This window comes from Magnolia sinica, chromosome 1 (assembly GCF_029962835.1).
Source record: "Magnolia sinica isolate HGM2019 chromosome 1, MsV1, whole genome shotgun sequence".
Classification (NCBI taxonomy): Eukaryota; Viridiplantae; Streptophyta; class Magnoliopsida; order Magnoliales; family Magnoliaceae; genus Magnolia; species Magnolia sinica.
In genome coordinates this window covers 28,205,834-28,277,922 of record NC_080573.1, presented here as the reverse complement: position 1 = coordinate 28,277,922, position 72,089 = coordinate 28,205,834, and the positions used below count along the sequence as shown (strand labels likewise).

The 72,089-nt window shown below is 40.8% G+C and overlaps 1 protein-coding gene across 1 annotated transcript; it reads right to left on the bottom strand.

Moving 5' to 3' along the window:
- Positions 1 to 21,150: 21,150 nt before the first annotated feature.
- LOC131243613 (protein kinase PINOID) lies at positions 21,151 to 25,483 on the bottom strand. Its single transcript, XM_058243098.1, has 2 exons — positions 24,156 to 25,483; positions 21,151 to 22,269 (listed from the first exon to the last, which is right to left on the bottom strand). The coding sequence occupies exons 1-2, from the start codon at positions 24,755 to 24,757 to the stop codon at positions 21,540 to 21,542; spliced, it is 1,332 nt and encodes a 443-aa protein (XP_058099081.1). The 5' UTR covers positions 24,758 to 25,483; the 3' UTR covers positions 21,151 to 21,539.
- Between the last annotated feature and the right edge of the window lie 46,606 nt (positions 25,484 to 72,089).

Here is a 72,089-nt window from a genome sequence, read left to right as displayed (position 1 = left end):
GGTCTGATGATGTTGATTCCCTATTGGGCGAACGACCATGGCCCACTCATGGGGGTCATCTCTTCTACAGGTTGCCTCGGCACGGCCGCATATCGCTGACATTTATCACACCTCTAGACAGAGTTTTTTAAGTCCTCCCTAATGGTCAACCAAAAATATCCTTGACAGAGTATTTTCAAAGCCAGGGCCCGACCATCGGAGTGATTTTCATAGATGGCTTCATGAATCTCCTGAATCACATAATCTGCATCATTGAGTCGGAGACACCTGAGGTAAGGCTACAAATACCGCTTCTTATACAAGATCCCATCCAAGACTATATACCGTACAGCTCTAACCCTTAGACGTTTTGCCTCCAACCTATTCGAGGGGACCTCACCAGATGTGAGGTATTTGTAAATCGGGTCCATCCAGCTTAGTGTGACTTCTATCGAGTTGACCGTTTCCTAATCCATTCAGTCAATGCTTGGATGCTCTATGAACTCCACAGGGATGACCCAAGGAATCTTTCCTTCTGTAGTCAAAGCTAGCCTTGCGAGGGCATTAGCCTAGCAATTCTTTGCCCTTAGAATTTGATTGATAGTGCAGCTCCAGAATCTTTCTATCAACTTCCTGGCCTAGGCTTGGTAAGCCACCATCCTGGTCTCCTTGGCCTCATATTCGGTGGAGATGTGATTCACCACTAGTTGGGAGTCACATCGTACCTTGAGGGACTGGACCCCCAGACTAGCCGCCAGCTTGAGTCCAGCCAGTAGGGCTTCATACTCTGCTTCATTGTTAGAGGCTTTGAAACCGAGCCTAATTGCATACTGGATAGGTGTAGAGTCAGGTGCGACTAAGACAATCCCTGCCCCGACACGTTTGGCGTTTGATGACCCATCTACGAAGAAGATTCATCTCGGTTCTGACACTGTATCCTGATTAATTGAGGGAGCATGCGAAGGATCTAACTCTACATCGATGTTGATCCCCTCTTCGCTCAGAGTAGTGAACTCTGTAATGAAGTCGGCCACAGCTTGGCCCTTAATCGCAGTCCTCGGCCGGAACTGGATATCGAACTCCCCGAGTTCGATCGCCCACTTAGTTAGCCGACAAGACACCTTGGGTCTCTAGAGGACTTGCCTGAGGGGAGAGTCGGTCAAGACAATGATAGAATGGGCCTAGAAGTACGGGCGCAACCTCCGAGCTGAGACAATCAGGTAGAGTGCCAACTTCTTCAAATCCGGGTACCTCGTCTCAGCAGGCACCATTGCTTTACTCACATAGTACATGGGGTGCTGTTTGCCCCCCACTTCCCTGATTAACGCGGAGCTGACAGCTGAGGCTGAGACTGCCAGATATAGGAATAAGGACTCTCCTTCTTCAGGCTTGGACAGTAGGGGCAGTGAGCCCAGATACTGCTTCAATTGATGGAAGGCTTGTTCACATTCTGACATCCACTCGGCCTTGTTATGACCCTTCAATTGCTGAAAGAAGGGGAGGCATTTATCAGTGGCCCTGGATATGAACCGTCCGACCGTTGCTGCTTGTCCGATGAGACATTGTATCTCTTTTGTCATCCAAGGCGAGCTCATTTCGAGGAGTGCCTTGATCTTGTCGGGGTTTGCTTCGATACCCTGTTGACTGACCTGAAATCTAGGGAATTTTCCAAAGCCAACTCCAAAGGCACACTTCGTGGGATTCAGTTTCATGCGGTACTCCTGGAGGATGGAAAAGGTCTCTCCAAGATCCGCTAGGTGATCGGACGCCCTGATACTCTTAACGAGCATGTCATCCACATAAACCTCCATGGTGTGTCCTATCTGCTTGGAGAACATCTGGTTCACCAATCTCTGATACGTAGCCCCCGCATTTTTCAGGCTGAACGGCATGACCCGATAACAGTAGAGTCCCTTGTCAGTGACGAAGGTAGTCTTCTGCTTGTCTGGGGGGTGCATTGTGATCTGGTTATACCCGAAATAAGAATTCAGGAAGGAAAGCAGTTGATGCCCAGCTGTACTGTCTATTAGTTGGTCGATCCGAGGCAAGGGGAAACTATCCTTGGGACAGGCCTTATTCAGGTCCGAGTAGTCCACACAGACCCACCACTTCCCATTCTGAAAAGGCCTAACTATATGTCCTAGAGGGGTGGGTGAATAGGAATATGCCAAATTAAAACTTTAACAGCGAAAGTTAAATGAATAAAGGAAATATAGTACTTTAAACAAATCACAATATGGAAATGTAAAGCAACCTCAAATACTAGAATAGAGAGGATGATACTAATGTTGTTCTAAGGACAACCTTGCACCATAAAAACCAAGGGTTTATAGTAGGACAACCTTACTAGAACAATTTGAATATCAAAAATTCAAGCTAAAAGGAAATAAAGGAAATAGCAAGAAATAAATTCTAAACTATTACAACATTCCCCACAATGCTTGAAATGTAAGTATTACAACATTTACATCCACACATACATCTCATAAACTTGAATGATAAAAGATATAAAAATTAAACAAACATTTAAACCACAAGACACAGAATTATAGTGGTTCACCTGTGTGTACACCAACTGTTAAACAACAGCCACAGAGCTTGCTACTCCACTCCTAATATCCTTACACAGGGGATATTAGCGTTCACTATGAAATAGGTTTCTCAAGTTCACTTAAAACCCTCACAATTGTGTCTTTCAAATGGGCTTACACAATCCAAAAACCCCACACTTTGAGTTTTCTAGCTCTCCTCAGATAACCAACACAATGAGATTTTTCTAGCTCAATCTCAAAAGAAACTAAAAATAAAAGATTTACACAAATGTAAAATACCTAGATTTCTCCTTCTGTAGCAGCCCGAAAGAACCAAATTGGAGTAGAAGTTTGAATATAGAAGTTCAATGTCCAATACTCACTTAAGAAATGGTTCTAAGTTCTAATTGATTTTAAATTAAATCAAGTTAGGGCTAGCTCTATTTGATTTTGATTCCAAGAAGTGGAATATCCCAATTCCTCTTTCAAATTAGAATGGAATCCAGAAACAAAATCAAATGAGAAAAGCTAACAAAAGAGAATATTAAATATGCACAATGTAGCTTAAAAAGTACACAAACTTATCTCTCAGAGTGATGCCTTGATTTTACATTCATTGGATATAAAACTCTAAAATTCGTGCTCTATTTATAGTTGCAAAAATCACATCTTCGACTGGTCCTGTGGACACTATGACTGGTCATAGGACGAACAACATTTTAAAATTTTGAGCGCAATTAGATAAAACCGTTCTACGACTAGTTGTACGCCTTGCATGACTGGTCGTGAACCCTCCATGACTGGTCGTGCACTGCCCACGACTAGTCGTGCGGAGCCTGATTTAGTCGCTGGAGTTTGAGTCGTAGCTGTAGGACTGGTTGTGAACGAGTCGAGCACTGTTCACACGACCGGTCGAGCAGACTCTAGGACTGGTCATAGCTCAACCAAAAAATTCTGAAAAATTTCAACAAACTTAGGACTGATCTTGAAATTTCTTGGACTGGTCGAGTCAATTCTAGGACTAGCCGAACAGACCAAACACTTATAAAATGATTCAATTTGAATTATGTATACAAAATGACCTACCCTAAGGTCAATCTAAGGTCATTCATACCTTAAATGTGAAGTATGGACATTGAGTCTTCATTTCTTCAGATGATGGTTAACCTTTGAAGCTTATGAAGCTTGAGATCTTCAAAATCTTGGATTTTTCGTTCTCGAGTTGTACTTCATCTTAGGTTGAACATTATCTTGAGTCTTAAACAAGCACTCGTCTTTTCGATGTAGCTTTAAAAACTCTGAACATTGAAGCTTACAGAAGTGGACAAAGTACTTGACCTTGCATTTCTTGAAGTAGATCACCGTTCTTAACGTGAAGCATTTTGATATAGTGTCTTGAACATATATTTTAATGCAGTGTCTTGAACATATAAATCAACATGCTACACAAGACACAGATTGTGTTTTTGGTACCACAAAATTTAACAACCAAAGGAGCAATCAACCATAGCACTTACAATCTCCTCCTTTATCAAATTTGTGACAAAACACACTCAATAATATAACCAGTATACACATAAAGAATCAACATCAATTATAAAAAGAAACTAGTTTTAGCCTGGTTAAAGAATCATGCATCAGTTATCATCAACTAGCACATAGCAACATGAACCAGTTACAATGCCTCCTTACTCCCCCTGAGTAACACACATATATCAACAAAAAAAATGCTACTATTATCCACAATCCATCCATATCCATTTCACCATAAGCAAACATAATAAAATTCTCCCCCTTTTTTGTCACAATATGACAAAGGAAGCAAATAAGAAATGGAAGATGAGAACGAACAAGAGAGTGATAAAGGAGAAGACTAGTCAAGAAATGAAAGAAAGATAAGCAAATTCTGAGTTCACACATCAATAACCAGCATAAACAAAAGTCAGTCTTACAAACCAAAGTACACACCAATAAAAACAAAATAGTATTAGGGTTAATACATACCAAAGGATAAAACATTTAATCGGATCCTAAAGAAGGAACATGTATGGTAGGATCCATTTGATGAAGGCCCTTGTTTAAGCGCCTAAGATACTTACGCATATATTTAAATTGTAAATCATGGGCAACATTCATGTTCTCAACCTTCTCCTCAAGTGCATGAAGACGAGTATCAAAATCAGATGGCTCATAGTCAAGATAATTTGTAAAGTCTGATTCAATTTCATCAAAAATGTCATCCATATTTATATCATTAGGAGGAAGATCACCAGCCTCATCTACATTCCCTGCTTCAGCTCCACCACCACCAACATGCACTTGGCCAGGAGCCAATTCCAATTTCATCTTGTTTATATTAGAGTTGTTAAAAATAAGATGATGAATAGGGACCTCTCCAATAGGCACAACAACTTGCATGTAAGTAGCTAACACAATCATAAGATAGGCAAATGGAATATCACTGTCCTGGATGGAGACGAAACTGAATGATGGTGAGATATTAAAGAAGGAAGACAAACTTTCGTACCAGAGATGATTGAATTCAAAACCCGAACCATAAAGGAAATCAGTTCTGTTTTGTTACCAGAACGCGGATACAGATTTGAAATAAAGATTTTGTGTAGAACCATGTATCTAACTGTAAGACCCGTATCCTAATCCATACTGTTCCGTCAACTCTCGCGATCCTTCCTGTCGAATTCTGGCAACCTACGACCTATGATCGACGTTTGTGCATGACCCTAAGTCATATCTTATAGATTTGAGTCGGCTTAATCTGAGACTTGTATTATTGCGACTGCACCGTCACCGCGATTCTAACTCCTCATCTTGCATACCGATCCGATACCCTGGCAGGGAGATGTGGGTCGGCGTTTATTTCAAAGAAAACGTCGCGTGTTTGAAATCCCAAGAGAATCTCTTCAACATGTCCCATCAATCAATCAATCACTCAAATCAATCAATCAATCAATGCTTTCTTTCTCCTCAAATCAAGCAACCCCAAAGTCAACTCTTTCTCACCCTCTCTCTTACACACCCATGCTAGTCAAGTACACAATCACCTCACATCATCAACCATCACTTCTCTTACAACAACCCTCTCTCTCTCATTTCTCCAACACATTTCCCAAGCAAGAGAAGAGGCTCATGTCCAAGCTCTTCTATGAGAGAAAAATACATGTGTGTGGCCCACTCCCACCCCAAAATCCTTCACTTAGCCATTCAACTCTCATCACCTTCCATCAAAGTAAAGCACAAGGAGACCGGCATTCCATCGGACCGAGAAGATCGAATGGTGGGTGCTTCTATAGGCTAGTTTTCTTGTTTTTATGATGGGCCAAGTGAGGCCTACCGATCGATGGTATGGATCTCACTTTGGACCCTAAGATATGGCCGATGGCCCACCTTGATTATCAATATCCTTCCATGATTGGGCCATTCTCCATGGACCCCATCATAATGTTTACTTTCTAGCTTGAAAATGGGTCATTTAGACCTTTCATTTCGGTGGAGAAAAGATCTCCACCGTTGATTTTGATCGGTGGGCCTATATGGAATGGGACCCACTCGATGTATGTTGTAAATCATGCAAGGGAGGGCCCATAGTGGCGGGGTCCCTCCATCACTCGATCTCTTTCTTTTTCTATCTCTCTCTCCCTCTCTTTTTTGTGATAGATGGCTGTGTGGCCCACTCGGATGGATCTTACCTTGATGTGTGTATTATCCACACCATCCAACCATTGGTGGCCTACCTTAATAGCATGTCTATGGGTGGGGCCCACCTTAAATATGTGTGACCCAACCGTCCAGTGTCCATGGATGCTGGACGTTGCCAGAAAGTGAAGAGTGAACTGACAGTGTTGTGTACTAACAAGCACACAAAAGTGTGAGTTTGATTTTTTGTAAACTTTGTATGGACCACTCCTACAGGCCTCACCTTGATGTATCAATCCAATCCATGTCGTCCATTCTATTTTCCATGTCATTTTAGGCGTTGATCCGAAAAATGAAGTCAATCCGACTATCTGGCGGGCCATAGCTTAGAAAATAGTGGTTTTCACCGTTAAATATGCACTTTGATCTTTATACACCTCCAAAACATATTGAATATTGGGCTTGTTTGGTCTGTCTTGAGACATGGAATGCAATGGATGGGTTAGATTCACCTGATGTGGGCCCCACATACAAAAAACCCTAAAATTTTCATTTTTCAAAGAAAAGACAAAAAATATATATTGGGCAACGCCTGCTGCTGCTCCAGCAAGATGCTGCTGCGTCTGGCGGGAGGGCAGGGACCCACGGTCCCAGTAGTGGGCCCCACCATGATGTATCTTTCTCATCCACACCGCTCATTCGGTGGGCCCTTTCCTGAAGTGGGCCCCCTCCAAAAATCAACCCGATCTGGGACTCAGATGGCCCACATCATAGGAAACAATGGTGATTGAACAACTGCCATTGAACCCTTTTTGGGTGCTACCGAAGTTTTGAATTAATATGAAATTTATTTTTCCTATTCATCAGGGTCCGTTCGACCTTATCAACAGATTGGATGGAAAATAAACGCTATGATGGCCCCACGTGGGACCCAAAATGATGTATGTATTTTATTTGCACCGTCCACAGCAGTGGACGATGGACACTACATGTATGTGTTTTATCAATGTCGTCCAGGCAGTCGTTAGACGGCCAGTAGGCCCCACCATGTCTGTGTTATATCCAACCGTCCTTCTATCTGGTGGGCCACACATGTGGACCCTACCATGAGGTATGTGACCCACCATGATGTATGTGTTGCATCCAAGCCGTCCAACCATTTGAAGGATCATTTTAAAGCTTCAATTTAAAAATGAGACTGACCCTGTATCAAGTGGACCACACGGCAAAAGTAGTGGGGATTGAGTTCCTGCCATTGCACTTCTTTTGTTGTCACAAAAGTTTGGATCATTAGGAAATTTATTTCCTCTTAATCCAGGTCTATGTGACCTTATGACCAGATTGGGTAGAAAATAAATGTTATGGTGGGCCTTGGGAATTTTAATGGTGGAAAATCACTACCTCCACTTATCTTTACGTATGACCTACTTTGATATATGTGAGGCCCATGTTACAAGGCCCATTGTGATGTATTCAAAGGCCCATGGGATGTAGCCCATTGCAATGTACATAAGGCCCATTGATGCGGCCCACTTGATTTATATAAAGCCCATATGAGGCGGCCCATTTGACGTATTAGGGCCCATGGGTTAAGGCCCATTGTGAGGTATTAGGGCCCATGCGTTGAGGCCCATTGTGATATATTTGGGGCCCGTGGGTGTGGTCCATTTGATATACATAAGGCCCATATAATTAGGCCCATCTTGATGTAGTTACGGCCTATCCATTGAGGCCGATCTTGGTATATATATAAGGCCCAAGTGATTAGGCCCATATTGACGTATTTGTGGCCCGTTGTTGAGGCCCACTTTGGTATATATTTATGAGGCCCATCTTGATATAGTATGGCCCATCTGCTGACGCCCACCTTAATATATATGAGACCCATGTTATGAGGCCCATTTGATGTATTGGAGGCTCATGGGTTGCACCGTGGTTTATGTGTTGACCTTTATGGCAGGCCATGCCTTAGGAGCAATGTTAGTTTGATGTCCACATTGTAAGAATAATGTTGGTTAAATGTCCGCATTATAACTCTCCCTAAGGCCCATCTATAAGTCCATACTTGTTGTGTGTAGGCTATCAAGGTCTATCTTCGTTGTGAGGATAGTTCATCACCATATAAAATGCTTAGTATAACTCCATGATTCATGCCCATACGCTTCATATGTATCCCTGATATGAGGAATGTTTGATCATAGCATACACCATTAGGCAGACTATTTACGGGACTCCTTATGAGACGGAGTGCCCACATTATCGCGTCATACGCGCAGGATTGCTGCATGACTGGATAGTGTGACTCATACATCTCACATATATGTGACTTGATCATTGTATGCCCTAGCGATATCAGGGTCGTGGCCTCCATAAACACATCGTGGATGGCCAGATAGGATACTAAAAATATTTGGTTCTAGCACTATAGGCACTTAGGATGTCCTTAGGTGAAAATCCCAGAACCTCCGAGGCCAGGAGTAGCCTCAACGTCTAGACCGAGTGGAACATGAGCGCCCTAGTGCCGAATACTAGTAGGCCGCGTCTCCCACTATGCTGTGGTCGGTTGGGAGGGGGTGTGGCCTTATCCGCCCGAGTGAGGGGGCTATAAGATAGGCTGAGTATGACCAGCTCGTAAATGGGTCCGCTATCGACGAGCCGGGTAGGTATTGGCAGACTACTGGTCAGGCGGATAGTGAGGCCTATTTCGCTCTCTGGGCTGTGCAGCTAGGGAGGAGGCAGTCGGTGTCGAGTGTAATAGACCCCGGTGATTTTCTCAGAGAGCAACCCTACTGATATGTGGACTTATTAAGCAGGAATTGCATATCCATTCATTCATTCATTCACCATCCACTCGGGCTAGTGGTGCGTAGTTATTTATTATGTGTACCTTCTCATGGCCAGGATTTCGGTTGGGCGCGCGACTAACCTGAGATCAGGAGTTTACCACATTGAGTCAGACTATCCAAATTTAGGTATGGGACTGGTTTGAATAGAAGTCTCCTGTGGTGGACCCCGTAGCCTGCGATACTACGTACTATCATCCCGACTCCACATTCCATCATAGTCATTTCATTCGCACCGCATATTACATTACATCTGCAATACTTAGCATTTTGGGTTACTATGTTTTTGCACTTATATGGCTTAGATGAGGTTGATGGTATTCGTGGCTCGTCAGGATTTGCATATTGCATTGCATCCTCCGCATCTGTTATTATCTTATTATGTTTTGCATCGCTTAGCCTTGGTACAGCTGATAGCACTCATGGACTTACCAGTATATTCCGCTTACTCTGATATCGTATGATTCATGATCTTGTCAGTATTTTCGCTTATTCCAATGATGTATGATTTATGAACTTTATGGTATACTTGGCACTTATCTTGTGCACACACTTTCACCACCCTCTAAGGTTTTTATAAGCTTATGCACGATAGATGCGTGCAGGTGATGTTAGGTTGCAGCAGCGTGGAGCTTGGAGCATGTAGCTGACTTCTAGAGCTTGGATTTGTCATATGTATTTCCCTTTCAGCATTGTATCCAAATATTTATATTAGTGGATATGTGATGATGATGTTGCCTTTGTGATTTGGGTAAACTTATGGTTATGCTTCTTACAAAAAAAAGTACATTGGAAAATCCTCCTTGAAAGATCCCAAGATCTGAATCTGGCTTATGAGTGCTGGAATCCGAGAAAGGGGCACTACGAGGGCTGTCGGCGCCGGATTCAGCGATCGGAAATTTTGTGAGCCCGGTTTCTGAGTTTGGGGCGTGACATGGGTAACAAGTACTTTGAGGGGAGCGCATTTCCTTTATAAGTCCATTGCACATCCATATTTCATAATGCTCTAGTGAGCATGCGTTTTTTTTATTCTGAGGGTTTCCTAAGTAGAGTATAATAGGAATACCTTCGTCATTGACAGGTAAATCCTTAAGGCCAGAAATTAGGTGACGATCAACTGGAAATACCCCTTTTTTAATAGCAATTGAAAATTGAAAAAGTTAAATTCTCAAAAGAAAAATCAGAAATACACGCACACATAGCCTGCACAATAGACTGGTATGCAAGCCCACCCCAATGTAAGATGTTAGCCCATCCTACAGCTTGGAGAAGTGGAAGGATACCAAAAAGAGTAATGTGGTTAAGATCAACAGGTCGTTCAATAATAATATTGCGCATTCGCAAATCCCGCACATATGAGGGATCATCTTCGGGTGACCGAATATGGCGCCGAGTGATAGGAGTTAATCTAGAAGATGATGGACCACAGGAAGTTTTCTTTTTCCCTTTAGCGTCTATTTGCAATAGGAGAATCAAAGAAATAAGGAGTTTCAAAATATGTGGAGTGCGGTTTTGCTAGATCAGATTTTTCAAAAGAAAACCCCAAAATCGCAATGAATCACAAAATAAATTACTCCAATAGTGAAAATGAAGTAATATTGACTAGAATTTACAAGAAAAAAAAATGAGGCACTAACCTTGAAGATCTAGGAAGGTGGGTACGACCAGTCGGATGTCAGCTCGTTGGAGAGAAAAGTTGAAATGAAGGAGTTTTTCCCAAATTTTAAAAGGTCCAGCGCACTACACGACTGGTCGTGGGATGTCCTCGACCGGTCATGCCACGACTGGTCGTGTACGTCCTCGACTGGTCGTGTACCGACTAAAATATGCATTTTTCATAAAAATTTAAAATTTAAACAAATAAATTATCAAATATATATACACTATGATACAAATATGTATGAATAATCAATTTAGAATGCACATACCAAGATCAAATTTCAATTTATTAAACCTGCTTTTATCGAGCGGTTTAGTGAAAATGTCAGCAAGTTGAGTCTCGGTCGGAATGTAATCCAAAGAGATAGTCTTTTCTTCCACTAATTCACAAATGTAATGATATCTAATGTCAATGTGTTTGGTTCGTGAATGTTGGATTAGATTTTTAGATATATTTATCGCATTGGAATTATCATAATATAAAACCATTGAATCCTGTGCAATTCCGTAATCGTTTAACATTCTATTCATCCATACAAGCTGAGTACATGCATTTCCAGTTGCGATATATTCAACCTCAACAGTTGAGAGCGATACAGAGCTCTACTTCTTGCTAAATCAAGAAACTAAACAATTTCCAATATAGAAACAACCACCACTGTTGATTTTCTATCATCAATATTACTAGCCCAATCAGCATCAGTGTACCCTGCCAACTGAACATTAGTATCATATAGATACCAGAGACCCAAATTAGCTGAACTTGCGTCATATCGCATAATCCGCTTAGCAACAGTTAGATGGGACTCTTTAGGGTCAGATTGATGGCTAGTGCAAATACCAACACTGAAAGCAATATCAAGTCTACTTACAATTAAATAAAGTAAACTGCCAATCATACTACGATATAATTTAGGATCCACATTTTTACCTGTAGAGTCTTTTGAGAGTCTTAATGTTGTACTCATAGGAGTATCGAAATTTTTTCCATTCTCAAATTCAAACTTTTTAATTAAGTTCAAAGCATATTTAGTTTAAGAAATAAATATACCATCAGGTTGTTGTTTTACTTGTAACCCTAGGAAATAATTCAATTCCCCAACCATGCTCATTTCGAACTTTGATTTCATTGAATCTGCAAACTTAACAGTCATGTTAGTACAGGTAGATCCATAAATAATATCTTCAACATAGATCTGCATTATTAAGATATGATTGTTATGTTTCTTAACAAATAAAGTTTTATCAACACTTTCCATTTGAAAATTATGACTTAGTAAAAACGTAGTCAATTTTTCATACCATGCCCTGGGAGCTTGTTTTAAACCGTAGAGGGCCTTTTTAAGGCGATAAACATGATTAGTGTTATTAGGGTCTTCAAAACCAGTTATTGTTCAACATAAACTTCTTCATGCAGATCGTCATTTAGGAATGCACTCTTTACATTCATTTGATAAATTTTAAATTTTCTAAAGCAAGCAATGGATATGAATAGTCTGATTTATTCAAGACGAGCTACTGGGGCAAAGATTTCATCCTAATCAATTCCTTCAATTTGAGTATACCCTTGTACAACCAGTCTAGACTTGTTTCGAATTATATCGGCGTTTGCCCGCGATCCTGAGTCGTGTCCATATATCAGAGGCTGCTCGACTTGTAACTTGTATCCTTGCGACCGCGCCATCGCTGCAATTTCGATGCCACGTATTACGCGCCGAGGCGATACCCAGGCCAGGATATGTGGGCCTGCATTCAGTTCGAGAAAAACGCCGCACTTTGCAAAACCAAAGAGAACATCACATCAATCTCATTAATCACATCAATTAAATACACATCACTCTCATCACTCACACCCATCCTCATGTACAACCACCCTCCCCAAAGTTAACTCTCTCTCTTACAACCGAGTACATCCATCCATCACTCACCATCCCTCTCACCCATCACTTCTCTCCCATCCTCTCTCTCTCTCATTCTCTCTCTCTATTTTCAAGCAACCCCATGAGAGGTGGACGTCCAAGCTTCCATGAGAGAAGCTAGGTGTGGCCCACTCCCTACCACCCAATCCCACCCTCCAAGTTCATCTCAACCGTTAAAATGCATTCTTTAGAGCTATAGAACCCGTTAGTGGAAGAAGGAAGAATAGATCTTGAGGTGGGTGATTTTATTATTTAATTTTGTGATTTGAGGGCCGACATGGTGGGACCCATTTTGATGTATGATTGTATCAAGAGGGACCCATAGTGGCGGGGTCCCTCCGCTACTCCGATCTCTCTCTCTCTCTCTCTCTCTCTCTCTCTCTCTCTCTCTCTCTCTCTCCCTTTTTAATATGTGGCCCACCATGATCTTATCCACACTGTCCCATTTGTGGAGCCCACCTTGCTGACGTCTAGCGGCATGCCACCTGCCTGTCTGCTTAGACAGACCTGGACAAAAGAGAAAATACAAATGTCAGCTTGATCCAAAAGGTGGCGGGCCACCATGTGGACCCACCATGATAGATGTGTTTTATCCAAGGGTCATCCAGTCCCTGGACGTGGACTAGACCCCACATGAAATATATATGTTTTACATCCACACTGTCCAGTGGTATGGACGGTGGGGACCACCACCATGATTTATGTGTTTTATGTCCAGGCCGTCCACCTGTTTTGCCAGCATGGGACCACCTTGATGTATTTACTGTATATATATCTGGTGGGCCCCACGTGGGACCCACCTTGAAGTAGATTGGCTGGTGCGTCTCACACTAGCCATATATCTGGTGGAATGACGTCAACAAGATTTGTGGTCCCCATGAGGTATGTATCATACCGCACCGTCCAACCATCTAACGGTGGGCCCTCCCACGATGTATAGATTAGATCCAAACTATCCATCCATATACACGGATGTGGGGCCCACCTTGATAGATGCCTTGCATCCACACGTGTGGGGCCCCACCTTGATTTATGTGTTCAGTCATCCATCTGGACGATTCATGTGGTGGACCCACCTTTGATGTGTTTTTTATCCAAGCCATCCACCTGTTTTGCCAGCATGGGACTACCATAATGTATTTATTTCATCCACACTATCCAAATTGTGCTGGACGGTGCTGGACAATGTTGGATGGTGCTGAACTATGTTTGGACAGTGCTGATTTACATGGACACTGTTTGGACAGTGTTGTCCAATGTCTGGACAGTGCTGATTTACAAAGACAATGTTTGGGCGGTGCTGATTTACATAGACAATGTTTAGGCGGTGCTGATCATCATTAGTGGGCCATGTGCCTAATGGAATGATTGTGTACAGTGATACACATGTTGCACCTGCAACTATCGAAATGATTTTAAATGTAATCCAATCCCCCACTTGAGGTCCACTTTGACGTACTTGTGGCCCATTTGTGAGGCCCACCTTGATGTATTTTGTGGCCCATCCGTCAGGCCCACTTTGATGTATTTGTGGCCCATTCGAGAGGCCCACTTTGATATACTTGTGGCCCATTTGTGAGGCCCGCCTTAATATATTTGTAGCCCATTTATGAGGCCCATTAGTGCGACCCATTGATGCAGCCCACTTGATGTGTATAAGGCCCATGTGTAGGGCCCACCTATTGTGCATTTGAAGCTCATGGATTGTGGTCCATTATGATGTATTCGAGGCCCATGGATAAGGCCTGATGTGATGAATTTCTGGCCCATATGATGAGGCCCAATGTGATATATATGCGGCCCATGAGCGAGGTCCGATGTGATGTATTTCTAGCCCATATGATGAGGCTCAATGTGATGTATATGTAGCCCATGAGCGAGGCCCGATGTGATGTATTTATGGCCCTTGTGCAGAGGCCCATTGTGATGTATATGCGGCCCATGAGTGAGGCCCATAGTGATGTGTATTAGGCCTTTGTGTGAGGCCGTGGGCCCACAATACGTTTGGTTCTATGTGGGCCACTCCTTGGGATCAGTGATGGTTAAAGATCCACATTGATGGGCGATGATAGTTAAATGTCCACATTGTGACCTTCCCTTAGGTCCTTTGTTAAGCTAATTACCGATTCCGATTATCGAGGCCGATTCCGATTGTCGAGGCCGATTATCGAGGCTAATTCTGATTGTCGAGGCCGATTCTGATTGTTAAAGCCGATTATTGAGGCCGATGTCGATTGTCGAGGCCGATTATTAAGGTCGATTCCGATTGTCAAGGCCGATTCCAATTGTCGAGGCCGATTCCGATTGTCAAGGCTGATTCCAATTATCGAGGCCGATTCCGATTGTCCAGGCCGATTGTATAAGCCGATTATCGGTGCCGATTGTCAATACCGATTATGAGTATGTGACAGCATAGCATCATGATACATGCTCATAGGCATCATCTGCATGTTTGTTATTAGATGTGGATGACATTGCATGTGCCATAGGGCAGGTTGTTTATGAGACTCTCCAATAGGCGAAGATTGTCTCACATGAGTGCACGGTATGTGAAGGATTGATGCATGACTCGATTGTATGACTCATACATCTTACATTGTGTGTTGTAATTACTGTACGCCCTAGCGACATCAGGGTCGTAGTCTCCACAAGTATATCGTGGATGGCCAGATGGGACAGAAAATTTGTTACTGGCATCGGGTCGCCATAAATGGTCCTGCGTGAAAATTCTTAAACCTCCGAGGCCAAGAGACGCCTCAATGTCGAGACCGAGTGGATACATGAGTGCCCGAGTGCCAAATACGAGCAGACGCTATGTCGTGGTCGGTTAGGAAGGGGTGGTGACCTTACCCGCCCGAGAGTAGTGGGCATAGCTAGGCTGAGTTTGACCAGCTCGTGATTGGGTCTGCTATCGACGTGCCTGGTAGATATTGACTAACTACTGGTCAGGCGGATAGTGAGTCTCTTCCACTTGCATGGTTGCTCGTCCAGTGGGCAACGATTGCATATAGAGTGTACTAGACCTCGGTGATGATCCCAGTGATGTGTAGTGTTGATATGTGGACTTATTGAGCGGGAGTTACATACTCATTCATTCACTATCCACTCGGGCTGGTGGTGCACAACCATTTGTTATGTGTACCTTCGCAATGGCCAGGATTTCGGTTGGGGCGTGCGGCCAACCTGAGATCAGGAGTCTACCATATTGAGTTTGACTATCCAAATTTAGGTATGGGATTGGTTTAGATAGAAGTCCCTTGTGATGGACCCCATAGCCTGCAATACTACGTACTATCATCCCAACTTCACACTCCAGCATGGTCATTCCATTTGTACCGTATATTGCATTGCATCCTCGGCATCTGATATTTGGATCTTTATGACTCCTCATTTGTATAACTAATCCGTATTGCGTACTCTGATATTATATGACTCATGGACTTGTCAGTATTTCTACTTTATTCTGATATCGTATGATTCATGAGCTTGCCAGAATTTTCGATACTGTATGATTATGGCATTGTATTGAATACTTGGCATTTATTTTGCGCACACTCTTTCACCACCCTTTAAGCTTTCTATAAGCTTATGCGTGACAGATGCGTGCAGGTGGCGTTAGGTTGCAGCAGCATGGAGCTTGGAGCATGTAGCTGACTTCTGGAGCTTTGATTTTCGATATGAATTTTCCTTTCAGCATTGTATTCAAATGTTTATATTAGTGGATATGTGATGATGATGTTGCCTTTGTGATTTGGGTAAACTTGTGGTTATGCTTATTACGAGATAAAAGTACGTTGAAAAATTCTCATTGTAGGATCCCAGGATTAGAATCTGGCGTATGGACGTTGGGAGCCAAGAATGGGGTACTACGGAGGCTGTCGGCACCGAATTCGACGATCGAAAATTTTATGAGCCCGGTTTCCAAGTTTGAAGTGTGACAGCTCTTCTCTCCGAGTTGTTCTCTCCTCCTTAATGTATGGGCGCAGATGGCCCTTACGGATGAGGGTCTCAATCTCGTCTTTGAGATCCACGCAGTCACTCATATTGTGGTCGTGCTCGTGGTGGATCTGGCAATACTCGCGCTTGTCTCGGTGTTCTGCGTCATCCTTCATGCAAACTGGCCAATTCATGAGCTTCTGACCCCTGATGTCTAACAATATCTGCTCTGTAGATGTGTTGAGGGGGGTGTAGGAATGGAACTTGCCCTCAGGCTTTCTGCTCGGGCAACGATCACGAGGGACATGGTCGTCCGACTTCTTATGGGATTGTTATGGTTCTTCGTTCCTCAGCCTCTTCCCCCTTAGTTGGCGGCTCTATCACTTGAACATTTTTGCAGGAGTTGGAGATTTCCTCGGTGTTAGTGTATTTTTGAGCTCAGGTGACGAGCTCGGCCAACATCTTTGGCAGATTCTTCCCAATAGAGAAGTAAACTTCCCCTCCTTTAGACCGCTAAACATGGCAGAGAGTGTCATTTTGTCATCGTAGTTCTCCACTTGCAATGCCTCCTCGTTGATGCGGGCGATGAAGTCCTTCAACGACTCTTTAGGTCCCTACTTGATGGTGAACAGATGAGTAGTCAGCTTCTGAATCTTCTTACCACTTATGAACTGGGTAAGGAACTATCCACTAAGCTCTGCGAAGGAACCAACTGAATTGGGCTTGAGTTGTCTGTACCAACTCCAAGCGGATCCAGTAAGGGTGATCGAAAATCCCCTACACATCATCACGTCCGCGGCTGTCTGGATTTGCATCCACGAGCAATAGGCCTCTATGTGATCGGACGGGTCGCCAAACCCGGAGTATTGGATGACGAGAAGTATTCGAAACATCTGAGGCATCACCTCACTCCTGATTGCAGTGGTGAAGGGAGGTTCGGTCTCTTCCATCATCGCCTGAACGGCGGCAAGGACAGATGAGGGCTGTTGATTCTACTGTAGCATTAGAACCCGATTGTTGAGTTCCATGAACTGCGCTTCCCACAAATCTCTGTTTTCAGCTACCATATCCCACGGAGCCTCTACTTCAGGGGTCCTCCCCCCTTCTCCTCTCTAGTTCGTAATGGAGATCTGTTGGTGCCAGAGTCGAAGTGACTGAAGCGTTCATCGGAGCTTGAGTTGTGTTCTGAGCCGAAACTTGATTTTAGGTCAAAGGAGGGTTCTAGACTAAAATTGGAACCCGGGCGGATTAATGTTGTGACCACTCGGGTTTCAAACTTCGTAGCACAGACTCGACTTCCACCACTGGTCCGATCGTTTCCAGGACAGGATGCGACTGTTGCTCCTATCGTTACTTCATGTGATTGATTTCATCGCGTAAGGCTTGGATTGCGCTCTGCATGGCTCGATACTTACTTGCACGATTACAAGAACATTAGGATGGTCCTAGAGTCGACTCGACGTGATGTAACGAGGAAGACCGAGTCTGATCGTTCGGCTCCGATTCCAGCTCCACAGCTATGGATTTCTTCTTTCCTCTTGTCATTGTGTTGGAGAATAGGAAAATGACTTTTCGTATCAATTTCCCACAGACGGCGCCAAAAATGTTGAGGTCAAAATTTAGACTTCCCTTCGCTCGGATATCCGAACTCCGAGCCGCTTTAGAGTCCTGAACCTGCACAACAATAGTGAGCAAAGGAGACACCGGCTTAAACAGGGGACCCTCTGATGCCTAAGTCAGGTCAAGGGAATCCGGGTCTAAGTTGTATTGTAGAGGGTGCGAGATTTTACGTACCTGTTTCCTCCCCACAAGACGCTATATATACCCCATCGCCTAAGATGGACATGTCCGCATAACTCGGCGCATCTTGAGACATTTGCCACATCCTGCGGGTGATTTGGCTACCCAGTCGTTATGTGATCGTGCAGATGTGGACGGTTGAGTAACCGTCACCAATCGTGCAGTAGTGGGACACCTCATGGTCTTCCTCATTAATGGATCCGATCCGAATCCTGAGCGAACTACCTTGCCCTTGGAGCATTCCGAGATCCCGCTCTGCATCCCAAGTCGACAGCCTCGGCCCCAGATCATTCCACCTCGGACCTCGGAGCGCTCTGAATCCCGATTCAACAGCCTCGGCCATAGATCATTCCGCCTAGGACCTCGGAGCGAAGGCTTAACTGATATCGAATTGGAAGTCCTTCCCTCTACTATTCTCATAACTCTGAACTTGGAATTGCGCCTTAAGTCGGCTCTGAACAGCATCGAGCCTCGGAGTTGAAACGTTTCTGATCTTCCCATAAGAGTCACAACTTTCCGCCTTGGAGTTGAAATGTTCACAACTTTCCGTGTAACATTATTTTGTTATAACAGAGTGCACACACATGGATGGGTCCAATCATCACATAACTCAGCATGTGGGCCCTTCGTCAGTTCCAAATGGGACCGTTAACGGGTCAGTTCCAAATGGTGAGCAAAGGAGACACTGGCTTAAACAGGGGACCCTCTGATGCCTAAGTCAGGTCAAAGGAATCCGGGTCTAAGTTGTATTGTAGAGGGTGCGAGATTTTGCGTACCTGTTTCCTCCCCACAAGACGCTATATATACCCCATCACCTAAGATGGACATGTCCGCATAACTCGACGCATCTTAAGACATTTGCCACATCCTACGGGTGATTTGGCTACCCAGTCGTTATGTGATCGTGCAGATGTGGGCGGTTGAGTAACCGTCACCAATCGTGCAGTAGCGGGACACCTCATGGTCTTCCTCATTAATGAATCCGATCCGAATCCTGAGCGAACTACCTTGCCCTTGGAGCATTCCGAGATCCCGCTCTGCATCTCGAGTTGACAGCCTCGGCCCCAGATCATTCCGCCTAAGACCTCGGAGCGCTCTGAATCCCGATTCAACAGCCTCGGCTACAGATCATTCCACCTAGGACCTCGGAGCGAAGGCTTAACTGATATCGAATTGGAAGTCCTTCCCTCTACTATTCTCATAACTCTGAACTTGGACTTGCGCCTTAAGTCGGCTCTGAACAGCCTCGGGCCTCGGAGTTGAAACGTTTCTGATCTTCCCATAAGAGTCACAACTTTCCGCCTTGGAGTTGAAATGTTCACAACTTTCCATGTAACATTATTTTGTTATAACAGAGTGCACACACATGGATGGGTCCAATCATCACATAACTCAGCATGTGGGCCCTTCGTCAGTTCCAAATGGGACCGTTAACGGGTCAAGTTTAGGTTGGGTCCACAGTACCCACACCGTTATAACTAGGTTCGTGTCTTCCCAACTCCGGGTCTCATCCTTGAAGACCATGAGCCAAATGCTAAAGGCCTGTTTGGGAGCGTGGATTTGGAACCCCCAGGATTGAAAACCCCCTGGATTGGCAATCCTCTCGATGTGTTTGGCACCGTGGAGTGTGAATCAACTTTAATTCAAAAATACCTATACATGGTATATTTATGGGGGTTTGAATTTAATTACTAAATCAACTTTAATATCCCCAATTAGTGAGATATATAATTTTTGACACTATGGTTGTGATAAGCCTGCTAAAATATATGCTTTGCCTAAAAATGATGAAATTCCAAGTCTCAGATGGACCGCAAGCACAAGATCATGTCCGAGTGACTAACCAATAATTTTTAACCGTTGATTAATATGGACAATGTTTGAATGGTGCTGGACAATATTTGGACGGTGCCGTTGATTAATATGGACAATGTTTGAATGGTGCTGGACAATATTTGGACGGTGCTAATCTACATGAACAATGTTTGGACGGTGCTGATCATCCTGAGTGGGCCATGTGCCCAGTAGAATGATAGTATACAGTGACATACATTTATACCTGCAACTATTGAAATGATTTTAGGTGTAATCCAAGCTCTCACCTTGGATTACAAACCCCCTCAAAGAGGGGATTGGGAACCCCCTGGATTGGCAATCCCCAGTTGCTTTATGCTGCCAAACAACCAAGGGGATTTGAAACCCCCTCTAATCCCCTTCAATCACCTCCAATCCAAGGTGCCAAACGACCCCTAAGAGTCTTCCCAGCTCCCAATCTCAATCTTGAAGAGCCGGACCCAAATGCTATCGGGTTTTGGCATCCATCGGTTCCCAACAGGTCATTAGATCCATACCCAGATCTAGTTTTCTCGCGATCATGTACATGGTTTGGCCCACCCGGTAAATGGATAGATTGCACACACGTGTTACATGTACACATGCATATGCTGTAAATGTGCTATCTTAAATGGGAAATGGTGCCATGGGGTCGAGTCGATCGAGCTCTGTAGGCCCCACCGTGACGTGCGATGGACCCCATCATCGATCATGAAGGTCCCACTGGGGATTGGACTGGCCCCAAAATTCTTTAAAGCTTGGACAGTCCAAATTCCTAACCCTAGATCAAGGCATACCAACTTGTCGTTAGGAAAAAGTAGCAGCAATAGTTCCCTCCAAGGCCAGAGCTGCACTGTTCTAACATCCAGCCCATACCCTTCCAAATCAACGGTGGTGATTACCAAACCATTGGCCCAACGATGCGGACGGTTTGGATAACAGACAGGTAAAATCTTAGGTGAAGACTCATCCATGGTGTAGCCCGAAGCCAATATATGGACAACCAACTTAGTTTGCTTCTAATAAAATATTCTGGAATTATGTTAAATTGCCCAAAATCCGGCACATATCGGCCGATACTTGATATGCTATAACGTTAGATATAACATAACATGGACTAGAAAAAGAAAGAAAAACGAAAACCGTTACGGTATCTACATGATTGGAGTGAGTACTGCCTATAATAGTTTCTCTTCAACCATTCGTTTGAATGCCATAAATCAGATGATCGCGATCATCAATTTCCGTAGCCATCCTTAGTAGTGTCCATGTATATGGGGATCGTCAAAACATTCCCACGGTAGACCCCATGTACTAAAAATACTCTATAACAAGGCCTGCGACGAAAATGAGGCAATGTGGGGCCAATCTTCCGATACGCCCTATTAAAAGTAGTCGAACCGGTCCGTTTTCTTCCTCTCGTAACAGCTTCTCGACCGTCTCAAACCCGGTATTTCAGGCGGTCGACAGGACCGGATGAGGGCGAAATTCAAACCTTTGAAGAAGGGATGGGTCTTCACCTCGGCTGCCCCACGCCTGGACCCTACCCTCCTGTCCGGATCCTTCACCAACAGCCCAGATATCAGGTCCCTGGCAAGAGCATCTGAGCCGCACACTGGATCTCCCGGAAAATTCAAGGGCTTGCGGACAATGTTCCTCAACGTGACCTCGTTGGTCTCTCCAGAGAAGGGCGTGCGGCCATAAATGAGCTCGTAGAGGAAGATCCCAAAGGCCCACCAATCAACGGCATTGCCGTGGGACTTCCCTGACGCGACTTCTGGGGAGACGTACTCGTGGGTCCCGACGAAAGAGCGGGACCGAGCGTTCACGGGCTCAGCTATGAATTGGCGGTTGCAGGCAAGGGTTCGGACCTTGCGAGACCGGAAAAAGTGTGGGAGGCAATGGACGGTGGAGGAGGAAGATGAGGGGGGTTCGGGTGGGGAAGAGTCGTCGAGGGACGGATTGGATTCGTCGGATGTGAGGGAGAGATCGAAGTCGGAAAGCATTATGTGGCCATCCGATCGGACGAGTACGTTCTCGGGCTTTAAATCACGGTAGATGATGCCGAGCATGTGGAGGTATTCCAGGGCTAGAAGGACTTCAGCAGCGTAGAACCTGCATAAAGGAATGAAGATACGAACGTCAGAGACTGTTTGATAGACTCGCTCTTCAAGTAAAAAAGTTGACTCAGGTGAGTCAGGATATCATGACTCGGTGGTTCTACTAACTAGAGCATGCAAACATGAGAGGATGGGGATGGAATTTCAGGTTTCTACCTTTTGCGTGAGATTCACGCACATCCAACATGTGCTACTCGATGTGTCCCACTAGCACCCTAGATGATCCAGACCGTCCAACGGGTAGGTGCTTTCGCTGACTTGTCACGGTCAAAAAGTGATGATACTGACATCTATGGGGAATCGGAGGACGCCATTCAACACAAGCATTTGATAGTCACCATCGATCGCACGGGTGCGATTTTTTGAATGGTTTTCATTGAGGGGGCGCTCGTCTTAGAGGGGCGGAACACGTGTCAGAATCGAGGCTATTCATCACTGCGAATGCGCCATGAAATGAGCCACACGTGTGCATTGAATTTGGAGCTGGATTTTTTCAAACGGGTTTGCCGAGTCCGATCATCTCTGACATGTGTTCTGACCTCTCATCACGGCATTCTCTTGGCCAATTCCCATTTTCAACCGTTCATATGTTGGCCGTACGGAGAAACTAATGCCGGACCTGCACGCCACTACCAAAATGAAGTCTTCGCATCTGGTTTAACACGTCCCAGTCGCTTACAAAAACAATAAAAACGAAAGAAAAATGATTTTTTTTTCTTTTTTATTTGATTTGAGCGCAGACTTTCAAGATTCAGCTCGTGATCAGGGATTTCACCATATAGATGATTTTTGCAATGAGGGAAGGGCAAAAACTCGGGAAATAATTCATGCTTTGAAATGGAAAATGGGTAAAACTGGCAAAAGTTGGGATATTTCCCTTTTCCTTTTTCAAAAATGATGTTTTCACTCTCAAGGACATATATGGAAGTTTGCGGCACTGGTCAGGGAAATTATCTCTGCACAGAAGGGTAAAAAGGGAAACACAAAACGAAAACCGATTTCTTCAGCTGCCAAGTAAACGATACGCTCGGTGCAGGAAGAATAGAAAATTAGTATTTTACTCTCTTCTCTTCCATTAACGGATGTTTGCAGGGCGCAAGTTGGAATTTCTTCTTCTTTTAAAGATACGTGAGAAGATTGGGAAGATATAAAATAGCGTCCTATAACGAACGCCGGAACAAAAAGAATTTTTAAATACTGAGGTTTTGGAGGGTCTTGATGCATGCATTACAGAAAGTGGGGCCCATGGTTTGGTTATCCAATCAGTTGAGTCCCCGAGTGGATGACATAAACCACAATATTTTAGACCATATGATCGAAACCGTCCACTTGGTGGCCCGCAGCTATGTTCTCAACCGTCTTCTGGAAATTTCGAAAATCATTTCCCACATGATTTGGGAAAAGGGGGGAAATATGATTTTCTTAAAAAGGCTGAATATGAAAATCATTTATTAAAACTGTATACACAATTAAAATGGGGAAAGAAAATTACATTTTTATAATATGGAAAATTGAAAAGGGAGCTTGGGATTGCTCAAACAGGGAGAACCTTAAAATGCAGATTAAAAAACTCGATTTAGAAATACTTTTAGAAAGAGAAAAATCAAATAGAAAAATAGAAAAAGCATATAATGTGATTCTCCATAAACATTAATTGCAGAGCTGAAACGAGTTTCATTTTACTACATGGAGATTAAAAGAAAAAAAATCCCATTTCAAAATTTCAAGCATTGGGAAGTATAATGTAATTTCATAAACAAATGCATTAAAAATAAAAATTTCAGAAGAAGACGGAGAAAAGAAAAAACCATTTCGGCCTTATTTTTGGGGAAGAAAATAGAAAATGTGGGGAAAAAATAAAAGAAAATTCCATTAACGGACCTTGCAGAGCTCAAAGAGAATCGCTTCCCCTGCTGCTTGTGGCGGAGGGTATGCAAATCCCCGCCGGAGCAGAACTCCATCACGACGCAAGAGAAATTCGAAGCTTCGAATTCAGCGTAAAGCGTAGGCAAGAACGGATGATCGAGCATCCGCAAAATCCTCTTCTCCGTCTCTGCTCTTTCGACTTTCTTCTTCAATGCCACAGCCTCTTTATCCACCACCTTCATCGCATAGAAGCAGCTCTCTTCGCTGCTGCTGCTGGTCCTGCTGCTGTTGTTGTTGTGTAGAGAGCAGAGATAGACGTTCCCGATGTCACCACTCCCGATCCGACGGACGAGTTTGAAGTCCCGGAAGCTCAGGCCGGCCTTGCGGCGGAAAGCAGCGGTCCGGATCGCCTCCCATGCGGAATCGGAAGATCGGTGGGGCTTCAGCGAGAGGAAGTTGTCTGGGGATGGAGATGGAGTAGTTTTCGACGGGATTTCGAGGGCATCGAAGGATAGGCGGCTGTAGCTGCTGCAGCTGTCGCTGCTCATGGAGCTTTTGCTGGAATTCAAGGTTTCGGAGCCGATTTCGACGTCGGAGTCCGGCACGAACTCGAACATTTTAGAAATTGGAGCCTCGATTTCGATCGAAAATTGAAGGCTTTCGAGATTCTTCCAGGGATTACGTCAGAGATAAAAAGGATTTAGAACTTTTCCGCTCCGTTTCTTCTTCAACTGTTTTTATACATTATAAAACAGAGCAAAGCCTCTCTATTTCTCGCTGTGTCCTTAGAGCGGAAATTCTGACGTTTGCAGGAACTGACTCTCGGTTTTTAAAGGAAATGCTAACGGACGCCGGACGACTCGTCACCCTCTCTCTCCCTCTCAAAAATCAGAGAATCGATTTGGAATCTGAACTTTTTCTTACGAAGGAATCTAAGAACGTCTAGAAACAAAGCATTGAACGGTTTCTTTTCGCGATTCTCCAATCGAAACGCGAAGAACAACGACAAAATCAAAGCACCGCACCGAAAGATGGAACAAAAAAGAAAAAATCAATAAAAGCAAAGAGAAAAATAAAAGAGCTCAGATTCTCGAACAAAATCGGACTTTACTATTGCACACGATAACAACTCCAAGGTTCGATTTCAACACGTAACGAATCGTCGCTTCCACCATTAAAACATCTCTTAAGCTGGATTTTCAGCCCGATTGCGTCGGAAAACGCGCCATTCGAACCGCCATTCCAGGAGCATCGATCCCTCTCTTTCTCTGTGAAAGCTAGGGGTTTATGAAAATAAGGGTTTTTTCCCGAGGTTTTACAGAGGGACGATGAGGAAGAAGAGCAGCTTCGTTCTCTGTTTTTTCTGCGGTTATAAAAGACGGAGATGACATTTATACTAACGGCGAACGCCGTTTACTACAGTCTTAACCATGGTTAGCTTCCAGCTAATCGTGGTTAGTTATGCACGTGATGCACGCTCGTGTGCTCTCAACTTGCAGGCCACTGCAGCTTCCGCTGACGTGGATCTAGCACGTGCCAGAGAGGCTATACCTTGATCGCTGACACGTAGCAACTGGCGCCCGGGCCCTCTCTGTTGTAACCGGCGAACGGCCAGGACCTTAACCCGGGTTTGATACACACGTGAGGTACTGTCCCTCGCGCATGCGCTCATGCCCGTGTTTTCCGCTGACGTGGATCAGCCGTTAGAATGGTCCTGTAAGGGGGGGTTTTGACACGTGGAGGCAACTCCATGGCCCACCTCCCACAAATGTGGTAGTTTCGAAGGCTCGAGTTCAAAAATGATCTGATGCTCATATCTATCCGCTCGTTTGGCCTTTAAATTGATGAACGGTTCTAAATCTCCACACCACTTGAGAGGTACGTTGCATGCGTGCCAAGGGCGACTCCTGTTTCACGACGTGGCTTAAGATCCGTGGGGCCCACCACGATGTATATGTTTTATCCACACTATCCATCCAGGGTCGGTGGGATCCCTAACCATGGGGCCCTGATATATGTCTTATTTCCGCACAATCAATTCATTTCGAATACTCATCTTGGCGCATGCATAAACTGAAAATATGAGCAGATCTTGGTCTTAAATAGATCATAATACAGGAAATAGTAGTAATTGGCTATTAAAAACTTCCATGGGCTTTTTGGATCATGCTTATGTTAGTGTAGTCCCTTCAGCCAGGCCTATAACCTTATCAACAAGCAAGATGGCAAATAAGTATTTTGGTGGTCCCATTAAGTTTGTAATGGTGGGGATTCAATCAGCATTATTTCTGGCGGTATGATCACGTCCTAACTTGAGCTTTCCATGTGGATGTATGGTTAGATGTAAGGCACATATGTTCCAATGGGGCTTTAAGTGGGTACTATAGTTAGGGTTCCATTGACTTTGGTGGATCGTATGTACCCTAAGGGCGTGTTTGGCCGGACCGTTCCCATGGGATTTGGTGGGATGGGATCAATTTTAAGGTGATGATGATGGTGTCAGTAGATTGTCTCATGATCCATGGAATTGCTTATATCCCTCGGAAGTTCACCGGGTCTGTTTGGCACGGCCCGCTTATCCTGGGAATTTACCTTCCCATCCATTCAACCAAGGGATAGGATCACTGTTAAGGTAATGATGGTGATGTCAGTGGATTGTCTTAAGATGCATGGGATTGCTCATATCCCTGGACAAGTGCACCGGATCTGTTTGGCTCGCCATGTCGATCTAGGATATTGCCAATCCCATCCCTCCTAATCCCATATAATACCACATCCAGCACCCGGCCAAACACGCCCTAAGGGTTTATTCAATTTTCCTTGATCCTAATAAATACCCTTATGTGTTTGTGAGTGAGTAATTTTACCTAGAATGCCGGTCTAAAAATGTTAACTTAAATTTGTGGGCTCCACCATAATGTATATAATATATTTGTGTCATCCATCTATTTTATTAGAATATTTTAGGGTATGATTCAAAAAAATTAGAAAGATCTAATGCTCAATTGACCTACATGAAAAGAAACAATGGACTTAATTTGTATACCATTGAAAGTTGATTCTTTTACTGGGCCCACATTGAGGTTTATGCACCATCTAACATGTTCAAAGGGTCACATAGACATGGATAAGTGCAAAAATAATTATAAGCCTGAACTAAAACTTCTAAGGGCCTCAACAAGTTTTTAATTGTAGGCATTCGATTCTCACAATTTAGTGTGGTGTGGTCCACTTGAGCTTTGGATTTGCCTAATTTTAAGGCTCATGCCTAAATTCATTTGGCATAATGAATGGGCGGTGTGGATAAGCTACACACATTATGGTGGGCCCCATATTTATTTTACAAATTTCTTGATTTAAGTGTTTAAAAGGTAGCCGGTCAAGTCAACACGGGAAAAGATGCAGGTAATTACCTTAGTAAATAATGATTACTCATTTACAAGGTGATTATATTTGAGCTAGAAAATCAAACAGGCCTTAAAGTGAAATACACTTAAAAATTATGTGGATTAGACCCCTAAGGTTGAAAACTTCCCAAGGTTATATAAGTCTTAGGGCCTATTTGGGAGCATGGATTTGGAAACCCCATGATTAGAAACCTTCCGGATTTGTAATCTTCCCAATGTGTTTGGCACCTTGTAGTATGAATCAACTTTAATTCAAAAGTACCTATCCATGGTATATTTACAGAGGTCTGAATTTAATTAATCAACTTTAATATCTCTAATTAGTGGAATATGTAATTTTTAACACAATAGTTGTTATAAGCCCGCTGAAATATATGCTTTGCCGAAAAATAATGAAATTCCAAGTATCGAATGGGCCACAAGCATAAGATCATGTCTCAGTTACTAACCAACGATTTTTAATCGCTAATTTACATGGACAAAGTTTGGACAGTCCTGGACAATGTTTGGACAGTGTTGATCATCATTAGTGGGTTATGTGCCCAATAGAACGAGAGTTTATAGTGACACACATGTTATACCTGCAACTATTGAAATGATTTTAGGTGTAATCCAAGCTCTCACCTCAAAAAGAGGATTGGAAACTCCCAATTATGTTATGCTGCCAAACAATGAAACCCCCTCAAATCCCCTCAAATCCACGGTGCCAAATGACCCCTTGGATGAAGACTATGTTCGTAAGACCTTATGAATATATTAGATGGTATCATGTAGTGTGGTCCACTTTAGCTTGGGATCTAAATCTTTTTTTCTTTTTTTTTTTTAAACTAATGCCCTAAATTAAGGGGGCAAAATGATAAATGGCATGGATAAAAACACATACATCATGGTAGGACCTCATAAGCCCCATTGAAATATGCTTTTTGCATGCTTAGCCCATTGGGGGCTAAATGCAGGGTTTGTAATACTGTGAATAAGCTATGTTTGATAATCATGTTTATGATTTGCCCCTTGAATTTATGCTGTTCAATGCGTCAAGACCATCTAATGGTTTCGACCACTCAGCCAAGTCACCACGTAGAGCCTTGATTTTATCACAATCAAGAAACGGAGGCTGATCTTTCGATGGGGATACCTTGTGTCATGTTTCCAAGCCACATCGCATGGTCGAATTAGCCCCTATTACAGGTAAACACATTCGGTGCACCCGCAAGAATATAATTACAAAACAATGGGGCAAAAAAGCACGAAGCCACAGAAAGCTAGAGCAAGCTTATTTTTTAGAATGGAGAATGGTCCAAGCCCGCTAGCATTTAGCACTTACATATAAGATGAGTAGCCTTTGAGATCGAGGGTGAAGGAAGATTGATGTAGAGTGGGTGGCCGACAATTTCATAGTCAAGATGGATTAAAAAAGACCCGATCAGAGATGAAAGTGATCCAAACCATCTGAACCTTAAAATGGGCATATTTGGCAATCAAAATGAGTTATCCAACATGCCCTATATGATTTTAGGGTAGGAGAAGCTACTTTAGCCAACCAAACTACTACGTTGAGTTGTCCGTGCCTAATTTGCAAGATTCCATCATATCAATGGTCAAACACGCCACGTTTGATTGTAACTCTTCATCCATTGATCTTTAGGAGTTGTGTCCAACACATAAAGTGCTCAGAAAAATTAGGAGAACAACATGGTTAAACCAAATAGGATACTTAATATTTTTGACCAAAAACCATGAGGTTAGTGGAAGTCATGACCTTTTATGAACAGTAAGTTTACTATTTATAGAAAGTCATGATTTTAGGAGTTTTTGTTGTAGTTTGATTCCAAAACTTCTCCTTAGGGTTCATAACATTATTTAAAGGTTTGTAATCTTGTTTTTGAATATCAAGCAATTTATTTAGAATTTTTAGAATTACTTCTAATTTCTATTTTTCTCGTGGATTTGAGACATCTCCGTAAAAAAGTCCAGAAAAGTTATGTGGATTCAGAGTAATTATCCCCCCGAGTAAGATGACGAAGATCGTGCTCGACCTCGGTACGTCCTTCCCTGCATCAAAGATGGGCCCTGTAATTTCCTTTTCGCAGTGCAGATTTTCCTTGGTTTTGAGCTTCTTTAACATTATAAGCTCAATAATGGAGGTATGCCTGGTAACCAGGCCTTTGAACCAGAAATAGAAGCTGTTAAATGTTCAGATGCTTGCACGTAATGGTATGGAATGCCCTTTTCTAATATTAGAGTGAAAGATGATCTGAAACTCCGTTAGTGGCAGACATTGTGCTGGATCCAATTCAGCTGCCATCAATGTAAAAGCACCATGTGAAGGCGCTATGCATGGAACCCAAAATGAAAAAGTATAATGATTTCGCCTTTTCAGCATAAGTCCTATACCTCTATATATTGCGCATGACTTTTTTTTTCAAAGTACGGATTAAGTACCACTCTCACTAGGACTTAACTAGAGACATCCTAACAAGGGTTATGCAGGGCCACCATGATGTATATGTTTTGTCCATGCCGTCCATCCATCTTGATAGACTATTTAGGGCATGAATGAAAAAGTATATAGATTAAAGGCTCAAGTGAACAACTACACACTAAGCAATAGAGATTGAAAGCTTAATGTTGAAATTTTCTTGGGGGGAATCAAGTTGGTATTTATGTTTCCCTTTGTATGTGTTCATGTGACCTTATGGACAAGTTGGATGGCAAATAAACATCACAAGGGGCCTACGAAGTTTTCATCGGTAAGAATTCAATCTCATTTGCTTCTTGTAGTGTGGTCCACTTGAGCCTTCAATCTACTTACTTTTTAGGCTCATGCTCTAAAATAATCCGTCAAAATTGATGGATGGCATATACATCATGATGGGCCTTAATAATTCCATAATAGGACAGCCCGTCTCTAGCTAGGTCTAAGTACGGGTGGTACCATCTACACCGACTTTTTCATTGGTGTGAAAAGTAAAGACCCCGTTTAAAATAATGATTTTACCTTTTTAAGTGTGGTTCCATGCATGTATATACACACATGGCTCTTTTTCATTAGTATTAGATGGAATGCATCCAATAGCAGTCTATTTCACGTCATGTGGCTTTTTTCGTAAAAAATCAAAATGATTACCCTTTTAAAAAATGAGGATGATATGCTCATCAGGTGGGCCATACTTATATGTTGATTTGGTGTTGTCCATTGAGGATGATCCGCTCACTAAGTGGGCTATATTTATATGTTGATTTGGTGTTATCCATTGATTCCAATGGTGTAGCCCACCATATGAGTCCACCAGCCTCATTTTTCTACTAATTGGGGCCTATCATTTTTAAGGCATCCTTGTCCAAAGCAAGGGGTATGTTGAAGGGGTAAGATGTACAACACAATTTATTTATTATTATCATTTTCACACATGCACCCACACCCTATACACTCACGCCATAGTGGGATTTCACCACCCATGGGTACTCGAACCCTCAACCAGGTGTTGAAACTCCTGAGAATCTACCACCAGAGAAAAAGTAAGGTCCCATATACACCCTGATCCATATCTCAACTGGTAGACTGAGTGGAGATACCTCGTTTCAACACTTGAGGTCTTAGTATCAATCCCTAGTGGGGGTGGCTAACAGTGGAGTGTGTGTTCTGACATGGGTGTATACTAACAAGCTAACCAAAAAAAAAAAACAGTAAAGACCTAGATGGTACGGTGCAATTGTGATGTGTGCACTCTATTCATGCAAGCAAGGTATCACAATGGATGGAACGGCGCAATTGTGATACCTTGCTTGCACAAAATAGAGTGCACACATGTGATGAGGTGCCAGAGTTATTTCGACAAATGTATGCATTTTGATTAGGGTCAGTATTCTTCTATGGTTACGATTCTACTAAATGTGTCTTTTTCATTCCCTCAAAAATTGATTTTACAGTATAGATGTCTATGACCTCCCCCCTATGCCAGGCCTGTGTTATAGTTCGGGTTGTAAGCCGGGCAGTCTTGGGCCAGGCTCATGTCTGTCGAAGCCCAACCCACAAAGTTAAACCTACGTCCAAGCCATGTTAGGCCCAAACAAACGAGCTATTCATTACGTGTTCCATCATCCATTACATATGAAAAAATGTCCTTGAAATCCTAAATGGGCCAGGCTGACGTGCATTTAAACTAAGCAAAGCCATGGCTAGTTATTAATGGGGCTTAAATTTTAGCCCCAAGAGCGGCCCTCAGGCCTTATATTGCAGCCCAAGCCCCACCAGAAAGGATAATGTGTCAGCTCGGCCCATTGACAGTCCTGGCTACGATTCATGATAATCAGCATTTCTGGCCCACTGGGCCACATTGGAGATTGTATAACATCAGGAGCCATCCTTGTTCTATCCCACCGTAGATGAGCAGTCGTAGGGTGCTTATCTAGGGTCCAACTTCAAAATATTCGTTTTCTTAAATTCAACTTCACAATTCAACGGTCAGGATCATTCCTCCAGCAACGTGCCAGATATTCATGCAAACACATGTATGAGAGATCCGGTCCGTTCATCAGTTTCAATATACTGAATTATCCACTGGAAATAATGTTGGTCCACTATTTAAGCATGTCAAATTGGTATATGATGAAATATGCAATTAGAAAAACAATATCCAACCGTAAAAATTCAACATATATGTGTCTCACATGATAAGCTTACTGCCCTCATTCCCAGTGCATGCGGTGTTTACAGTGCAGTGTACATAGATTATTGACATGTATTCTGCCCCTCACATGAAGGGCTACCCAACTCCTATCAGATTTAAAGAAAAATGAGTACATAACCAACTCATGATGAGGAAAATCAATGGGACTTTAAATGACAATCATTGCATATGAGTAGTAGCACTTATAGCCGAATAAGTCCAAATTGTCGTCACTTAAATTAATTAATGTGAGGGTAATATAGTCATTGTCCATCAGATCCAAAAGTTTCACTTACTCGGTAACATAGAAAAAGAATTGAAAGTTGAAAGGAATATAAATGAATCACTCTATGATTGCATATCTCATGCGTAAAAAATCTATGATAGCTTCATAACATGCTAGTGTAGCATTGTAGCTGCACTTAATTTTTTTTTAAAATTTTTATTTTTAACACACGCACACACACCACCACACACTCACGCCGTAGCGGGATTTCACCACCTATGGGTACTCAAACCCTTGACCTGGTGTTGAAACTCTTACACACACACATCACCACACACTCACACCGTAGCGGGATTTCACCATGTATGGGTACTCGAACCCTTGACCAGGTGTTGAAACTCTTAGGGCCCGTTTGGCCGGGTGGATTGGAAGGTATTGAATGGTATCAGGGTGGATGGCATGGATTTCTAGGTAATGATGGTGTTGTCAGTGGATTGTCTTGAGATCCAGGGGATTGCTATATCCCGTCTATTTGGCATGCCTGGCCAATCCTGGAATTAAACCTTTCCATCCTTTCTAATCCCTCGAACCAAACACATCCCAGGCAAATTTGAACAGATTAGGGTGAATTGGATGGGATTTAAAGGTAATGATCTGTTGTCAGTGGATTGTCTTAAGATCCATGGGATTGGGATTAGATCACTGACTCTGTTTGGCACGGCCAGCCAATCCCGAGATTTAACTTCCAATCCCTTCCAATACCATCCAATCCCTTCCAATCCGACCGCCCAAACGGGCCCTTAACCTCATCTCGAACTCGGCTCGGCTCGAGCCTTAAGCTGGCTTGGTTGTTTGGCAGCATAAAGTAACCGAGGGTTTCAAATCCATGGGTTTCTAATCCCCTCTTTGAGGGGGTTTGCAATCCACCTTGAGAGCTTGTATTACACTTAAAATCATTTCAATAGTTACAGTTATAATATATGTGTTAATGTATACTATCGTGCTATTAGGTACACGGCCGAATAATGATGATCAGTACCGTCCAAACATTGTCCATGTAAATTAGCACTGTCCAAACATTGTCCATATTAATCAACAATTAAAAATCGTTGGTTAGTCACTCAGACATGATCTTGTGCTTGCGGTCCATCAGAGACTTGGAATTTCATCATTTTCAGGCAAAGCATATATTCTAGCGGGCTTATTACAATCATAGTGTCAAAACTATATATCTCACTAATTAGGGATATTAAAGTTGATTTAGTAATTAAATTCAAACCCCTGTAAATATACGATGCATAGGTATTTTTGAATTAAAGTTGATTCACACTCCAGGGTGCCAAACACACGGGAAGATTGCCAATCCAGGGGGTTTCGAATCTAGGAGGTTTCGAATCCACGGTCCCAAACAAGCCCTTTAGAGTCTACCATCGAAGCAAGAGTAAGGACCCTCGTTGCAGCTATATTAGCTTGTTGTAGATTTTTATTTTTATTTTTTATTTTTTTTAAGGACAATAATATAGTATATTGATAACCCATTTCATCGTTTTCTATCATCAAAATTATATTGATCATCACTCTAATACTATTGTTGGGTGCTTGCGATCCTAAATTAAAGGCTGTCTTTATCCGGTGTGGTCATGTAGGTCTAAGATGAGCTTGGAGAGCTTGAGAGGCCCAATGCACACTCCACTTCAAATGGCAACATGCGTCCACCTTTGAGTCACAAATTCATGCTCTCATCTAGTGAACCCGTAATTATGTTAGAGAAAGAAGAGATGAGACACATAATGTGAGTTTGTATATCCACTTGCTTTTAATAAGGGTTGATCATGCGATCCTCATACCATCTTCATCATTAGATTAGGAAAGAGAATTGACTTGTCTTCCTGCATGTGGTTGATTTGATTAGACCATTGAATTCCATATTTTGACTCTTGGATGTGGTTGTATAATCATGTCGCTTGATTTTAATAGCCTAAAATATAATGAATTAATACATCTACAACCAAATAGGAACCACTTTAGTTTTGGATGCACTTTATTTTTGACTTATGGACAAATAAAGAGTGGCACACATGATGGATGAGGTGGATCTCATGCATATTATCCATTCCTTTGGCGCAAGTCAAAAACCATGTTCCCATAAGTCATGCAAGCATTTTCATATGATTAAAGAGTTATAGTGGACAGTTTGAGTGAAAGCAACCCAAGCACGAGGTCTGCCGTTGGTTAATAGGGACCACACTACAGAATCAACATACAACATATATGATTTACAAGCCTGCAGCTTATTAGTCCAAAAAAGTAAGGTCTCCATACTGTTTTGATCCTTGGGGCACTCCTATTTATGCTTACACAATTTTAAAATAGGTGGTGATTAATCTTCCTCACATGTGGCACTAACCCATAGCCATCCACACTAATCAAATTGTGGGTGCCATTTTGGATGGAGCATATTTCTAAAATCACAGTCATCAAGCAATCCTAACCGTCCAATGGATCACTATAAAATAGTTGGCTGAAAGCAAAATAGTAAGTGGTCGAAATTCAAAGGAAAAAAGAAGAAGAAGAAAGACCATATGGTTACTATTATCTTCTTAATGCAAATTTCCAATTAATAGATATTCACAACTGAATCAGTTATTTTAACAATCTGAATTGTAGCATGATGTGTATATTTAAAGAGTAGACCTATTTTTAAAATGTGCAAAACACAGGATTCTAGCCCTTTGATTCTTGTGACCACCACACCTCTACTAGATCTAAGCGATCCGTATGGTGAGAACAATTGTATTTAGGGTCTCGAGCGTTAATTTCAATTTTATGAACGGTCTTTTTTTTCGTACAAGAATGACCCACCTGATGGTCGACCGACACTGTTGGCATGGTGAAAGGCCAATCCATATGATGTAACACTACTATGAGGGTAATTATTTTCTCGACCTATGATGAAGAAAATTTTTATTCAGTACCATAGTACAGTGACAATTACTCATGCATGGCACATGAACAGTGATTGTGGCCCGCTGTAAGGATGGGTGGACATACATGTTCCCCAGGAAAATCATCCATATATCTGATGGCAGTTAAGACAGTAACTGGCCCAAAAAGGAATTTTATGATATAGGACTCCAAGTGAAGTTTATACCAATTTTTATTTCTGATGAGTGGGCCATTGTTTGAAAATCTAAACCATTGGCCTGTTGGTGGAAGGACTATATATGCCGTGAACTATAGTCAGTTGAAAGATCTCCATGAGACAAGTAGCTCAATGGTTGGTTGGTATACATCTTCTCTGGAGGGATAACTTAGGATAGATTCCCTTGCAATCTAAAGAGTAGAAAATAGTGATACATGAAAAGGTATTTATGATTTTTCTATTAAGAAAATTCCTGAATAGATGTTAGAGAGATTTCTTAACTAATTGGTGGAAATTCAAATAATAAAAACTAAAGTTTTATTTAAAAAAAATTAGTAATCGTCATTTATAAACCACAACAAGTACGGAGACAATGGTATTGAGAATTTTTCATCATTTCCTCTAAATCAAGAGAACTCAATTGCGTCCTCTTTTGTTAATTAGTTTCTAGGTACTTTGATGCGAAGAAGGATGTGATAAGGTCGATCACCATCTTCCTTATGTGTTTATGATTTTTCTATTAAGAAAATTCCTGAATAGATGTTAGAGATAACTAATTGGTGCAAATTCAAATAATAAAAATAAAGTTTTATTTTTAAAAAAATAATAATCATCATTTATAAACCCCAACAAGTATGGAGACAATGGTATTGAGAATTTTTCATCGTTTCTTCTAAATCAAGAGAACTTAGTTGAGTCCTCTTTTGTTAATTAGTTTCTAGGTACTTTGATGCGAAGAAGGATGTGATAAGGTCGATCACCATCTTCCTCATGTATTTATGATTTTTCTATTAAGAAAATTCTTGAATAGATGTTAGAGAGATTTCTTAACTAATTGGTGCAAATTCAAATAATAAAAAATAAAGTTTTATTTTTTAAAAAATAATAATTGTCATTTATAAACCACAACAAGTATGGAGACAATGGTATTGAGAATTTTTCATCGTTTCCCCTAAATCAAGAGAACTCAATTGAGTCCTCTTTTGTTAATTAGTTTCTAGGTACTTTGATGCGAAGAAGGATGTGATAAGGTCGATCACCATCTTCGTTATGAATAACTACTCTGGATCCATGGAGCTTCTCTGGACTCCTCATAGGAATTTATCAAATCCATGACGGATGAAAATGAAAATAATTTCTAATAATTCGAAGTAAATTAATTGATGATAAAAATGAAATACAACCATTTAAATAGTAAACTTAAACCTATGAGGAAGTTTTATTAGACTCAAACTCTAAAAACTTGACTTATTGTAAATAGTAAGTTAGTAAACTTACTATTTACGATCATGATTCCTACAAGAATTCATGGTTTTAGGCTAAAATTAGTAAGTGTCCAATTTGGGCTAATCATGTTATTCTTCTAATTTTACTAAGACATTTTCATACTGGGCACAACTCTTAAATCTCAAAGGATTAAAAATTATCATTAAATCAAAACTTACTATTTATCTATAGTAAAAGTAGAAATAAAATGGACTTCTAATCATGGATTTGATGGAATCTAGCAAATCGGGCGTGGGCAACCCGGCATGATAGGATTGGTTGGTTAAAATAGCTTCTCTTACCCCAAAATCATATATGGTACATTGAAAAACTCGTTCCAATTTACGAGATACGACTGTCTTAAGGTTCTGACAGTCTTGATCACTTTCACCTTCGATCAGGTCTTGTCTAGTCCATTTTAGCCTTGAAGTGTCTGCAACCCACTCTACATCACACTTCTTGAGCTACATTATTTCCAATATGCTGCCCAAACACTCACGGTGATTCAAATCAAATCACCCCACCAACAAATCAAGCTAAAATTAATCTGGATCCTTACTCTTGCTCGGGTGGTAGACTCTGGGGAGTTTCAACACCTGGTCATGGGTTTGAGTATCCATAGGTGGTGAAAACCCACTAGGCGTGAGTGTGTGGGTTAAAAAAAAAAAAAAAAATAGAAGCTAAAATCAATCTGGTATAGAGCCAAAACAGTACATCGCCTTAGGTTACGGTTGTCACAGGGGGAGTCAAGTAGCCAATAGAAACGCTTGATACGCAGACAGTAGAAATTGTTCACTTGTCAGATGGTTACTCCAGTTAAATTGTGGAACCCACAGTCTCTAAGTCATGGTCCCAAAATCATATTAGTTGAATAATTTTAATGCCTGTTTGTGGACACTTGTTTGTTGTAATTGGACCATTAAATAATTTTTTTTTTTAAAACTGTCCAGTAAATGTTTATTAACAAATGAACTGGGACTTATAATTTGAACAGTTCAATTTAACTGTCTTGCATGCCAGGCATGCAATTCTTAAGTAATTTTAAAGTGCCTGTGTATCATCCATCGCATTCAGCCAGAGCATCAAATTAGTCCGTAGAGTTTTTTAAGCCGGTTGTACTGTGCAAAGCAACAAACATCTTAAATGTGGTGTTGGCTTCCGCTTTTGAGGACTTCAGGTGCTCCTAAATGCATGGGTCCATTTGATGTACTTTTGGCTACCTTTCCCCAAGACAAGCATTGCCCAAGCACCTCTCATGGGGCCCACCCCACATCACTCACATCTCATCTGCTTCCAAAAGAAATGATTTGATCCATGCTATCAGCCTTCTGCAACTTTGTTCCCCAAGTGGGTCCCATGTCCCCCTTTCGATGTGAGCATAAGGTGGGCCCCACTTTCCCGTAAATATTGTTATCTGCCTTTCTCTTTCAAGTTTCAACGCCAGCTTAAACTCTCGTTCATTCATGGCCCTTTGCATGTCCACGTGGCATGATCAGCTCCCATAGATGCTTTTGCAACGGAATTATTTATTGTTTTTGTAGGAACCCTTCTTTTTTTTTTTGATATTTTATTTCATTATTCCAAGGGAAAGAGAAATCCAATCAGACCAACAAGACCTCCCATCATTGTTCCTTAAGTGGGCCCCACTTTCATGGTCCCCTCACCTCCTTGGGCATTGAGATGCCCTTTTGTTGCCTAACCTGCTAACATGTCATGCATGGCATATTCATTTTGCCAAGGAAATTATTTATTATATTTTCTTCCATAAGGTAGCTTTTTCTTTTAATATTTACTCAAATTAATTAGTAAAAAGTACCATCTCATCACATACTGATAAATGATATAGTGGGGGTAAGTGTATAGAAACCTTCCCATGCACATAGTTGCATTTGGACTTGTGGGCATCCATATCACCCATCCGGGCCGTCCATTTGGCTCGGTCCAGTCTTCTTTTTGTTACTGATTGAAACTCACAGCAATCGGATGGTCAAAAATATCCCTCAGGGCCTATCTTCTAAGAATGCAATGATCCACCTATGTTTGCTTGTCACTGATTGAATGGTTTGGATCATCTGATTTTTTAAAGGTAGCCAATGAAGAGTGGATTGGATCTAGTGAACCGTTTAAATAGGTGTACATGGCAACTAGTCCAGATCCCTATACGTCCATCCCAAGGTTTCCATACGCCTAACCCTTTGTATCACTTCATCACTTGTAAATTAAGGGCCTGTTTGCCTTTGCTAGAAAGGATTTTATTATTATTATTATTATTTTATTTTTAAAAGAATTTTTAAGCTTTAAGTGTATTTGCTTAGCTCCCTTTTCTTACTGGTGTATCATTTCATGCAGTACTCGTGCATTAATAAACTATTTGCCTTTGTTAAAAAAGTGTTTTTTTTTTTAAATTTTTTATAATGATTTTGATTCTTAAAATTACTTTTCAAGCTTTAAGCGTATTTGCGTAGCAGCCTTTTCTTTTGGGTGTTTTCACTTATGCTAAAAGCATTCATGAAATTGAAGAACTCTCTTGTTGGGAGGTTAATTAATAGCACATGTGTAGAGCCATACACCACACACATACCATGATGGCAAGTTGGTCTGCTGTCAAATCCATATCCACTGATTAATCCAACTTTGTCTTTCCCAAAATTAATCTAGTCCACATAGAAGGTAAGCCCAAATATAGGAAGAAGGTGAGTGGGTTAGAAAACTCCAGCAAAGTGTTTTAAAGTTGTTTTGCAAACTATTGAGTTAAGACATTATAAAGATATTAGTGCTTTTCTAATTAATGAATTAGATCTCGAACCTATGTGCCGTGATGGTAAACTTGCATCTTGCACATGAGTTATATTGCACGAAGTGGGCATAACAAATCTCATCTTTGGACAAGCTGCCTGATGGATGCAATTTTTCCTATAACCCTGCCTAAAGCATTGTGGGGCCCATCACGATGACGGTGCAACATCCAATCTACCCATCCATTTTGCAACATTATGTTAGTGTATGACTCAAAAAATTAAGTAAATCCAAGACTCATGTAAGCCAGGCCATAAGATACAATGGGTATTTAGTGCTCACCATTGAAACCTTCATGAAGAAATTTTTTTCATCGTGCATGTTTATCGAACTTATACTTTTTTACATAATTGATCCTCAAGACATAAGTAATTCTCAATAAACAATTTCAAAAGATTATTATTATTATTATTATTTTGAGAATCAATTATACAGCTCCTAGAACCAATGCTGAATAGGCCCTAAAATTTGATTAAGGAAATACAGCATTCTACAAAACCCTTTGGTAACTCGATTACTAGCTACCCTATAGGTTAGGTATATGGTTTGCCTAACTGAATTCTGCCATCAAGGAACTGCGAACTGATTCATTCAAGAAACAATTCCATGACACTCATCCTCAGATGTTTCAACAATGGTATTAGGGCAGGTTTCAAGTTTAACTTCTATGAGAAGAATTATCAGCATGCCTTTTTCTAACAGGTTTTTCAAGTTTTAGGGCATGGCATATTAATATTCTACCATTGATTCTGTTGTATCTCACTGTTGATAAATAATGCCCCTAAAGCCTCTTCAAATGTAACCTTTCAATATGTGACCTATGTCGAAAGGGTCATGAGGAGAAACGCAAGAATGGCTCATGTTCAACTAAAACAGTTCCAAGGTAATTGTTTTGGGCCTGTTTTGAACACATGATTAGGCCGCATTGAATTGCATTAGATGGAACTAATATAATTATTACACATGATTACATATATGGAAATATATTGGTATGTTGACCATTCAATCCCATGTTTGGGTAATATTTTTACCTTTGACAAAAAAACATAAAACCAACATTTCACAACTAGTGTTGGTCACCTATGTTCGTATGTAACTCAAGTGTCTAGTGTAAAGAGCCTTATATGGATGGACGGCATGGATAAAACACATGCATCAAAGTAGAGTCTACAGATGTAATGGATTTCAAATTCTATCATAAATTCTTATGTTGAGACTAGAAGGTCAAGTACTTGAATTAATGCAATCATTTCCATCAATTCTAAACACAAGTTAACATTAATTTACATGGGACCAAATGCAATTCTATACCACCTAATGCCACATTGCAAACAAGTCTCGTTTGGCACCATGGATTTACAGTATTCCAAATTCGTTGGTTGTTTGGCAAGGTAGATTAAAGGGTATTCCATATCTAAGAGATTTCAAATATTCACTTTTGGTGAGTTTTTCAATCCCTCCCTTTTGCTTGGATTACCAATTCTCTCTTCTTCATCTTCTTATCTGCTCATTTTTAAACAAAAAAGAGTTATATGTGTAACATATGTTACTAAGCTACTAATTTATTGTACACGTGACCCGCTAATGATATTGTAAGATAATTAGATTATCATCTACATCACTAAAATTAAATTAATATAATAATTTGAGTAGTCCAAACATTGGCCATGTAAATCAATAGTTAAAAAATATTAGTTAGTCGCTTGGTTGTGATCCTATGCTTGTGGCCCATTCGAGGCTTAAAATTTCATCAATTTTCTTTTACCAAAGTATATATTTCAATGGGCTCATCAATCATTATGTCAAATATCACATATGTACACTAATTAGGGTTATTAAAGTTGATTTAATAATTAAATTCAAACTCCTATAAATATACTATATAATTTACGTCCATAGATACTTTTGGATTACAGGGGATTCTTATAAATCCAGGATCTCAAACACAACCGGAGAATTCCAAGCGAGGGTATTCCAAATCCAAGGTATTTTCAGATGCCAGGTGAGGCTTAAGATTTAAGAAACAAAATGCTCCAGAAAATTAAGTAGCAAAGGGATCTTATAAAAGATAGATGTGATATAACACCTTTTCTAATAGAATGATGATCATTATTCCAAGATAGGTAATAGGAAATGATATAATACAAGGACTTGTACCATAGTTAGGTAGGATAAGGGCATTTGAGGTGGAGCTTGGAGAATATTAGTAATAAACAGTATGAATTTTTATTTTGCCTAGATTCCTTTGTTTGCTAGTAGCAAGTGTTGTAGCCAAGCTGATTGTAAAAGAGGATAATTAGTGACAAATACCATACATGTCCTCCTATTGTTTCATTTTGCCGCCTTAGATGATGTGAACCCTCCATGTGTCATCATGTGGTTTGTTTTTGTACCTATCGTTTGTTCCCTTAGGTTTCATCATTGCATAAGCCATGTTTTTTTCATGAAAATGACTCCTCTAAACATAGTGATTCTGACACTACCACCTACCCACCTCACCTATATAATACCACTTAGTCAAATGAGTTTGCCATTTATCATTTTCGGTACAATATAAATTTCGATAGTTTTCATTTTTGAATGGTCAGATCAGGGCCGACATCTACTAATACTTAAAAAGAGAAAAAAAAAGTCTATATTAGGACAAAATGAAAGTGAGGGTGTACTAAGTAATTAACAAAGTGGAGACACGCACGAGAGCCTTTAGTAGAGTCAGGTAAGTGGGGTCCGCATTCAACTAGTGGTTCTAATTTAATGTGCAGACCAAATGGTTTGCTTAACAAAATTGGTGGAAGAAATTTCTTTTTAATCATGAAATGATAGATTCGCATTGAGATTGCATCTTTATACTCAATATTAGGTATTAATCAAAGTAATCTCCCACATGAAATAAACAATCTTAGATTTTTAATAAAAGTACATAGATCTAATGATCTGCTTTTAGAATACCCAAATGAGGTTTATATCTTGTGAGATCTCACCAAGAATCATTAGTAGATAGCTATGCCTACAAGAGAGGAAGAAAGAGGAATCTAATGTTTTTCTTTGTTCTTTTTCAAAGCAATTTACCTGACTTTGATAAGTGAGAGATTCTAGATTGGTTTCCTTGACTTTGGAGAGAGAGATGCTGGAGAAATTTGTGATTCCCATGAGGAAATATTTAAGAGGATATTGGTGGCACATGTATTAACGTGGGACGGTGTGAGATCCAGGCTACCATTAAGTGGGGCACACCAAGAAAATGCCATGGCCAAAATCAACCTGGTCTACTCATCATTTGGGCCACATTTGTACATTGAATATGTATACTAGTTGTTGTTTTCTCCTCAATGGGCCTATTTTTTTGAGATAGGGCATGCTCACAAAAGGCCTCATATGATGAATGACAAGTTGTTGTGAAAAAGCTTTGATTAAAAAATATTTTAATAATAATAATATTATTATTATAATAATAATAATAATAATAATAATAATAATAATAATAAGTTTTGTTTGAAAAAAACTTGCGATTTTAGTATTTTGGGAATAATCCCATATCGGAAATGAGAGAAGAAAAAACAGTGTTTATATGTGGGGTGTGGAATACCTTATGTTTTGCTTGGTTGAGTGGCTGTAAAGGTGCTAGTAGCGCACTTTGCACTTGCGACATAGAATATAAGTCGGGTGGCTTGAATGAAAAAGTGATGTAAATGAGACCAGTGTGGCTTTTGTAAAGTCTGAAAATTAGTCGTTGAAGTGACGTGTAACTCCTCATGCAACACTAATCTAACATGCACAGTTATATAATAGTTATAAATTGGATAGTTAGTGAGTCTTAACAGGCAGTATACAACAATGATAATCCCACATGCACAATGGTCATAAACTGCCAATAACAACTAGTTTCTCACCAACAACCAAATAATAGTTAGCCACTTTAACTTATATAAACAACGCCTGAATGGTTCAATAGAAAATCATCAACACTCAAACCATTCTCACTTATAACCCAACTAGAAGAGTAATTGTGTACTCTAATCAGTTAGCAACTCTAATCAGTCAGCAAGGTTCATACGAACCTTAGCCAGAAGACCTCAAGAAATAGACCAATGCAGTAGTCTAGAAATTTCTAATATGCTTTCTAAAATTGAAAATTTTCATTTATTTATCTGTTTGTGTATATACAGAGTTCCATTTGTGATTCTTCGTATTTGCTGAATGCGGAAGAACCACACCCTAGACTCATTGTATCTTAGAAGCGGTTTATCTGTAACTTATTACCATTATTAATCATTTTGAGAATGGGCGATTAATGCCTTAAGGACAACGTTATCACATGTGCTTTACCCTGTCATTTTATTTTCAGTTTTTCTATTTACAAAAATTGTGAAATATGTAATTTACGTAACACAAGCAACTTGCACATGTGCCATGTTCACAAATGTGGGAAAAGACTCATGTACGATAGATCCACTACTTTGAAAATGATGGTGATGCATCCTACTAAATGTGACACACTTGTATAACCATCCATACCATCGAAACTGTGGGTCATATTGTGGATGGAGCATAACTCTAAAATTACACTAATAAGCAATCATAACCATCCAATCAGTGACTACCGAATGGATGGTTACAATTAAAATTGTTATTAAAGAGGAAAAAAAAAAATCAATCAAATGGCTGCCATTACTATCTTAACACAAATAGCTGCCATTACCCCAATTGGGTTAGTGGTTTGGACACTCAAAATCATTTATTTTTTAGATGGCGCGGAGCTAACATTGGAATCTAACACTTTCTTTATTTCAGTTACCAAGGCCTTCATTCTCTCATTCACCTTGACATAGAGACAGGAATTTACATGCTACATTGTTATGTCTCTTCTGGTTGTATTTTTTAAGGCATGTTGTAATCTAAGAGAGAGGAGAAAGAGTTTGTGAACTGTATTTTATAGACGAAGGAAAAATGTGACTTGGGTGTTTGGGAAGAGGATATATTGTAATGATAAAGAGATGATACATTGATAGAAAAAGATAGTGATCGAAAGAGATTGAAGGAAGGTTTACTCAAACAATCATAGAACTTTTCTCCAGATTGATATGCCCAAGAAAGATGGAGGAAGAGATGAAAAAGCAATGCAAAAGACACTCTCCCAATATTCGCTCTGTTTTGATAGGGAGACAAACGGACAAAATGTCACATCTACAGCTCTTTTCCCAAACACCATCTCCCTATTTTATTTGAGAAATATATATATAGAGAGAGAGCGCCGTACCCACAGTAGCATCCAAACGTCATTTAAAAGAACTGCAGGTAGACTTGGTGATTATTTAGAACCATTTTAAAATGGTGGTGACTCATCATCCTCACATGTGGCCATGATGTACAGCTATCAAGAGCAACCTAATTTTAAGTCACGTTGTGGATATAGAATGCCTTGAAAATCGTGCAGATCAAGAAATCCTAACCAAGTAATAAATGCCTACAAAATGAATGGTGAGGATTAAAATAGTCGATGATCCAAATTCGAAGTAAAAAAATTAGGTGGTTAATTGTAATGGTCCCTCCTCAGTTGATTCAGAGATTTGGACGGTCTGGATTTCCATAAAACTATGCCATGTGTTGGTCTAAAGTGCCACCGTCATTTCTTATCGGGTAAAAAACTATCACAGGAGTCCATAGCTAAAAAGAAAATGGGCGCTTAGATAACGTAGTACTGATGTTTAAGACATGGTTTTCCATGCAGTGAGGAACAGATGATGAGTTGCTATAATCTCACACACCTGTGCCTAGTTTTCACGTGTGAGGCGGTGCATGGAGTACTCATCCCAGCCTGGCAAGCCAGTGGGACATGTTCGAATATGCATGAAGTGGACCCCATTGGGAAGATCACCGGACACAAAAAAAACTAGTCTGTTTTCTTTATCAAGTGGGCCATGACTTGATGTTGAATGTAGGCTTTTGGCATGTGCTTTTAAACCATTCATCATTTTCATATGGGGTGTCCCACCCAACAAGTGGGTGCTTTCAAATCCTATTATAAAAGATTGTTTCAGCATTTTATCACATATGACTTTGGTTACTTGGGTTGTGTTTGGTTGCACCAAATATCATGATTATTATTAATTATGAATTTTTATGATTTTGGTGCAACCAAACGCTGTACTTTTAAAACGACATGACTACAAGGGCTGTTGCATTTCATTTCACAGACTCCCAAAAGATGAAAAGTTGAGTTCTCAAACGAGATATTTGAAATTAGAACATGGAGGGAAATTTGAGCCGTGCTAGCTTACATTGTGCTTGGTACATCGCACATTGAGTGCCATGTGGGTGGATCTTTTATGTGATCCACCCTGTCCATTAGGTAAACTAATTCGTTTTCACCTTGGAACTCCAAAATCATGAATATCCAAAACTCAGATAAGCTCCGCCTTAGGAAATAAATGGGATGGATACCCACCATTGGTTTTCTTTAGGCCCCAATATGGTTTTTATATGCCATCTAATCTATTCATCTGATGTGTCTCATCAGGATGAAATAATTACCCAAAAAACACAGTAATTCAAAACACAGGTAGACCATACTACATGGATTTGGAGGTTTTTAGAGTTTTTAGGTATAATTATATGGAGTGGCGCACCTAAGTGTTGAATACTTCTAAATTGAGGCTAAACATGTGGTGATACACCTGATGGACGGTGTGGATTTCATGCACGTTATGTTGTTTCCCCATGTCAGAGAAAGTAACCCTGGTAGGTACCTCTACGAGCCTTTTCCAAAGTTAACTGACCCGTGACTCAAAAACCTGCTTTCTCATTCCATGTCGTCTTTTTCTCTTTCTTTAAAGTGGATGAGGGAGAATTTTGCATATGATCATCCACATGATTTGGATTGTCTTATGCACAGCTAAGATGGCCCCACACAAAGTTGAGGCAGTTGTGTTGGTATGTACACAGGAATTTTCCTACATAAATTGAAACTCGTTCACTGTCTCTCATGTTTTTAAAAGTGTCGATAGTTTGGTTTTAGTAGGTTTGGGATAAGTCACTAATAAAGAATCTAAACAGTCCATTAGAACGAATAGTGTACAATCAAACCCTAGCTATGGTTGATTCCTCATCCCAAGCTCATGGGATTAACTCAATTAAAGAGATCGTTCTTCAATAATGCTCTTTTTTGTGTTATCTATATAAAAGGAAAACAGATATAAAGAAATATTGAGAGCTCATACAAGTGAAAGGATCAAATTAAGACTGGTGAGCCTTTTATCCTTTGATTTCTATTGTTTATAAGTGAAGAAGACAGCTATTGTCGTGGTTTCATAACTCGGTGGCTGACTCGGAATTCAGACAAGTTCATCCACTTGACACTTGACAGGATTTCCAGCCAAGCCAGTTAGAAACTTAATCATGAGTGTGACTCACCAAGACTTGTCAGGTTGGCTCACCAACTTGGTTGATACGACGTGATTCTACTTGACTCGAGCCCAATTACTCATTGAGTGAAATGATATTTTAATTAAGATTTTAATTAAGAGTGTGTTTGTTTTTTGTCAATTACACATATTATTTAATACGTACCTTATTTCTATTTCTGACCGTTTTCGAATAATCAATTAAGAAATAATAACCCACAATAGCACGGGAAAGAAATAGCATACAAAAGATCATCAAAGATATTTAGACCATTTTTTTAATAGAAATATAGCTTGCGTTGATCAAGATGATACACATCATCGATGACGAAGGACAACCGAGAAGTTCAAAAAGTGAAAAGTGGTCAAGTGAAAAAGAATGATTAAAAGGATACGAAGAGACATGAAGATTCGGAAAACCCACGTGGCAATGATTCAACTGTTGTTAAAAAATGTCTTAAATCTGAGAAAATTCGACTAGCCCGAAAAAGTTTGGCTGAAAGTCCAGCAACAATGTATTTTGGAACTTTCGAGAAATTCGACTAGTCAGAGGATAAGTTTGACAAGTTGGAGGTTATGCAAATTGTGCGCTTCGACTAGCCCGAGCTCTAATTCAACTAGTCGGAGGTTACGTAGATTGTGCGCGGACTGCGTAAATTTAAGGCGAATTTCGGACTATTCCAAGTCGGTGCGAAAGTAGAGTTCCTAATCTATAAATATAAGTTTCTAGGGCCATTCTAAAATATATTAAGGCTTCTTAAAAGTATTCAAAGATAATTCTAAGATATTCCAAGGGTTCTAGGGTTTGTAAAGTGTGTAGCAAGGGTGAGATTTGAGGTTGTTTGAATCAGTAAGTCCTTTCTCTTTGTTATTTCTGTTTTCGTAGTGAATATCTGTCGCTTTGTGCTGTGGTTTTTTCCTGAAAGGGTTTTTCGCGTTAAATCTTATTCTCTTATGTTTGCTTGGTGCTTTTGGACTGATATCGTAGATCTATCTTTATGTGATGCTGCAGAACAATCCCCAACAAGTGGTATTAGAGTAATCGTTGGGACACAGATTTGAATCTATATGATTAACATTAATGGGAAGCACTAAGTACGATATTGAGAAGTATTCAGGTAAAAATAACTTTGAGTTATGGAAGATCAAGATGATCAGTTCCTTAACCAAGCAAGATGAGGATGATGCTCTTGAGGAGAGAAAGCTGACTATGACTAATGATGAATAGATTACTCTTAATTAGAAGGCCTTATCCTCGATCTGCTTATATCTCATGGATGAGGTCCTCTAAAATGTTTTGAGGGAGAAAACTGCAGCTGGTTTATGGGTAAAGTTAGAGGATATTTATTCTAAAAAATCCGCTAAGAATTGCTTACACTTGAAGCTACAGTTGTTCACCTTCAAATTAGCAGAGGGTGGAGATGTGGAGGCCCACATCAGTAATTTTAATAAACTGATTTGCAAATTGCTGGACATGGTGGAAGTAATTAAAGATGAAGATCAAGTATGTATATTATTGAATACTCTACTGCCATCGTATGAGTCATTCAAGGACTCATTGTGCACCAAAAATAAAATCCTAAGTGTAGATACCGTTGTCTCAGCCCTTCAAGGGAAGGTCATGAGAAAGATGGACGGTGGCTTGGGGTTATCTTCTAATGTACTATTTACAAGGGAAAGAAATACTGAACGAGGTACAAGATCTTTAAGACCTAGATCCAAATCCAAGGGTAAGGGCAAATGAAAACTAAAGTGCTGGAACTGTAGGATGATTAGACACATGAAGAATGATTGCATAAATTGTAAAGCGAGGAAAGAAAACTTAAAGGCTTCTTCTAGTGAGGCTAATGTTGTCACATCTGATGAAGAAACAAGTGGAGGTGATGTTCTGTCTGTGTCTATGGTTAGATACTTACATGACAATCTTAGAGATGAGTGGATCCTTGACACAGGAGCATCATATCACATGATTCCTCATCGGAATTGGTTCACTATTTATAAGGAATGCGATGGTAGACAGGTCTTTATGGGCAACGACAATGCCTATAATGTTGTGGCTATTAGTACGGTGAGCATCAAGATGTTTGATGGGATGGAGCGTACCTTGACTAATATCAGGCACGTTCTTGATATGAAGAAAAGTTTAATTTATCTCGGTGCACTTGAGGGTATAGGGTGCAAGTTCACTAGTATTGATGGTGTCCTTAAAATTTTAAAAGGGGCACTCGTGGTTATGAGAGCGCAAAGGCACTGAAACCTTTACAGGTTGATCGAGAGCACTTCAGCAAGTGGAGTAGCAGTGACTTTTGTAAATTTCACGTTTGTACGTATGTGGCATGCTCGTCTGGGACACATGAGCAAGTTGGGCATGAAGGTACTATCTGATCATTGTTTGATTCCAGTTTTTAAAAATTTTGATTTAGATATATGCGAGCATTGTATATATGGTAAACAATCTAGATTATCATTTAAATTTGAAAAATATGAATGAAAGAGAGTGCTTGATTATGTGCACTCTGACGTATAGGGGCTATCGCCAGAGGATTCCATTCGGGGGTTGTCATGGTTTATTTCATTCATTGACGACTACTCCATGAAAGTTTGGGTGTACTTTATGAAACGTATATCGAAGTTTTCACCATATTCAAATAATGGAAGACAATGGTGGAAAAATAGTTAGGGTAAAAAATAAAGGTTTTAAGGATTGACAATGGTGGAGAATTTACTTCCACTGATTTTAGTGAATATTGTAAAGATGAAGGGATCATCAGGCACAACATGGTGCATCAAACGCCCGAACAAAACAGTGTGATTAAGCGGATGAATCAGACTCTCTTGGAGAGGGTCAGATGCATGTTAAGTAATGTTGCGTTAGGCAAGGCCTTATAAACAGAGGCCGTTAACACAGTTTATTATTTGGTGAATCGGTCCTCATCTATGACAATTGAATGTAAAATTTTAAAAGAAGTATGGAGTGGTTATAAGCTGAACTACTCATATTTACGCATATTTTGTTGTGAGGTTTACTCTCATGTACTATTAGTTGAGAGAGATAAGTTATACCATAGAGCCAAAAAGTATATTTTTGTTGGCTATGGTGTTGGTGTGAAAGGTTATAGGTTATTCGACAAGGTCAAATACATGGTCATCACTAACCGTGACATCAAATTCGATGAAAGCTCCCTATTCCACATGAATGATTAAGAGGAGCAAGAGAAAGGAAAAAGGATGACCATACACATCCAGATTGATACAGATGATACTCAGGTAAAGACGAATGCGCAGATAAAGGTATAGAATTAGGTGGAGCAGTCACCTGTGAGAAGGAATCTACCGCTTGATCACAAGTTACCGGCAAGATACAGGGACGACTCTAATATCACATATGCCCTCATTACAGTTGAGGAGGACTCGCCAACTATTCAGGAGGCTCTTAATGAGCTTGATACAGAAAAGTAGAATACGGCTATAGATGTTAAGATGACTCGTTGCACAAAAACCACAACACATGGGAGCTAGTGGAGCTTTCAGTGGACCAAAAGGTGATCAGATAGAAGTGATTATTTAAAAGGAAACATAATAGACACAAAGTTAGGCTCAAAGAGAAGGAATCGACTTCGCAGAGATATTCACGCAGGTGGTTAAGCAAGTATCCATTAGATTTATGTTAGCGCTGGTTATCCAATACAATCTCAAGTTGGAACAGATGAATGTCGAAACTGCATTCCTGCACAGGGAGTTGGAAGAGCAAATCTACATGAAGCAACTAGAGGACTATAAAGTTAAAGGGGCAGATAAAAAGTTTGCAGGTTAATGAGGTCGTTATATAGTCTAAAACAGTCGCCTAGACAGTGGTATAAGAAATTTGATTATTTCATGTTGAGTCAGGAGTTTACTTGGAGTGAATACGATCACTGTGTCTATTACAGGACATTGAGGGATGACAAGTTCATCATCTTAATATTGTATATTGATGATATATTGATCGCCAGTCATAATATGTATGAAATCAATGTACTAAAGACTCGGTTATCAGTGACATTCGAGATGAAATATCTGGAAACTGCAGAGAGGGTTCTCGACATAGATATTCATCGAGACAGGAAGAGGATCAGGCTTTGGGTATAATAAGCCGAAACCTTGAAAATGTGTTGAGTACAATGAACCATCTCATCATCCATAACTGTCTCATCATCCATAACTGTCTTCCACTTTTCTGCATCAAGCTCATCAAGAGCTTTTTAAATAGTAGACGGGTCCCCCTCATCTGTAATGAGGGCATATGTGATATTAAAATCGTCTTTGTATCTTGCCGGTAACCTGTGATCACGCGATAGGTTTCTTCTAATAGGTGGCTCCTCCACCTGCTCCTACACCTCTATTTGTGCATCTGTTTCTACTTGAGTATCATTTGTGTCAATCTGGACGTCGATGATCAACCTTTCTGGTTCATCTTACTCCTCTTCATCATTCTTACGAAATAGGGAGTTTTTATCGAATCTAACATCACGGCTCGTAATGACCCTGCGTGTGACCTTATCGAATAACCTGTAACCTTTCACACTAACACCATAGCCAACAAAGATGTACTGTTTGGCTATATGGTCTAGCTTATCTCTTTCAACTGATGATATTGAGAGTAAGCCTCATAACCAAATATGCACAAATCCAAGTAATCCATTTTATAACCACTCCATATTTCTTCTAGGATCTCACATTCAATTGTTGTAAAAGGAGACCGGTTCACCAAATAGTAAGCCGTATTAACAGCTTCAGTCCATAGGTCTTGCCCAACGTAGCGTTACTTAACATGCATCAGACCCTCTCCAAGAGAGTCTGATTCATCCGCTCAGCCACACCTTTTTTTTCCAGCATGTGGCGCACTGTGTTGTGCCTAATAATCCCTTTATCCTTGCAATATTTATTAAACTTAGTGGAAGTAAATTCACCACTATTGTCAGTCCTTAAAACCTTTATTTTTTACCCTGACTATTTTTCCACCATTACCTTTCAATGTTTGAATATGGTGAAAACTTCAGATTTACATTTCATGAAGTAAATCTAAATTTTCCGAGAGTAGTTGTCAATAAATAAAACAAACCATGACGACCCCCCCACAAAAACCTTTGGCGATGACCCCTATACGTCAAAGTGCACATAATTAAACACTCCATTACATGTATGTTTTACAGATTTAAAAGATAATCTAGATTGTTTACATATATACAATGCTCGCATATATCTAATTAAAATTCTTAAAAGCTGGAATCAAACAATGATCAGATAGTACTTTCATGCCTCGCTCACTCATGTGGCCCAGACGTGCATGTCACATAAGTGTAGACATAGAATCTGCAACAGCCGCCGCCTCTCCACCTGCTTAAGTGCTCCCAATCAATCTATAAAGGTTTTCGTGCCTTTTCGCTCTCATAATCACGAGTGTTGTAAGGCCCGTATCCTAGTCCGTATCGTTCCGTTGGCTTCCGCGGTCCTTTCGGTCGAATTTCGACAATCCTCGACCCGTATTTGACGTTTGCTCGCGATACTAAACCGGGTCCTGCATACCGAAGTCGATTTGAACCGAAAGTTGTACCTTAGCGACCGTGCCGTCTCCGCGGTTCCAATGCTGTGACTCGCACACCGATCCGATGCCCAGGCCAGGAGATGTGGGTCCGCGTTCATTTCGAAGAAACGCCACGCATTGTGAATTTCGAGAGAATCTCTACGACATGTCCCATCAATCAATGTCAAGTACAAGCCTACCCAAAGTACAGCAACCCATCTCTCATTTTCCTTAAGTCAATATTCTCTCTTCCCCCCACCATACCTCTTTTCATAAATTTCAAACACAATCTTACTTTCCCATCACTTTTCCTTACACCCACCACTTCATCCATCACTCTTAATGATCTCTTTCTCTCATTTACTCAAACACTCTCCCAAGCAACAATTCCATACGTCCAAGCTCCCATCCATAATAACAAGTGTGGCCCACTTTTTCACCCCCTCATCTCTCATCCCCACCATCAAAGTTCCATCATCCACCGTTAAACATTAAGCATAAGAGCTAAGGAGGCTAAGGAACCAAGAAAGAGGCTAGTAAGGTGGGTGATCTTTGAGTTTTTACCGTTAATTTCATGATTTGATGGCCCACTTGTTGTGGGACCCAAAATGATGTATGCAATGTAGAGAGGGGCCCATAGTGGCAGGGTCCCTCTATCTCACCGTATCTCTCTCTCTCTATGTCTCTCTTTCTCTCTCTCTCTCTTTTGTCATGGGTGTGGTCCACTAGATCCACATTGGTCGTGGACCCACCATGATGGATGTATTCTATCAACACCGTCCATCTGCTTTATCCATCCCATCTAGTGGGCCTGACCTGGATGATGGAAAACACAAATATTAGACCCATCAGGGGGCCACGTTAATGTGGGACCCATCTTGATGACACGTGGGCCACCTACATGTGGGATCCACCATGATGATTGTGTTATATCCATGCTGTCTGGTGTCCAGGAGACGCTGGACAGGGAGCGGCTAACATGGAATGCGTGTACAAACATGGGTGCGTACTAACAAGCTAAAAAAAAAAAGCTTTTGGGGTGGGCTGCTCATGCAGACCCCACCTTGATATATGGGTCCAATCCATGCTGTCCATTCCATTCCCCATTTGATTTTAGGTGTTGGGCCAAAAAATGAGGTTGATCCAACTACTTGGCGGGCCATACCTTAGGAAATAGTATTATTACCATCCAAAACCCGCATTGATGTTTTATTCGCCCAATCATAATGGATATTGGACTCTGTTTGACAGTATCGAGCCGGGGAATACAATGGGTGGGGCAGATTTCCTTGATGTGGGCCCCACCTGTGAAAAACCACAGGAAAACTGGTTTTTTTAAAAAAAAGAGAAGGCAACATTGACGCTGTTGCTGCAGATGCACACAGGTAGCGCCTACGTTGACGGACGGACGACCTGTCAGGGACCCACGGTCCAAGCCATGGGCCCCACCATGATGTGTGTCGACCATCAACACCTTGCATTTGGTGGGCCCTCTTCCCAGCTGTGGGCCACCTAAAAATCAGTTACATATGGCGCTCAAGTGGCCCACATCACAGGGAACAGTTGGATTGGACGCCTACCATTGAAACCCTTTTGGGTTGCAAAAGTTATGGATCCGGTATGATATTTGTTTTTTTTTTTTTTACTCTTTCCCAGGTCCCTGTGACCCTATCAACAGTTTAGATGGCAAATAAATATTACGGTGGGCCCCATGATTGGGTGACCTCATCAACAGGTTGGGTGGCAAATAAATATTATGGTGGGCCCAGGTCACGTGTGACCTTATTAATGGGTTCAATGGAAACAAACATTACGGTGGGCCCCATGAATGTGTGACCTTGTCAATAGGCTGGATGGAAAATAAACATTATGGTGGGCCCCACATGGGACCCATTGATGCATGTATTGTAATCCACACCCTCCATTAGTGTGGGCCCCACCATGAGATATGTACTTCATCTATGTCGTCCATCCCTTCCATCCCTATGGGACCCACCATGATGCATGCATTGCATCCAAACTGTCCAACCATTTATTTTGAAATATAATTTAAGGCTTGAGACAAAAATGAGACGGATCTATTTATCACATGGACCACGATCCACGGTGAGGATTGAACGGTTACCATTGAAATCCTTTCGGACCCTATGATCAAATTGGATGGGAAATAAATGTTATGGCGGGCCTTGGGAATTCTAATAGTGGAAATCTTTATCACCACTTATATTTGAGTGTGACCCATTTGTTATACACGGGGCCCATTGACGTAGCCCATTTGATATACATGTGGCCCATGCGGTGTGACCCACTTACCATATTTATGGCCCGTTGTTAAGGCCCACTTTGATTTGTAAGAAGCCTGTTGTTGAGGCCTGCCTTATTAGATATGAGGCCCATGTTATGAGGCCCATTGTGGTGTATGCAAGGCCCATGTGATTAGGCTCAACTTGACGTATTTGTGGCTTGCCCACTGAGGCCCACTTCGATATATATATGGGGCCCATGCTATGCGGCCCACTTTGATATATATGAGGCCCATGGGTCGAGGCCCAATAGGATGTACGTAAGGTCCATGGTAGTATGATTCCACCACGGTGTATATGTTGACCCTTATAATGGGCTATGCCTTGGGAGCAATGATGGTTTCATGTCCATATTGTAAGGATAATGTTAGTTAAATGTCCACATTATGACTCCCCCTAGTGCCCATTGATAGGCCCATATTTGTAGCACATAGCCGTCTAGGCCTATCTTCATTATGACAGAGCCCATCACCACATAGCTTGTTTAGTATAGATCCATGATTCATGATCATACGCATCATATGTATGCCTGATATGAGGAGTGACTAATTATAGCATATGCCTCCGGGCAGAGTGTTTATGGGCTCCCTGATAGGCAGAGTTGCCCCACATGAGCGCTCGGTATGCGCAGGATTGTTGCATGTCTAATAGTATGATTCATGCACTTGCATTTGTGTGATTGAAATTATTTTATGCCCTAGTGACATCAGGGCCATAGCCTCCACAGACACATCGTGGGTGACTAGATTGGATACCGAAAATATTGTCACTAAGCATCTGGGTGCCATAGATGTCCCTAGGTGAAAATTTTCAAACCCGATGGTACCAGAGGATGACTCCAACGTCGAGACCGAGTGGATATATGAGCGCACGAGGGCTGAATATCAGGAGGCCGCGTCTCTCACTGTGTCGTGGTCGGTTAAAAAGGGGTGTGACCTTACTCGCCTGAGAGTAGGGGGCAATACTAGGCTGAGTTTGACCAGATCGTGAATGGGTCCACTATCGACCTGCCGGATAGGTATTGGCAGACTATTGACCAGGCGGATAGTGAGGTTTCTTACGCTCACTTGGAATGTGCAGCTAGGAGAGCGGCAGTGCCATTTGGAGTGTACTGAACCCCGGTGATTATCTAGAATGAGAACTGTATTGATATATGATGAGGATTGGCATGCTTAAGTTGCATCTCGCATCGCATGGCTGTGTTGTAGCCGATAGCATTCATATCTTGCACCGTATAGCCTTGGTACGGCTGATTACATTCATGTACTCATCAGCATAATTTCGCATTACTCTGACCTTGCATTCTAAGCACGCTTATATTGCGCACACACTTACACCACCCTCTAAACTTTCTATAAGCTTATGCACGATCGATGCATGCAGGTGACGCCAGGACGCAGCCGTAGTCTTGTTGCAGTTGGAGTGTGTAGCCGAGCTTTTGGAGTTTCTGTTATTATCATTATCTTGTATTTCCCTTCATACGCTCTGTATTCAAAGTTTTTGATCATCGTGGATTTGTGACGGTGTTCTTGTGGTTATTGTTCATGGGTTATGCTTATAGTTATGCTCATTATGAATCAAATTAATATTAGAAATCCTCCTTCTAGGATCCCAGGATTGGAACCTGATCAATGAGTGCCGGGAGCCGAGAATAGGGTTCTACGGAGGTTGTCGGCGCCGAATTCGGCGATCGAAAATTTTATGAGCCCGGTTTCTGAGTTTGGGGCGTGACAAGTGTCCCTTTTGAAACTTTAAGGACATCATTAAGACCAGTGAACTAGCACCCTATAGCCTCGAGTGCATAAATAGAAATCAGACTCTTCTTCATATCAGGAACTTTCCTAACATCAGTTAAGGTATGCTCCATCCCATCAAGTATCTTGATACTCACTGTACCAATAGCCACAACATTACAAGTGTTGTCATTGCCCATAAAGACTTATCCACCATCGCATTCTCTGTGACTGGTGAACCAACTCCGATGACGAGTCATGTGATATGATGCTCTTATCTCAAAGATCCACTCATATCTACGATTGTCGTGCAAGTGTCCGATCATGGATATCGACAAAACATCACCTTCACTTGTATCTTCATCAGATGTGACAACATTGACATTCTTGGAAGAAGCTTTTGAGTTTTCTTTCTTCCCTTTTCGATTTGTACAATTCTTCTTCATGTGTCCAGTCATCTCACAGTTCCAATACTTTAATTTTCATTTGCCCTTGCTCTTTGATTTGGATCTAGGTCGTGAAGATCCTGTACCTCGCTCAGTATTCTTGTCTCTCATAAACTGTGCATTAGAAGATATCCCTACGCTACCGTTTATCTTTATCATAGCCTTCCTTTGAAGGGTTGAAATGACGGTGTCCATACTTAGGGTTTTATTTCTGGTGTACAACAAGTCCTTGAATGACTCATACGATGCCGGAAGATAACTCCACAACATACATGCTTGATATTCATCTTTGACCACTTCCTCCATATCTAGTAACTTACAAAGCAATTTATTAAAGTTACTGATTTGGGCCTCCACATCTCCACCCTTTGCCATCTTGAAGGTGAACAACTGTAGCTCAAGTGTAGGCGATTTTCAATGAATTTTTTCACATAAATATTCTCCAAATTTGCCCATAAACCAATTGCAGTTTTTTCCTTCAAAACATTATACAGAACCTCATCCATGAGATATAAACGGATCGAGGATAAAGCCTTCTTATTAGGAGTATTCCAATCATCATTACTCATAGTTGGCTTTCGCTCCTCAAGAGTATCATCTTCACCTTGCTTGGTTAAGGAGCTGATTATCTCAATCTTTTATAACTCAAAGTTACTTTTACCTGAGTACTTCTCAATGTCATACATAGTGTTTCCCATTAATGCTAATCTTTCATATTCAAGCCTGCGCCCCAACGATTGCTTCGATACCACTTGTTGGGAGAACGGCGGAATCACAAAGAAATGAATCTAGGATAGCAATCAGATAGCACCAAGCAAACACAAAGGCAAACTCAATGATTTAACATGAAAACCCCCTTCGGAAAAAAACCATAGCACAAAGCGACAAAAATTCATTATGGAAGCAGAAATTACAAAGAGAGAAGGCTTACCCAATTTGAACTACCTCGAATCTCACCCTTGCTCCACCCTTTTGAAATCCTATAACTATTTAGAAACCCTTGGAATGACTCCCAATTCCATTTACACCCATATATATAGACTTGGAAAGAATCCCAAACGAAGTCGAAATCAAATCTCGTAATTTTGCAATTTTGTAAAAAATCTGCGCAGAATTTGTCGATGGCATTGAACTAATCCTGTCGATGGCATTGAACTAATACCTCAATTGTCCAGAGACAAAATATGATTTTTTGAAAACTCTTGATGGCATCGAACACTCAATGATGACATCGAAAAAGTGCCTAGTTAGTCCAACAATCAACTGAAGAAAATCCAGAAGATATCGATGGGATTGAGAATTGTTCGATGCCATCGAAGGTCAGATCGAACATATTGTCGATGGCATCGACAGACCTAGTAACAAACTTGATTTAAAACATCTATTACAACAGGATGGAGCACTGGTGTACCATTTCAACATTCACTAACTTAATGGCTTAAAACCAAGTAACATGTACAAGTTAAATAAAGCAATATGACAATTGTTGCTAATTACACAGTAATCTAAAATACGTAATGTGAGGGCCTGTGTTTGTAATGCAGTAACCATCCAGTTCTTTTAAGCCCTGAGTTTGGTAAGTGAGGCCCACTTTTGGGTGATTCACACTATTATTCTGATGAGCCCCATGGTGATGATTAACATTATATCTACCCAACCCATTTATCAACTCCTAGGTCCGCACTTGAATGTTACGAGCATGCTGTCTAACAAACTGATGAATGTCTCAAATGTAATGGGTATCATGAGATCCAATGGTTCTGATGTCTATAATGTCAAGGAAATAAATGGCCCAAACCCATTCATATATTGTATGAATGGTGCAGACGTTGTGATCATGATATAAGGGCTGACGGCTTGACATCCACCCTTCAGAACGTGTATACTGCACACCTAATCAAGCAATGTTCATTAGGATAAAGATGTTTAATTTATTAGATCTTTCACATTTAGTTTTTTTTTTTTTTTTTCAAGTGCAAGAGAGAGACCAAAAGCTTTTATTTATAAAATAAGAGTTGAATTGGAAATGAGTAATGATTACAATAATTATATTCTACTATTATTTGTTTTAAGGGACATCATTGGAAAAAATGATAATTTTATATTGTAAAAATATAATGATTATATTTTCCTTTAAGCTCTTTTAAGTTCCAAGCAATTACCTATAATTTAATGTAAATAAGTAACAATGATTTACTTTATATTTTATAAGTAAAGGATTGTTCGATTTGCGTGATCATCCTTATCATGTCTACATGGAAAAACTTCATGGGCCCCACTATGATGTATGTGTTTTGTCCACACCATCTATTTATTTTGATATATCATTTTAGAACATGGGCCCAAAATGGGGAAAATCCAAAGCTCAGGTGTACCACACGAAAGGAAGTAGTGGGAATAATGATGCCCATCATTATACTTACTATTTTATGTGGTGTGGTCTACTTAAGCTTTAGATATGTCTCATCACTAGGTTGAGTTTTGCTGAAAATTCAAAATAAAATTTTTCTTTTATTTCAAACAATTTGCACTCTTTGTTAGAAATGCAAAATCAATGAGTCATCATTATCATTTACATGTGTTTATTTTTTTTTAAAAACAAAATTTATATCTCATATAATAAGAATCAAATACACTTATAATTAAAGTAGGTAAAGTAAATTGTAATCATTACACTTTCACATTAAAATGAATTTTTATGTGAAATAAATAAAGCAACAAAATCAACACTGCAGTCAAATGTGAATGTGTTACCGTATAATTACGAGAATACATAATCATTACCCATTTATAACCATTTACCTTGTAATTGAAAAACCAAACTCTTGTAATTATATTGTGACATCACTTATATATGACTTCAACAATAATTTTGTTACATTGTCTATTATGCCGGGGTAGTTTTATATGTGAAAGAGTAATTATTAATATATATATATATATATTACACATGCACACACACCCCCCACACACTCACGCTGTAGTGGAATTTCACCACCCATGGATACTCGAACCTTGACCTGGAGTCCACCACCGGAGCAAGAGTAATTATTACAATTAAGTTTCCTTCCTTCCTATTCCAATGTATTTAACCATCAATTTACAAGCTATAAGTCATGTTTAATCAAACATTTCAAAATGATAATAATGACTCATTTGCTTGACACTTCAAAAAAAAAAAAAAAAAAAAACTAAATAAACCCTACGCATTTACTTTACATTACCATTGATTTTTGTGCTGTATTTATACCTCTTAACAAACACCCAAATTTGATACTGATGGCAAATTTACTTTGCATTACAGTGAATAAAGGAAAACCACACAAGCCCTAAATTCATGTTTATCTAAAATATTTTGCATGATGCCACGGTCTAAGTATCTCACTCCTTACACATTTGCTTATTTGCATTTTAATCACAACTAAGGTCCAAACTAATAATCACCAGTGAGCAAGTCTTACATGGTCGCGGATTCGGTACTACCCCAGTACGTCCCGAGCTCAGGATGAGCGGACATGTACCCGTTAATTAGTAGAGAGTAGTTATGTCAGATGGCCGAGGACATCAGCAAACCGAATGGAGTTTTCTAAAAACAACTTATGTGGCCCCACCATGATGTATGTTTTGTATCCACACCGTCCATCCATTTGGAGAGATAATATTAGGCCATAATACAAAGAATGAGCAGATCCAAAGGTCTAGTGGACCCCACCACAGAAAACAGTGGGGAAATTGACTCCCACCATTAAAAAGTTTTAAGTGCCGTGAAAGTTTTCAATCAAGCTGATATTTATGTTTTCCTCCTTTCATGTTTACTTTAGCACATGAACAGGTTGGATCTGAAATAAACCTCATGGTGGACCTTCGGAAGGTTTCAACTGTGGGCGCCACTCTCTCCACTGTTTTGGGTGGTGGGGCTAATATAGCCTTGGAGCTGCCTCATTTTTTTTATCATGCCCTCAAGTGATCTCTCAAAATGTATGGACAGTGTGGATACAAAACATACATCATGGTGGGCCCACAGAAGTTGGTGAAGTCACTTTGGTAGCCAGTCTCGCTACTCAACCTGTTAGTAGCTAATTCGCTAATCCCATCCAGGTAATTGCAGGAAGCAGATTGCTTACCGAGTAACGTACGCTAACCATGCTGAGTAAACTCTATGGGGTCAACCTTCGTTCATGCATTGTATAAACTCCGTCCATCTGTTTTATCATGTAAATTTAGGGCTTTAACCCAAATATTAAGCATATCCAAATCTCAAGTGGACCACACCACTGGAAATAGTGTGAATTGAAGTCTATTGTTGAAAGCTGATATTCATGTTTTCCCTTCATCCATGTCATTGTGATCTTATGAACCGTTTGGATGACAAATAAACATCACTAGGCCTTAGAAAGGTTCCAACGGTGGAAATAAATAACTCCACAGTTTCTTGTAGTATGGTCTATTTAAGCTTTAGATATACTTCAAATTTGGGTTGAACCCCTAAAATGATCTGAAAAATCAGATGGACAGCGTGGATAAAACACATGAATTCATAGTGGGCGGATTGAGCAGCCATACTCGTCATGAAGTGACGTGACCCATTCTATGGGCCCCACCATGATATATGTTTTGTATCCACACTATCCATTCATTTGGAGAGATCATATCTAGGCATGGTCCAAACAATGAGTTAAATCCAAATCTCGAGTGGACCCCACCATACAAAACAGGGGAGAGAGCGACGCCTATCATTAAAAAGTTCTAAGGGCAACAAAAGTTTTTGATCAAGCTATTATTTGTGTTTTCCTTTCTTTCATGTCTGAGTTAATACATGAACAGGTTGGATCTCAAATAACCGTCATGGTGGACCTTCGGAAGGTTTCAACGGTAGGCATCACTCTCCCCACTGTTTTTTGTGGTGGGGTCCACTCTAGCCTTGGATCTGACTTATTCTTTGTATCATGCCCTAAAATGATTTCTCCAAATGTATGGACGGTGTGGATACAATACATGCATCATTGTGAGGCCCACAAAACTTGGCGACGTTACTTTAGCAGCGAGTCTCGCTACTCAACCTCCGCGCACAGAAAATGGTAGAAAACAAAAAAAAAAAAAAAAGGAGACGGTTGGACTGAGTATAAATGCGAGCTAACGCCTCCGTTTACTGATGTGGCCTCGTGCCTACCACTTTCCACCACTGAACGAGCTACATGTCCAGCCCGTCCTGAGCTCCAAACGGGTGGGGGTAGTACCTAATCCGCGCCCGTCTTACATATGCTGATTATTTTGAAAGGTTGCACACAAGCTACAAATACATACCACCTGTTCAAAGGAAGCGAATTGGCTGGTGTACCACACACTAGGGGTGCACATTGAACCGGTAGAACCGTGGAACCAGACCGAAACTGACCAAACGGTCCGGTTTGGTCCAGTTCTAGTGTGCACCGGTTCCGATTCTGGTTCTAAAAATCAAAGAACCGGTTACATCGGTTCGATTCTTGGTTTGAGGGTATGTAGAACCGAACCGAACTGTGAACTGATCCGTAGAACTAAACTGTGGATCCGATCCAGAGAATCGAACCGTGGAACCGAACTTGGAACCGAACCAAGAACCCTTTGATTGTTTCCATATTTAACTCATGATTTATGGTTTATAATGCACCGTTTAATTATTTTTATAAATGTATTTTTGCACACCTTATACAATATCTAAACCATTCATCAAATGGACGACAACATGGATGGACATAGGCTAGATAATAAAATTAAACATGCAATTGGGCTGAATTATAAAAAGCCCAGAACCGTGGAACCGGTCCGAAACCAAACCAGTTTTAACGGTTCGGTTCCAGTTTAGTTCTAGGGTGTTAACGGTCTGGTTCCGGTTCCAAATATCCTAGAATTGTTTGGAACGGTCCGATTCCGGTTTCACCCTAGAATCGGACCAAACCAACCCGTGTGCACCCTTACCACACACACCAGTTATATGGCTGATGTAGATACGTTTCGTGTGAAGACAACCGCCGACGCTCCTCGAGCTCCGAGTTGTTCCAACGGTTTAAAGGAGATCGAAGTTACATTGGGCCCACAATGATGTATTTATTATATCCACGGCGTTCATCCATTTTTTGAGATCATTTTAGAGCATTAGACAAAAAATGAATCATATCCAAAAGACAAACGGACCACACCTAAATTAAGTGTGAGGATAATGATTTTCACTGTTAAAAAATTCGTAGGGCCCACCATTAAGTTTAGTTTCCATCCAGTATGTTAATAAGGTCACAAATACATGGATGAAGAGGAAAAACAAATTTCATATTGACCCGAAACTTCTATGACCCCCAAAAGGGTTTCAATGATAGAGGTTCAATCTCCCGCTGCTTTTTGCAGTGTGGTCCAATTGATCTTTAGATTTGTCTTATTTTTCGGCCCAAGACTTAATACGAGCTCACAAAATGGATGAACGGTTTGTGGATATAACACATACCTTATGATGGGACACACAGAACTTGCTGACGTGAATACATCAGCTATATAGCTGGTGTGTGATACACCAGCCAATCCGCTTCCGCGTTCAAATACAAGTGCCTGCCAATCATCAATAGACTCGGCCAGAGTATCAAATTACTCTTTCTTGACTTAAAGAGTCACATCTGCACCCCCTGATGGATGGTAAAAGAACAGTAGTGACAGGCCAAAAGGCCATCTACAGGACAGCTAGTATTGTCCAATCCGTACACTTCACTGAACATGTTAATTATGGGACCCACCAAGTGATCGAGTTTGGACAAGTGAAGTACTGTCGTCCCACGGGTTGGATAGTTTTGTGTTGAGTGGACCATATACTGATAAATTAGGTGAGGTAGGCACCCAACTGGCCTATGTGTTTAAGTCACTAAGTTTTGTGGGTCCCACCATAAGGTATTTGTTATATCCAAACCGTCCGCCCATTTGGCGAGTTTGTTTTAATGCTTGAACCAAAAAATAAGACAGATGCAAGAATCAAGTGGACCACACTGAAAAAAGCAGCCTGGGATTGAACGTCTACCACTGAAAGCCTTTTGGGGTTCACGAAAGTTTTGGATCAATATGATATTTGTTTTTACTCTTCATACAGATCTTTGTGACCTAATGAACGGTTTGGATGGAAAATAAACAGTACAGTGGGCTTTGCGAATGCTTTAGCGGTAAGAATCATTCTCCCCACTGCTATCTGTGGTGTGATCCACTTGAGATTTTTATATGACTCAATTTTGGTACCATGCTCTAAAATGATCTCGCCAAATGGATGAACGGCGTGGATATACTAAAAACATCTTTTCGGGCCCATATAACTTCAATATCCTTTGAACCGTTCGTACAGCTCGGAGCTCTAAGAGCGTCAGCGCTCGTCTACGCACGACACGTACACACATCAGCCTTGTTTCGTACACCAGCCCATTCGCTTCCCCAAAAGAGAGACCCAAATTACAAGGAACCCCCTGTCATTCCCTTAAATTGCAGAAAACACCTCAATGTGATTGGTGGCCCATTTTTCAGTGATCCACACCAATGATATGGTTGGTCCCATCATGGATGGGGTCTATGGAACAAATAATCTATATACCGGAATATCATAGCCATTGAAAGCGTTGCCTTCTTTTTCAGTTCAACAAGGACCGTTGCAATGTTTTTCTTCTTTAACTCTTCATTTGCTGGCCATCAATTACTGGTCAAGATTTCCATCCGGAAGATCTTCGGTGCATTAGTCACCATTGTGGGACCCATCATAACAATAGTATGGATAGCTGAACCATGCTGCGGTCCCACAGACTGAAAGTGGAAAGTATATTCATTGAGACGAGCACTGTATGGCACGTCCGTACCAACATAAAAAACAAAGTACACAACGGTCGATGAGTTGGGACGCGGATTAGGTGGTGTTGGCCTGGTGTGTCGATGTTTTGGCTGATATGCACCTAATGTGATCTATGTGTTTTTTATCCACGCTGTCCATCCGTTTTTCCAGCTCATTTTAAATCATCAACCGAAAAATGAAGTAGATCCAAGCGTCAAGTGGACCACACCACAGGGAACAGTTGGGTTAATGATACCCGCCCTTGTTACCTTTCTATAGCCCACCGTAATGTTTATTTGGAATCCAAACTGTTGATAATATCATTCTAGATGAAAGGAAACACAAATACAAGCCTGATCCAAAACTTTCGTTGGTGTGAGAAGTTTTCAACGGTCAGCGTTCAGTCACCACTGTTTACTGTGGTTTGGTACTTCGGATCTACTTCATTTATTTCTGGTTGATGCCCAAAAATGAGGGGGCAAAAAGTGCGGACGAGTTGGATATAAAGTAAATAAATAAATACATCCAGTTGGGCCCCGCGGCCACCAACAGATAGACACGACTCCGCTGGGGTCGGTGTTGGTAACACCATCTGATCCGCGTCCGATGAGCTGATAAATGGGGGCCACTTTTAGTTTAATCAAAACCGTACATTTATATTGTGGGCCAATGGTGAGATGGGGGAAGTGGATTGGCTAGTGTACCACACACCAGCTATATAGCTGCTGTAGGTACGTGTGGTGCGAAGACGAGCACTGACGCACCTCGACCTCCGAGTTGTATGAACGGTTTAAAAGGATCAAAATCACATGAGCACCAGAGTGATGTATTTATTATATCTACACCATTTATCTATTTTTAGAGTTTATTTTAGAGTATTAGTAAAAAAATGAACCGTATCTATAGATCATTTGAACCACACCACAAATAGTAGTCGGGATAATGATTTTCACCGTTAAACCGTTCGTACAGCCTACGGTATCGTTTATTTTTCATCCAATTTGTCCATAAGGTCACCAAGACCTAAATTAGGAGGAAAAATAAATTTCATTTTGATTCAAAACTTTTGTAACTTTAGAAAGGGTTTCAATGGTAGACGTTCAATCTCCCACTACTTTTTGCAGTGTGGTCCAGTTGATAGTTAGATCTATCTTAGTTTTTGTCTATAGCATTAATACGAGCTCACCAAATGGATGGGCGGTTTGGATATAACACATACGCCGTGAACATACTCACCGAATTTGATGAATTAAAGTGGAATGCGTAGAGTAACATTACTATCCGTCGAAGAGCATCCCAAAAAATCTCCCAAGTCAAATGGTCCCAACTTTCGATGTGGCCCCATTAAAGTAGAATTGTCGCTGTCACCGTCCATCTTGACAGGACGGCTTGGATCATCTGATAATAGAGATATGAAGGCAGACCCATCAGATGATGGACCCATGATAGATCTATTCGTTCGTCGCAAGTGGCATATCCGTAAATATATTTGCAACCAAGGGCAATGTAAATAACTTTAGTTACATTTTTCCATCAGTTCGCTGCCCGAAAAGCAAAAGACCGCTCCACAACATGCCGTGAACTGCTCTGAATGTCCTGACGAAAGAGATCGTGACACGTGGAAGATGATTACGGGTGAAAGGACATGTCAGACACTGGTCCCCACGAGGCGCCGCTTTCATAGCCGGACGCCGTCGTCACGTACGGATGCAGGATATCCTCCACGTCTGTAATGACGTCATCTTTTAACCTGCGCCACGTGTACGGTAGTTAGAAGTTAACTAGAGTTAAGTTCTTCTTCTCGAGGTATATTTACAAATTACAATGCGCTGGGCGCTGGCGATTTCGTACAGTAATTTTTTCTTATATTCATAGTGGGGCCCGTATTTAAATAATCCAAACCGTTGATTTAGTGGATTTCCTGGAAAGCGAGTCTTGTTTAACTATCCAATATTTCAAATAAATGTATAATTGTTAGGATGAATCTCAACCGTTGATATAATTTAGTTCTTTGAAAGTTTGGCCTCCTGTTCGATGAATCTCATCCGATTTTCCAGATCATTTCAGGGTATGAACCCAAATTTGAAGTATATCCAAAGATCAAGTGGACAACGCAAGAGGAAACAATGTGAATTGAACGCCTACCGTTGAAACTTCTTAGGTCCACAGAGTTTTTGGATGAAGCTGCTATATGTGTTTTATTACATCCGTATCTTTCAGCTGCGGATGTCACTGACCCTACCTTTTCCTGTGATATGGTCCCACTTGAGCTTTCGATATGGTAAAATTTTGGGTTATTTCCTGAAATAATATGAAAAAAACGGATGGACGGCGTGGATAAGACACGTACATCCAAAGTGGCCCCCACAGAGTTTACTCAGTAAGCAATCCGCTTCCATGGTACATGGCCCGTAATTTCATGCGTTATACATGCAATTTCAATTATGAGTATTGAAGCCTTTATACGGGTAATGTAGTCCAATGGTTTGTTTAAGAGCACCTTTGATGGACCATTTTCTAATGATTAATCGTATTGAAAGAAATTAACTGCTACTAATTTGGATCTTTTTTAGTTGAACGGGGACCGTTTGTGATCATTTTCTTTAGGTAGATTTATGCCACAAATTAAAAGGTTGGGATTGTGCTATTTAGAAATTTTCGGTGATCCAATGCAAGTTAGCAGCATACCAACGGTCTAGATTACTGAAATTTATGCTTCTGTTAGAGTTGTAAGACTGTGTACGGTGCAGAAAGATGCACGCGACTAGTCTTATATTTTACCCTTCAACGAACACTATTCATTACAGAAATATTGGTAGTTGGAGATGAATATGGTGGTGGTTAACCACCGTTGTTCTTAATGAAGGCGATCATGCACCAAACAAGTAGCTTGCATGAATAGGAAATCCGGACCGTCCGAATATTGAGGCCCACTATGGTTAGATGGTTCCTAAAAATCATAGTGACCAAACAATCTAACCACTCAAACAATCTAATAATAACGTGGTTAATGATCCATATTCAACAGGAAAAATCAGAAGGTTAAGATCATCTGACCAGTATGGCCTTCTTATCTATGTTCCAAATAAAAGAAGGCCCATGATCTGGACGGTGTGGGTTACGAGTAATGTTTGCTTTTGAATACCCAACATTTCTAATCGGTGATTAACTATCGCAGTGATGTCTCGCGGAAATTACCAACTGCCAGTAATCCCTGTAACCGGAGTTCTGTGGGGACCACAGTGATGATTGTGTTATATCCAGATGGTCCATCCGTTTTTCCACATCATTTTAGGACATGAGATCAAACATGAGGGAGATTCAAAATTCAAGTGGGCCACACCACAAGAAACCTTCTGAAGGCCACAGAAGTTTTTGGATCAGGCTTATATTTGTATTTTCACTTCATTCAGGTGGAATCACTTTATTAACCGGTTAGATGGCATATAAACATCCGGGTGGGGCCAGGATGGTTTTGATCGGTGATCATTTCCATCCCCACTTATTTTCTTGGAGCGGATTCGGTGTTATCCGGTAACATGTTAGATGTATTGTATATCCACACCGTCTATCCGATTTTCAAGCTCATTTTAGATTATGGTGCAAAAACTTAAGCAGATCAAAATCTTACTTGGACCACATAATAGGAAACAGTGGTAATTAAATGCACAACATTAAAGACTTCCTTGGCCCATCGTAATGTTTATTTGCCATCCAATATTCTTGTAAGGTCAAACATACCTAAATGAAGTTGAAATAAAAATATCAGCTTGATCCAAACTTTTGTGGCCTATAAAAAGTTTTTAATGGTCTAGCACCAGTTTCCAGTGGGGTGGTCCACCTGACATTTAGATCTGCTTAATTTATAGTATCAAGTCCCAAAATCAGCTGGAAAAACGGATGGACGGCGTGGATATACAATAGATTCATCAAGGTAGGATCCACACAGTCAGAGTAACACCTACTCTACTTTCCCATTTTGGTGTCGACCACTTAAGTTTTGAATCTTCCTGAGTGGGACCACTCTCTAAATACCCTTTTTCTTTACTATTATACTTCAATTTTCCATTTCCAAAAATAGAAACGAAGAATGTAAATGTCAATTCCCTGTCATTGGATGGAAATCTCTAAGTAGAGTGGGACGCGTGATGCGCATGCACTCGAGATATGTAAGGCGACATGCAATAACTCATTTTAGAGAGCATGGGTGGAGCGACCCTAACCTCTCGTACCCTGACGCGGACGAACGCGGATTAGCTACTGAGCCCGACATAAACGAGTTTGGTTATTGAAGTGACGTCACTATATTATTGTGGCCCCACCATGATTTATGTGTTGGATCAACGCCATCCATTTAATTAGAGAGATCATTTTAAGTCATGACCCAAAGAATGAGGCAGATCCAAAGCTCAAGTGGACCCCACCATAGAAAATAGTGGGGATAGTGACACGCCTACCGTTGAAACCTTCCTAGGACAATAGCGATGTTTACTTGAGATTGAACCTGTACAAATATCAGCTTGATAGAAAACTTACGTGATGCAAAGAAGTTTTTAATGGTAGGCATTCAATCGCCACTCTTTTCTGGGGTAGGGTCCAACTGAGCTTTGTCTGTGTATTATTATTTGACTTAATGGTCGTTTGGCACGATAGATGGGAGGGGATATGATGGGGTTTCAGATCTCCAGTTGTTTAGCCTCATGAAGCAATTGGGGTTTTCCAATACGAGGGCTTTCAAATTCCTCTTTCAGGGGGTTTGAAATCCACGGTGAAAACCTAAATTACACTTAAAATCATTTCATAGTTGCATGTGTAACCTGTGTATCACTGTACTATCGTACTATCCCTTGAAGCATTTATGCGGTGGGTAGACTTCCCTAACCATGCCATATTGCCTACTTGACCCGCATCTCTTTTGAGAAGAAATGGAATAGCTAATTCCACAAAAGAGCTCTTCTTCGCGGGGTACACCTAGCAATTCCTATTTATCTCTAGGGTGGATCCTCGGATCCGTATTTGTCCATGGATCCCTACCCATGGGGCCCACCATGTTATATATGCTTACATCCACACCATCCATCCCTTTTGACCCCTTAGTTTAGGGGATCTAAAAAATGAAGATCCAAATCTCAGATGGACCACGCCACAAGAAACATGGTGAAAGACTATTAAAAACTTTTTATGGGCCACAAGTTTTGGATCAAGCTAATATTTGGGTGGTCTCTTTATCTAGGTCTTTGTGACCTTATCAACCGCTTGGATGGCAAATAAACATTCCAATCACCCCTGAGAAGTTTTGAATGATAGGTATTCAATCACCATCGTTGCCTGTGATGTGGTCTATCTAAGATTTAGATCTACTTCATTTTTTATACCATGCCCTAAGATAAGCTGTCGAAACATGTAAGTCACATACATCACACCCCACATTCAGGTTTTCACCGAACCGCATCCCTTGAACAAAGGGAAAACACAAATATCAACTTCATCCAAAAATTTTGCAGCGTCCAGAAGTTTTGGAAAATGGAAATTAAATCCCTTCTTTGACTTAGGGTATGGTCCACTTAAAATTTGTATTTGAATAATTTATGTGCTCATACCCTAAGATTAGTTGGAAAAACAGATGAATGACCTAGATAAAACACATAAATCTCGATGGGCTCTATAGAGTTGGCTGGCCTGGTTTGGCAATTCACGACGGCAAGCTGTCGGCATGTGACGAGTTCTATTTTAACAAAAAAGTGTCGGCCTTGGAATATGAGAGGTTACGGTTGCTCCACCCATACTGTTGAAATTGAGTTATTGCATGTCAGTGGTACATTTCTTGGGTCCATGCACATCACGCATCGTGCTCTGGTTAAGATTTCCATGTAATTACGGGGAACTGACATCCACACAAAAAATGAGAAGATGACAATTAGGTGTCGCCCTGGCCTGACTTCACTCAACATAGCGCAGCACTGACCATGGGATTGCCTAAAAAACAAGTGGACCAGACTTTTGGGTCCACCAAGTGGACCAGACTTTTGGGTCCACCATGGGATTGCAACCTTTCTAAGGCCTACCATGATATTTATTTGCTATTGAACCTGCTTGTAAGGTTACACAAACTTGGACAAGGGTGTAGTTTGGGTGGATCCCTAACTGCAGCACCGATTATGAGGTCCACCATGATGTATGTGCCTTACATCCATGCTGTCCATCTATTTTGAGAGCTCAGGAATGATCTTAAATACGAAGAAAATTCAAATATCAGTTGGACTACATAGGAAAGAGTGGTGAGTGACCGTTAAAAACTTCTTGTGGGCCACAAAATTTTTAAATCTATCTAATATTTGTGTGGTCCCTCTGTTCAGTTCTTTGTGAAGTAATCAATAAGTTGGATGACAAATAAACATACATTCTGATGGCCCTTAAAAAGTTTCTAGTGCTATACATTTAATTACCATTATATCCTATGGTGCGGTCTACCTAAGTTTTGGAATGCTTTGTTTTGGGATCATCCCCTAAAATGAGCGGTCAAACTAGTTAGGAGGGAGTGGATGGAAGGTGGGCCCAACAGTCAGGGATCCACCGAAGCCTGACCCTAGATGAAGCAAAACACAAATATCAACTTGATTCAAAACTTTGGTGGCCCCAGAAAGTTTTCAATGGTAGTAATTCAATGCCATCTATTTCCAATCGCATGGTTTACTTGAGCTTTGTATGTACTTTATTTTTGGGCTACAACCCAAAATGAATTACAAAAACAGATGAACCACTTGGATAAAACAAATAAATCACAGTGAGCCCCACGGGGTTGGGTGACCTGACACGGATTAGCTACTTAACTTCACGGTAGCCAGTCTTAATGTCACCACATTATATGAGCCCCAACATGAGATATTATTTTAGGGCATGAACCAAAGAATAGTCCAATCCATACTTCAAGTGAAACCCATCACATGTTGAAACCGAGGCCTTGGTATAGATCCCCTAGTGGGGGTGGCTAACAGTGAAGTGTGAACTGACAGTGGGGTGTACTGACAAGCTAACTGTTGAGGGTCGAATATTGCATATCAGACCCCAGTTGTTGTCAGGATTTACAAACATAGTACTGTTTGACGGCCCGATTTAATCGTGTTTGTGATGCAGGGCGTATTCACGAGTATGGACTGAAAAGGGAGCTCAAA

Excerpts from the sequence above, each read along its gene's own strand:
- LOC131243613 (XM_058243098.1), bottom strand. The coding sequence starts at position 24,757 with ATGTTCGAGTTCGTGCCGGACTCCGACGTCGAAATCGGCTCCGAAACC. Across the intron at positions 22,270-24,155 it reads TTCTCTTTGAGCTCTGCAAG|GTTCTACGCTGCTGAAGTCC; the intron begins GTCCGTTAATGG and ends TCCTTTATGCAG.